The 61,849-nt window shown below is 47.5% G+C and overlaps 4 protein-coding genes across 5 annotated transcripts in view; 3 read left to right on the top strand and 1 right to left on the bottom strand.

Moving 5' to 3' along the window:
- The first annotated feature begins 1,751 nt into the window (after positions 1–1,751).
- Positions 1,752–23,509, top strand: LOC144727999 (uncharacterized). Its single transcript, XM_078607184.1, has 10 exons — positions 1,752–1,887; positions 11,877–12,001; positions 12,763–12,863; positions 13,765–13,892; positions 14,843–14,942; positions 15,876–15,989; positions 17,198–17,283; positions 17,744–18,733; positions 20,960–21,061; positions 21,691–23,509. Exons 2-10 carry the CDS (start codon positions 11,895–11,897, stop codon positions 21,838–21,840), a joined length of 1,878 nt encoding a protein of 625 aa, XP_078463310.1. The 5' UTR covers positions 1,752–1,887; positions 11,877–11,894; the 3' UTR covers positions 21,841–23,509.
- An 8,177-nt stretch (positions 23,510–31,686) lies between these two features.
- Positions 31,687–39,706, top strand: CWC15 (CWC15 spliceosome associated protein). Of its 2 annotated transcripts, none has more exons than XM_078607182.1 (7): positions 31,687–31,818; positions 33,313–33,455; positions 35,500–35,606; positions 36,136–36,236; positions 36,670–36,780; positions 37,668–37,774; positions 38,793–39,706. In XM_078607182.1, exons 2-7 carry the CDS (start codon positions 33,319–33,321, stop codon positions 38,920–38,922), a joined length of 693 nt encoding a protein of 230 aa, XP_078463308.1. In that variant the 5' UTR covers positions 31,687–31,818; positions 33,313–33,318; the 3' UTR covers positions 38,923–39,706. The 2 variants fall into 2 exon arrangements, with proteins under 2 accessions (XP_078463308.1, XP_078463309.1); XM_078607183.1 differs by having other exon boundaries at positions 31,811–32,013.
- Positions 39,707–48,053: 8,347 nt separating this feature from the next.
- LOC144727997 (gastrokine-2-like) lies at positions 48,054–55,462 on the top strand. The gene is made up of 6 exons (XM_078607181.1): positions 48,054–48,252; positions 49,507–49,638; positions 51,875–52,012; positions 53,632–53,742; positions 53,990–54,128; positions 54,378–55,462. The coding sequence occupies exons 1-6, from the start codon at positions 48,208–48,210 to the stop codon at positions 54,476–54,478; spliced, it is 666 nt and encodes a 221-aa protein (XP_078463307.1). The 5' UTR covers positions 48,054–48,207; the 3' UTR covers positions 54,479–55,462.
- Positions 55,463–58,106: 2,644 nt separating this feature from the next.
- The window catches only part of LOC144727996 (uncharacterized), a 7,753-nt gene continuing 4,010 nt past the window's right edge, over positions 58,107–61,849 (bottom strand). Inside the window, exons 5-6 of the mRNA XM_078607180.1 lie at positions 61,143–61,281; positions 58,107–58,439 (exon numbers count right to left, since the gene is read on the bottom strand). Of these exons, the coding sequence (XP_078463306.1) occupies positions 58,339–58,439; positions 61,143–61,281 (240 nt within the window). The 3' untranslated portion in view covers positions 58,107–58,338. The remainder of the gene's footprint in view (positions 58,440–61,142; positions 61,282–61,849) is intronic.

Raw genomic sequence — 61,849 nt, 5'->3', positions numbered from 1 at the left:
ATCGTGACTGCCAAGGGTCTAGGCAGTGACACATATTCTGATCCTAAATGGTCAGCGTGGTAAATGTTTTTTTTAAACTCACCTACGATTGTTACGGCCTTTGGGATCCGCCGGCATGCGTCAGATCCCAGAAGCTCAGCAGGTTTTGGGCCTGGATCGTGCACGAGGACGTAGCACGTTGGCCACCCTGTTTAATATTGCGGGCGTATTGATCATACATCGCCAATACATTAGATATGGACAAGCATCCCCCCCCCCGTATGGCCTTAAGACTGTTGGGGCAAGTTGCTGTTCAATTTCGATTTAAAGCTTTCGTGACTGCATGGATTCATATTCTTGGTTCTTTCGGTAAAGTCACGTAGAAGGGAAATAATAAAATAAAAAAAAATAAAACAAGATAATTAAATGGTCAGCGTGGTAAATGTTTTTTTTTAGCTCACGTATGATTGTTACGGCCTATGGGATAATTATGTTTTATTTTTATAATTTTTATAAAATAATAAAAATAAAACAAGATAATGTTTCGATTTAAAGCTTTCGTGACTGTAGGGATTAATCTTCTTGGTTCTTGTTTTATTTCCTTTCTACGTGACTTTACCGAAAGAACCAAGAATAAGTTTCTGTTCGTGAGCACGTGGGGGTGGGGTGGAAAAACACCACGCCCGGCCGCCTTTATCTCCCGAGCGGCGATGTGAGCACACCGCACCAGGTACTCATTTGAGGCTGAGTCGACCTAGGGGGAGACCCAGGACCGGTTCACAGGTATTCGTCAATGGATTGTTGGCCGTGACCGGGAATTGAACTCGTAGGGCAACGCGCTAACCACTGCACCACCGCTCCCCGTACATTCCAAACCCAATGCGTACAAATTGAGTGAACGAGTGCAGGTGAGATTGAGTGCTTAATAAAGTGCATATTTATCCCATCCTGTACGTACGTTGACTTACGGAACTAAAGCATGAACACGGACGACAACAAAAATGAAACAGAACCTGAAAGGGCTCAAAGGTGCGTGTCGAACTGCATACTTTGAATTGCGGGCGGGAGAGAAAGAGGAACGCATTAAATTTCGATTTAAAGCTTTCGTGACTGCAGGGATTCATCTTGTTGATTCTTTCGGTAAAGTCACGTAGAAGGGAAAAAATACAAATACAAAATAAAATTATTTTATTATTTCCCTTCTACGTGACTTTACCGAAAGAACCAAGAAGAGGAACGCATTATTTTGTGCGTATTGTGGGGATCAATAAATTTATTAAGTTATTAGCACCGTCGGCTACGTACGGTGCGAAGGAAGTTCAACATTAAAAGATCCCCCGTGTAGCCTTAACAGACTATAGGGGCAAGTGCTGTCAGCGAGTGGCACCTATTAAGGCCGGAACGGTAACACGGGGGGTGGGTGGCCAGCACCACGCCCGACCGCCTTTGTCTCCCCAGTGGCGATGTTTACACACCGCACCAGGTACTCATTTCAGGCTGAGTCGACCTAGGGGAGGCCCAGGAACATGTTCAGATAATCGTCACTGGGTGTTGGCCGTGAGCGGGAATCGAACCCGGGTCGCCAGGTTCATAGCGCAGCGTAGCGCTAATCGCTGCACCACCGCTCCCCACCCAATACACAACGCGCACCCACCCCGACCGGATTTTTTTAACGCAATAAAAACGCGCCTCCTATCTGGAGAATACGGTAAGCGTGTTGTGTTGGCGTCGGTAAAAAAACCGCGTTTGGTAATCGTTGCCCAACCTCTGCGCGGCGCGTCTCGGCCGCCGTCGCGTGTTGTGTAAACACACGCGTGTTTGTTTTCGCCTCTATTGTTCGCGGCGTCGCGATTCCGCGGTGCGCCGCACCCGCCCGTCCGTCTTTGCCTCTCCTCGTCCCCCGCCAGGGTAAGAGCGGTCGCGCCGCTATCTCGGCCGTGAGGGGGGAAGCCGCGAAACGTCGCCGCGGTTCGCGACTTCTACGCGAACGTGGGTCGGGGCCTAGTCCCCGGAGTCACCGCCGCGGTCCCTGGGTTCTGGCCTGGAAAGGCCGCCGACTCCGGGGCCAGCGAGACCCGCGCGGGGTGTTAGGCGACACGCGTGGCTTAGATTGCGATGTAGGCCACGACGACTTAAATTTAGTGTTATTTGGCTTAAATTTAACACTGTCGGTTTGTGCTGTGCTTGTTTGGAGTTAAATTGGGAGGTCAACATGCTTCGCTGTGTTGTTCGTGTTACATCGCTATTGGGCAGGGCAGTGTGGGCTGCGTCACCCACGTTCCGGCCGTCTTTGTATCTCCTTTGTCGATGTTTATAAACTCCACTAGGTACAGTTCTCGTAATAAGGCAAAAGTCAACCTCGGGGAAAATCGGGACCGGTTCCGATGTAACTCGCAACTTTATATTGGCCGGTAATCGCGGCGTTACCAGCAACAGCGCATTACCCTACCGGCTGATATGTAAATGTGGCTTTGTAAATATTACCCGGCGTTGTTTGTGTGACCGTGGGAGTCGAAAACTGAATTGTAACACGAATGGAATGAGAACATGTCTTATGTTTGAACGATATGCTTTAATGTGAGAGCCCGGCTTATCGTTTTCATTTGGTAGATAAAACGCTTACTTATGTGGGAAGTCCGATTGAGTTGTGGTCTCTCACATGGAGATAGCTTGCTTTGAATTCAGTATTCAAATGCCAAAGCGTATGAATCCTTGCAGTCACGAAAACTTCTAATCTAGAATCAAATCTAGAATTAAATACTATTTTATTCATTATTTTGAGAGAGAAAAGCGCATACTGTAGTACTTAAAAACGTTTTCACTAAACGTTTTTTGAAGTTTATTTATATGCCGAGTGGCTGCTGATGTGTCCTGTACAGCGCTTTGAGTTCCTTGATGAAAAGCCGCTATACAAATGGAATTATTGGACAGGAATTGATCGCCCTTTGCTCAAGCCGCCGACGCGATCCCACTGCTCATTTGAGTTATGGAGACACGCACTGATTGTTGGAAAACACAATTTTGTTCATCCTTATTCATGTGTCATTACTGCGACCCTTACAAAGTAAACAACAAGGGCAAATGTTTGCAGCCATGAGACATTGGTGGAAGTATATTAATGCGTTTGACGGGAGACGAGTCTATCCATAGGCTTTCTCACAAAGGAGTACTGATTTTATCGACCCCGAAGAAATGATAGCCTGCATCGACCCCCAATAAGGATTTGAGTTAGCAACATGATGGCAAGTCGCTCACCTCGACTGCTGAGCGACCTGGCCTGATACACCCCTTAAAAGGTGTTTTGATAATGTATTTAATAAGAATTACACACACTTGATGCAGTAATTTTAGCTGTGACGGTCCCACCTGATGACGGAGACTTGTGTTGCCTCCGAAACGTCGTGATTTATTATTTTATTCCCATTAACTTTTAATTTAATTTTTTACCTACGTGACTTTACCGAAAAAACCTGTGTGTATATATTACACACAGGCCGTAATGCCAGATGACGATGGTACGATGCGTGTTGTGAAACTCAATATAACAACGACGTGATGTATTTGCCTGGCAAAGTCTCGCTGGGTCTCTGAGACATGTTTTCATTGCGATGCCTGGCCGCATTAAATTTGTTTACAGTCGTGGTTTGCAAATACAATAGCATAGTCTTTTTGGTTCTTTCGGTAAAGTCACGTAGGTAGAAATAAAATAAAAGATGTCTACCCACGTGACTTTACCGAAAGAACCAAAGAGTATGGATTCCTGCAGTCACGAAAGCTTCAAATCAAGATTAATACCATTTTAATGTATATATCGTCTAATTGTGTCCGCATCTCAAAAGCTGTAAAATGGTCGGCATATATATTTTGTATAAATTGAGCTTGTATTTGAACAGGGGCGGAGTTTACCGTCCGAATGGGGCTGGTGGTGGAAGGCAGCAATAGACATTGGGTCCAGCAGAGGAGAATCAGCAACCTCCAACACACTCGATGAGTTGATGTGTGTGGAAGTTGGCGATTTTTATTTTATTTTTGTCTCTGAGAAATGTCCCGAGCGTTAACTTTGGCGTTCTAAGTTCTACGGTCAATTCTTATTGTGACGTAAACGCCCTTCCATGGAACTCGAGACGTCGATTTGAAAGCTTTGGTGTGAGCTCGGCGTGGTCATGGCAACGACGGGAGATGATGGCGGCGATGGTTTAGAAGCCACGTGGCGGCCCTCGCTCCCACTACATTATAGAGAACTGGGTTTAGAAGGGGGGTTTGCCGAGGGAAAGGTGCTGAGTGCTTAGCATATGGTGTTTGTATTGGGTTTGTGTCTGGGTGGGTGGGTGAGTGGTGTGTGTGTCGTTTGGATTGCGTTTTGTAGAGTGAGTGGAATGTGTTGTTTCGTCGGATTTCAGTTGTGTGGGTGAGTTTTATATTTGCTACGTCTTGAGTATATGTGTGTGTGTCATGTATTGGCTATACATGTGTGGTATGCGTTTGTGTAAGATTGTGTGTTATAAGTATGTATTATCTGTGACTATGAGTTTGAGTTTTTCGTTTGGTTTGGTTTGAGTGCACATAACTTGTTGTGTGTAAGTATTGTACGTGTTATTTATTGTGAATTAGTGTGTTTATGGTATGTGTGTTATGTGTTGGGTTTGAGTTTGTTTATTTTTGGTTGCCTGTGACCAAATCAACTGGAATTATCTGCAAATATCTGAAGCTACGAAAACTTGAGAGTCTGGATAAGTGCTTCGTTGGGCAGTCACCACCACTACGCACAAGACGACATCATCGTTATAGGCTCCTGCAAGTAGCATTGTCCCGCGTTCTGGGCAGCAAAAGGCTGACGACCCACGTGGTGAAGCATGGTCAAATAACCCCCTCTACCCACATAGTCGTGGGGAGATACCTCATCCACCATGGGATTGACAAAGGCCGCACATGTACATGGGTGTATTGTTGTGTATTAGTTGGAGTCAATAGATGGGTGTGTATGTAACTGCAGAATGCATTGTGCATTGGATACAAGCGGTGTGATTGCTGTGCGTGTATTTGTTGTGTGCTATGTATGGGTGGAACAATGTTTCAATGCATGGATTCACGACGATTCTTAGACTTATTGTGCGTCAAATTCTTTGTGTGTAACAAGCAAATTAAAAAATGTATATGTTGTATATAAAGTGTTTATGCTCACTGCAGCAACTGAAAGTTCCGCCATCCACCATAATGTAATAAAAACATAATTGAATCGAAAGCTCTGAATCGTGGCAATGCATTGAATTGCAGGGGTTACCATAATTATATTGTGTTGTGTTTGAGTTAGCGTGTGTATTCAGTGGTGTATGTGGTTGGTGAATTCTACCATGAGCCTGGCGATCAATTCCTTACAAGGACCAACATCAGTGGCGAGTGATATATGATATGGGTTCTGGGCTCCAGGTAAGTTCACTCAGCCGTGTATGGCTAAGTTGACCATGTGTATGTATGTGCGTTTGTCATCTCTGTGCATACGTATCTGTATGAATGCGTGTGTGAACTGCATACGTTTGAGGAACCGGCGACACAGATTCGATTTGCCATTCACGGACAACATCGGTGGCGAATATCTGAACTAGTTTCAAGGCTCTCCCCTGGTTGACTTGGTCTTTAAAAACAAAAGAGAGTACTTCGTGCGATGTAACATCAGCACTGGGAAGGCAAAGGTGGCCGGGCGTGGTGCTGGACACACATCCCATCCCCTTGTGTGCACTTGATTGGCCTCTATAGGTGCTCGCGAAACAATACTTGCCCCAACAGAGTCACCCTTTGCTTTTGTGAATGTTTCTATGTGTGTGTGTTGTTGAGAGTGGTGTTGATTTATATCTGAACCAACTGGTTGCGCCCCTAGGTCGGCTCGGCCTTAAACGAGTACTGCGGTGTGTAAGCATCATCAGCACTGGGGAGGTATCCGTGCGTAGCCACAGAAAACTGGCCTTAATAGGTGCTCACCAACAGCACTTGCCCCAACAGTCCGTTAACGTTTACAGGGGGAGGGAAGCTTTGTCTTTATGTGTGTGTGTGGAGTCTGTTGGATATGAATGTGGTGTTTGTTGGGTGTGAGTTGATGTGTGTGGGTGTTGGGTGTGTGTTTTTTACTCGGAGCTGGGTGGGTATGTTTGTGTAGTGTGTGTGCTGGGTTGGGGGCGGGGAGGCGTTGTGTGTGTTCTGTGTGGCTTGTGTATGCTTAAGTGAGCGTTGGGTGTGGTATGGTTGGTATGTGTTTTTGTATGGCGGCCGTGTTGTGTGCTGGGTTGGCCGTCGTGTGGTGCGTTTTGTGTTGGATATTTCGTCGATTAGGCTTATGACCCAAGCATTCGGAATGTGCCCCATCTTGTCAGATCGTTAAAGCTAAGCGGGTTTTAGCCTGGCTCAGTTGGTTGACTGCCATGCATACAACAGGTGTGATGTAGGTTGCTGTTGTCAACAGAGGGGAGTGTGGCTCATTGCATGATTGTTCTTTACGTCTGTGCTCCACACCTTCATAACCTGCACTGACCAGCGTGGTGAAATATGGCTAATAACCCCCTTTCATGCATAGGGAGGCCCTTATCCAGCAGTGGATTGACAGAAATGACTGTACATGTACAGAGTAAATATGGTCTGGCTAAATGCGATTTGTGTGGGTTTTTTTGGTTGGCTTAGTGAGTGTTTTTGTGTTGGGTATATGGTTTCTAACCAAAGTATTGAAATTGACCTTAACAGACAACTTTAAAGACTCAAGGTTGCAGCTTTATAAACACAGAACAATAAACACTGCTCAGTTTAACATGCCCCAGATGGTTCTAACTCGGTATCGCATGCTACCTCCTGCTCTCGCTCTGTTCTGCTGTTTTCTGAGTTGACACTGGGAATACTTGCTACTAAACCATTCACTTTTTCATGGGATAGTAATATAAAAAAAACACACGTGCAGCCCCTTTGTGAATCCACTGCTGTGGATGAAGGCTCACCACACCATATCGGTCCTGGGGCTACCACTGAGTGGGTTTTTCGCGGTTGCGCTCGATAGGTCCCCAGTGTTGGAACCTCATTTGCCAGTAAAAAAAACTTCAATGACAGTGCATACATTATCAGTTATGTTTTTTGGTCTATGCAAACATGACTCCTTGTAAAAAAGGTGTCAATTATCAGGTCCCCAGTGTGATTTCATGATGTAAAGTGTGTTGTTTGCTATAATGTATTGATACACATCGGTGATATTCTTAAATATCTGAACCTCCCTGCACAAGGAGCGAAAACGTTGGACATCATGCCGAGCAACAGATCCTGGCCCCCATCGTAGGAATGCAGAATTTGCATCACGGACTCTGGGTTGACAGTGGAGATGGGCCCTGATGTGTGCTTTTTTTAATTGGGACGATGAGCATACAAAGGCACTGTTTTAATCCAGAGCTATGGAAACGAGGGTTGGTGGACCACAGAGAGATTTACAAACTCCCAAACTGGCTGGGCTGCAAGGGGACCAGCAGGTTGCAGTACAGCAAATGGACTCCTCAAACCCATCTGGATTAACTAAAACGAAACTAGTTTTATTTTACCAGGTATAGGACCCACTGGGCTTTAGCGGTCTTTTTCAGAAGTGACCTGGCCACAAATGATAGCTCATCGAAGTGGCTTATTGTGTGGAGATTTCTAGTAGTCAAATACGCACGTTTATAAATATGAAGGGAAAAAACCGGAGGACCTGGAGAAAAATCCATGTCACCACGGGGAAAGCATTAAAACTCAAAATATACAGCAGGCGTCAGGGTTGGGATCGAACCCACGACCTCCTGTCTACCAGGCAAGGAGGTTAACATTTCGCCACCGTGAGATGTTAACGCTAAGTGTTAACCTTTCGTATGTGTACACAGATTTTGTCCGGGTACTGAGGTTTTCTCCCACATGCAGAGGACTTTGAAGAGGAATTGGCCAAACATCCCAATGCAGGACCCTCCTGAGAGAGTCTTGATACTCGGTGATGTTTTTTTTTCGCGCTCCAACTACGGTTCAAAGCACGAATGCTTGGCCTCTATCCGTCTGTCCATTTGTAACAGACGAGGAAGGGAACGACAACTTGTAATGATGATCCAATGTGACCAAAGCTGTAGTATTGAGTTGCTATTAGGGAAATACACTGGAGAAAACCAGCCATTTTCACCATCGTGGCAGGCTTGCCATGAGCACCAAGATTGTTTTCACTCGGAAAATACTTCCAAAGACAATCGGGAGTTGGAAAGTGGTACAAAATCCATACGCACGTATGACTTTCCTTCCTTTGTGGACAAATAGAATAATTTTAAAAAAATGTACGTGGCTTAGTGCAATGTCATGGGTGTGAGTGTGTAATTGGTTTTGATTTGGTGAGTGTGTCGGCTATTTAATGTGCTCTGTGCCTGCTGATAATTGAGTGGTGCGTTGTGCGTGCATGTCGACACACATGGGAACCAAATCGTGTCGTGGGGCACCCATGGGGCAACTCGTAATTATCAGGTGTGGTCAAATCACCAGGAATGATGAACACGATGATCGTATCCCATCTCGAAGGCTAAGCGGGTTGGAGCCTGGTTGGTGCTTGAATGGGTGAAAACCACGTGCAAAACAGGTGTTTTGCATGTGGCTGCGGAGTCTATATTGTCCATAGGGCAGTGCAGTACACTCGTGTTCTTCATTGCAAGGCCTGTGGGTCACTGGCGGTCCCTGTGGTGGCCTTTGGTGCGGCCCCTGGTGGCCTTTTTTGCTGCCTCTGACGTGCGGCCTCCAACAATACACAAAAGTGAAAACACCACCACCACCACCACATCATCATCATCGTGCTGTCACAAACCCCCAATGGTTTCAAATGTGTGGCGGCCTTCACACTGATGATGTCTCATCGGCGAAAGTGGCCCCCGCCTCTGAAAATGAGTGAAGAACACTGTCACACTGTCTATGCAAACAACATCCACGGGCCTGCTTGGCTTTGGGAGGCCCTCATCCAGCAGTGAATTGACCAAGGGTGTTGTGCATGCTCACGTAGTCATGAACATCAAGAGGGAGCCAAAGGCGACCAGGCATTGTGCTGGCTGGCCTTAACAGGTGCTCGCTAACAACGCCAGCCCCGGATCCCCTGCAATCTCTAAGGCTCTTTTGTTCTTGAGTGTGTCAACACGCAGGGAAAGGCCACCATGCTCTTGTGTGCGCTGTTGGGAATTTGAATGGGAAGGGTTGCAGTGTGATTAACAACTGCAGTGTTTGCACGTGTGTGTTTACTGTGTGCACTGTACACTACTGTGCGTGGTCGTGTGTGTGTGTGTGTTTGCATGCATGTGTGTGTGTGCATGGGGAGTGTGATGTTGACTACACTCCCCCCCCCCCCTTGTTCAACATGCCCGCCTTCATATAGAATATATATACGAAAGGTAAGCAAATGATTGAGAAATATAACGAAACGATTTTTATTTTACCAGGTAAAGCCGACTGAGCTGTTCGTTTTTTTTTCCAGACGCGACCTGTGGCCATAAATGAAAGCTGAATGAAGTGGCTTATCATGTGGAAATTTGTAGCGGCCAAATAATCAAAGTTATCCTAATAGGTGCGCGCCAACGTCACTTGCCACAACAGTTTTGTGAAGTATTTTTTTCCTTGTAATGGGGAGTAGTGGAGAGTGATGTCTGAAACTGTCTCCTCCCCTAGGTCAACTCGGCCTTAAATGTCGGCGCTAGTTAAAAAGGCGGTCTGGGTGTGGTGTTGAGCACACATCCACTCTTGCACCGTGCTGGCTTTTATAGGCGCTCGCAAACAGAGCTTACCCCAGCAGTCCGTTGAAGTCCTGTAACCTCCAATTAGCAAGCAGGGGTGGCTACGTACGGTGCGAAAGAAGTTCTACATACGTAAACACAAGGCCGTACGGGTATATTTATCTTTGTGACCATGTTGAGACTCTTGACTGTGAATTTGCTATTTTGTTTGTATTGTGTGAGTGCGTTTTACTAAGTGGCTTTGTTCTTAATGGATGCTCTGCGAACAGCACTTGCTACATGAGTCTGTATTTTGTGTGTTAATATGCGGCGTGTGTTTGGTATAATGAGGTGTGCGTGGCGGCCTGGCTTTCATATATTTTTTTGTATGAATTATAAATTGACAGACTTCTTACAGTCCGCTGCTAGGTGAAGATCTGCCCATGCTATGTTGGTCGTGTTGGTTGTTTGACCATACTTCACCGTGCTGGTCAGTGTGGGTTGTTGGTCCAGGGTAGAGGGGAGGGATGCCCAGAACGAGTTTAGATCTCATTCGCCGCTGATGTTGGCCATGGGTGGTGGGCAGCACGATAGTCAGTGACCAACCAGGGTTGCAGTGCGGGGCACTTTAGCCACGATATAGTGGTGTGTGTGTGCTATAAATGTGCGGTGTGTCTTTAGTGTGTGGCATGTCCGGTATGGGTTTGCTCATAGCGTGGTGTGACGTTCATGGTGTAGTATGTTTGTAGGGGGCTGCCATGGTCTCATGGTTAGCGCTCTGGACTTGCAAAACCAGAAGTCGCCGGTTCGATTCCATTTTCCTGCGCGGCAGTTGAAACAAATTGGGGGCGAAGTTACTCAAATTCCCCAAGCCTCTGTCCATCCAGCAGTATAAATGGGCACACACCACAGTGAGTCGATCGGCAGGTTGCATGTGGTGGGGTAAAGTGTGGGTACGCACTCATCTTCCCGCACGTCTAGTCGGCGTGGAAGAGTAGGCCAAATACCCTATAGAGCGTCCTTTAGGAGAGGCCCTTCGACCAGCGGTGGCGTCGGCAATCAAATCACTCGGAAATGCGCCTGATCTCATCACATCTCCAGAGTTTTTAAGCAGGGTTGAGCCTGAATAGTGCTTAGATGGGTGACCGCCATACACGGCACGTTGTTGTGTTTTTATGGGCGGCTGCTGGGCTATGTGGTGGTCAGTAGAGGGCACTTGCAGGAAAATAAATTTTTGTACTGTACGTCTGTGCTCCCCGCCTTCACCAACCCGCAATGACCTGTGTGGCAAAGTATGGTAAAAAAAAACCACTAATCCTCACCACATAGGGAGGCCCTTATCCAGCAGTGTTTTTCCACACCGCTTGTGTGTTTACATGGTTGTGGTAATGGTGCGCTCATATGGTGTATATCTCCTTGCGTGTGATGTATTGTGTGTGCACGTATAGTGGAGTGTATACGTGTTGGCGTGTATCGTGTTCATCATTGTATACATGCGGTGTGTACGTGTGGTGAATGTTATGTATACAGGTGCTGTGGTTTGTGTGTGTGTGTATAGTATATACATCTGTCTGATAAACTTTAACAGATGTTCCAGCTGTGGAAGCACCTCCGTAGCACAACTGAAAATGAGACTTTTCGAGAAAATGTGCACATTGTACGTTTCTTTATTGTTGTTACTATTATTCATACTAGATGATTGTACATTCTTCAGCGATTTGCTCACCTTGTATATTCGTCTATATTTTAAACGTGGTCTATAAATTATCTGTGGCTATTGTCTCATCGCACCCTGCGTATATATATTTGGCATATAATGTACCGTACATGCAGTGTATTGTGTCCACACGTGGAGAGGTGTGTTTTGTGCGGTTGATTTATTCTGTTTATGGTCTATGCATCGTGTGCATGCAGTGTGTGTGTTTTTTTGTGGCATGTACTGTTTACACTGTATACATGTTATGTGATTACTTGTGGTGTATATGGTATTGACGAGGCGCTGTCCATTCCCATTGTGTGTCTGGCGTATGCGCGTAATGATGTGTATACATGCGACGTAGATTGTAGACGCGTATGTGTGTAGTGTATACACGGGATGCGCTGTGCTGTGTATATTGTACACACATGGTTTTATCAGTGTGTGTGTTGTGGCGTGTGCGTGTGGTGCTACAGGACACGCGTGCCACCACCATGGACACGGCATTGAGGCCGCACCGAGACCCCCCCGGCCTCATGAGGCTGCCGAGGCCCAAGCGGCCATGCGCTCAGGGGGCGCCCGAACCCAGCATCACGCTCAGGTGGGTCCCTCCCTGCGGTGCGCGTGCCAAGTCAGGTACCACTCTCCGGGAGGCTTTGCTGCTACCTGTAGGTTCACGGCAGAGGCTCGAGTATTGTGGGTTAACGGAGCAGATGCACCACCTGCGCTCCCCGCTGCCCGCTTGGCCTGTTTTAGCCGGCCAGCGCTCTTGCTCATTGTGGCGGACGTCGCTCCTCCGGCCTTCGTTATTTCTGGTGGGCGACTGCCTCCCAACTGCCCAGTAGCATCCTACACGAGCCTCCTCCTCGGAGACCAAATCTTAACATTGCTGGTACGAGTCATCGGCAAGTGCAATCCAGCCCAGGTCCTCCAGCTCACACTTGCTGCGCATATTTTGCCCCCCTTCAACAACTCTTAGGTTTTTTCGGTAAAGTCACGTAGGTAAAATAAAGGAAATAATAATAGAAATAAAATAATAAATCACGACGTTTCGGAGGCAACACAAGTCTCCGTCATCAGGTGGGACCGTCACAGATAAATTTACTGTATCAAGTGAGTGAATCTTTGCAGTCACGAAAGCTTCAAATCTAGAACCCCTTCAACAAATCTAAACAGAAGCAGCTTGAGCATGCAGAGTGGACCCAGCTCGGCACGGCGAACATCACGGGATATTGTGCCGAGAGGATGTGCTGCCATATGTTGTTGACCGTTGACCTCCGAACCTGGAGTCGACACCAATGCACCGATGTATGTATGTACGGTATCATTGCTTATGCTGTTTTTCCTTGCCGCCTCGTGCAGTTTCCCGACTCTACCGAGTTTGCTGCTGGACAAGCTGCGCGACTTCCGCAGGGAAGGGAGATTCTGCGACGTCACAGTGTGCGTGCGCAGCGCCGAGAGAGGTAGGCTCAAGCACACACGTGCGTGTGCAAACATATGTTGGGGGCGGTAGCGCAGTGGTTAGTGCGCTGCGCTACAAACCTGGCGACCCGAGTTCAATTCCCGCTCACGTCCAACACCAGTGACGATTATTTGAACCGGTCCTGGGCCTCCGCTAGGTCGACACGCCCTCAAATGAGTCCCTAGTGTGGTATGTAAACATCGCCATTGGGGAGGCAAAGGCGGTCGGGTCGGAGGTGGTGCTGGCCACCCCACCCCTTTGTGTCCCGTGCCAGCCTTCATAAGTGCTCGCTAACAGCACTTGCCCCAACAGTCCGTAAACATATGTGGGGCGCAGTGTTTAGTGCGCTGCATAAAAAAACTTGGCGACTGAGTTTGGTGTCCATTCACGACCAACACCAGTGACGATTATCTGAACCGGTCATGGGCCTCCCTTAGATCGACTCAGCCCCAAATGAATACCTTGTGCGATGGCTAAACAACACTAGTAGAGGGCAAAGGCAGCCCGGTGTGGTGCTGGCCACCCATCCCCTTGTGTGCCTTGCCGGCCTTCATAGGTGCTAATCGCTAACAGCACTTGCCCCAACGGTATGTTAAGGATATCCGGGGGGTGGGGGGGTCTTTGCCTTTGTTAACCTATGTATAAGTACGTGTTTGTGCTGCGCATAGAGAGGTGGTAGCACGTGTGCGAGTACATGCCTGCATGGTGTGCGAGTGGTATTGTAGCAGTCGGCGCTCTGCGTAGTGACAAAAGATCTGTACGTGTATACTCCCACAATCCCCACAAATAAATGAAATGACCCTATGTGTCCTGACTTGCGCACACGTACACAGTTATCATGCGTGCATGTTACGCACGTGCGTGTATCGCGCATGACCTCTGGCTGACCTGTTGACCTTCAGGCCTCGACCGTGACCGGGGAGTGGTGCGTGCGACCTCTGGCCCGACTGCAATGATGTTCCGTGCCCACCGCGTCGTGTTGGCCGCGGCGAGCCCCTATTTTTTGTCACACGCCGGCCTGCAGACGACGGTGAGCCAACATCATCATCATCATCGCCTTCCTCATTACCACCATTATCTCCACCATCATCGTGACATTCACCATGTCCGCCTGCAGACCACGGTGAGCCGCACCACCGCCCTCATCATCCTCTTCATCATCATCTCCATCATCATCTCCATCATCATTGCCACCATCATCATGACCATCTTCATGATATTCAACACGTCGGCCCCAAGATTACAGTAAGCAACACCACCGCTGGCATCTTCTCTCATCACCACCGTCATTACCCTTGTCATCGCCACCATTATCATTCTAATGATAGTTTGTGTAACGATATGCACATCTGTGCTTTTGCGAACGTCTACGTATGCATGTTCAAGCGTGTATCTGCCTTTATGCATGGGCGCCGCGTTGGCAAAATGTCAACTTCCTCGCCTGGTATACAGGAGGGCGTGGGTTCGATCCCGACCCTGACGCCTGCTGTATATTTGGAGTTTGCGTGTCTCTCTCCCCATAGTCGCGTGGATTTTTCTCTGGTTCCTCCGGTTTTTCCCTCCACGTTTAGAAACATGCATTTAGAGTATTTGGCTGCTATAAATTTCCACGTGCTAAGCAACTTCGTTAAGCTATCATTTGTGGCCACGTTGCTTCTGAAAAATAGCTGTCTAGCTCAGTGGGCCTTACCTGGTAAAATAAAAATAGTAAAATAAATCTTCTAAGCATCTCTGTGCACACGTGCATGTTTAATTGGGTGTGCACAGATGCATGTGAACTTGTTTGTGCATCTACAAGCTTGTCTTCTGTGCACACAACTGTGTGTTTGCTTGCATTTGCGCTCGTGTGCAATTGCATATGCGAGTGTGGATGTCAATGTGTGTGCGTGCGTCTCCAGGCATATCTGCTCTGCACGCGGGTTCGTGGTTTACTTCCGTATCAATGCGTGCGTGTGTGCGTACGCTTGTCTGTGTTTATAGGGCAGCGAGCCTTCACCAAACCCACTCACCCTCACCCTGACCCCGTGCCCGGCCATTCCACCGAGAGTTTTCCATGACATCCTCCTCTCCTGCTACACGGGTGAGAAGATTGGGGGCTTCCTGCGTCACGGTCTCCCACATTCACAAACTCCATGTCTGCTTATGTGGGTTCACAGTGCAAGTGCGGGGACAACGATTGTGCCGCTGCTACACTCCCCACGAGGCAGATCACGTTTGTCAAAATTTTAGAAAGCTGATCCACGTTCCCAAAATCCAGGTCCGCTTTGCCTACATTTTGGCAATCTTCGTTATTCAAATTGAAAATTCAATAATTACACGTTGCAACTTGGCTGATGTTTGGCCCAAAAGTCGCATGTGATGTATGAGGCATGTATTGAAATCTGAAGCGCCCTCTGCGTCATTTGGTTCCGATCAGCTGAATGTATTGCAGGAGTGGTGGCACAGTGGTCGCTGCTTAACACATTCGACATGCAGTGTAACATTTTGCGTTATTTAATGTACACTATTTATATCCACTGCTATTCTCTTATTACATTTAATAAGCATTTAATACATATTATCTTCTGCATTATGGTATCCTAGTGTGTGACACACACGTTATATATTGTAGCGTTGATGTAATCGTAGTGATGATGATTGTGAAAGTGCTAACGATAGTGATTCCTCTGATATTGATATATTTTCATCACGATAATGATGATAATCACATGATTGACATAACATTGACAAGCATATTTTTTAATTTTCTTGCATATCTGGTGCTCTAACTGTATGACAGTCACATGTAAAAGCATTCTCTAAACGGGATTGACGATTTTGATGATGGTGGTGATTTAATGATTGATCCCACTGTATAAATGATGATAATGATGACGGCGATAATGACGGGGATAATAACAACAATGCTTCTCATGATAATGACGACGTTCGCAGTAGGAGTGACGGATCGTGATGATGATGAGGACGGTGTTGATGATATTGCTGCCCCCACTCTGCTCTCTCCCACCCCAAGGCCAGCTGGTGTTCCCCGAGAGCCAAGTGCTGTCGTACCTGACGGCCGCGAGCTACCTCCACATGGAGCACGTGGTGACGCGCTGCACGCACATCCTGCACAGCGAGCCGAGAGGTGGGGGCACCATCGCCATTCTGCTAGTGTTGCTAACATCATCATTCCCGCCATCTACATCATTGGTAGCAGCAGCATCGTCAACATAAGCAGCAGCATCATCAGTAGTAGCTATGTCATCAATAGCAGCAATATCACCAGAAGCAGCAGCATTGTCTGTAGTAGTAACAGCATCACTGGCAACATCATCACCATCAGCAGCAGCAGGGAGCAACAGTGGCAATCATCGGTAGCGGCAACCTTATCCTTAGCAGTAGCATCATCATTAGAAGCAGCAGCAGGAACATCCTCATCAGTAGCGGCATCATTATCTGTAGCATTGCCATCGTCAATAGAGCCATGAGGAGCAGTTCGTTCGTTTCTCAGTCCGCTTGTCATGGTGAAGGTCGCAGCGAAAGTATGTTTGAGTAGGGCGGTCCAGACCTCCCTGGCGACAGACTCTAGCTCTTCCTGGGGAATTCCCAGGCCAGCTGAGCGACATAGTTCCTCCAGAGTGTCCTTGGCCGTCCCCGGGGTCTTCGCTGAGTGGGACGTGCCCGGTAGAGTTCTAAGAGGAGCAGAGGCTCGACTCTGAGGCTCCTCCCAGATTACATTAGTAGCAGCTGCGTTGTCAAAATTATCATCGGCATCAGCACAATCGTTAGCAGCAACATCGCAAGCAGAAGCAGCATAATTGTCTTCATAATCATCGTTATTTGTATGAGCAGCAGTAGGATAAACATCCGTTTTTTTTTTGGAGCAGTACCATCGTCATCGGCAGCCGCAGCTACAGCATCCATTATTATCATCATCATCATACTTCATCACCATTAGTATTATCATTGGCACAATCATTGCCGCCATCAGTGGATGCTTTGTCATCACCTATCACGTTCATCATCATCATCACCTCTGGTCAGTAAAATGAGTGCCACCTGGTGACACTCCCGTGAAGTCAGCAGTGGTTGCTGTCATTTTTCTGAATGACGGTGTGACTGCTTCTTGACACAGGAATGTGCAGTTTATTGCAATTCGGTGCTGGGAATTTAACAGTGGTTTCGGTTTTTAATTACTTAACACCCATCTGAGTCCTACCATAGGAATGTGGAATTTCCTTCATTGGCTCAGGACCTCCAGTGGCAAAGAGCACTGTGCACCACTTGACATGGGGGGGGTGTGTGTCGGTTTGATTACATTGTCGTCATGGCTGCCTTGCCTGTTGTTCACAGGGGGCGGAGCAAACAGAGCTGTGGGCGGAGCTAATGGCACAGCAGGGGGCAGGGCCAACGGCATAGTGGGCGGGGCCGGTGACACGGTGAGTTTATTCAAAGAGAATGCGTGTCCTGACACAGACATAATGAGGCCTGGGTGGTTCACAATGGGTGCCATCTCCCGTTTCACCCACCTGCACAGACCAACCCCATGGCTGGCATGGCGTGTCGAGACCCACATCCAGCAGTGGATTGGCAAATGGCTGTAATTTATCATTTATTTCGGCAATCAAACATGTGCTTTGTCTGTTACTTAGTCCTTTTGGATGGATCTTGAGTTCGTCTCGGCTGCCTTTCTCTTCGGCAACCTACTTCCTATACACCCTTTAAAACACCCTTTTGCAAGTCCTGTTCATTTGCCCCTTGGGTACAGCTGATGTAAGCAGCAGCAACACCCATTAAATATATAGTGTCTACAAGAGACCGCATCTTAAGACAACATGAACTGTAATTCTGTATTTTACGTGTTGTGTCTCTGTTTGTGGCCACCCTCTTTCCCCGCAGCCTTCCCACAATCCCGCTGGGCCGGAGGCCGAGTACTTCTCCGGCGTTCCCGATCTTCCCGATGGAGCCAGCCACCACCATCATCACCACCAGCACCAACATCACAACCACGCCCACCAGCAGCACCACAGCACTCCAACATTGCTGCACCAACCGCAACCGCACCTACAAGCACATCTGGCACCACCACCAACCTCACCGCCTTTACTGGCGTCGGGCCTCCGTAGGAAACGCTTGACCGATGAATCGACGGAGGAGGCCTGGCAGCAGAACCGCCTCCACCAGCACAGAAACAACGACGAAAATGATGATGATGACCACGGTGGCGGCGGCGGCGGCAGCAGCGACATGACCGGCACCACCACCACCTCCGGCTCCAAGGAAACAAAGGGGGACGTTTCCATGGACGCTGACTGTGGCGGTGATGATGGCGGCGGTGGCGGCAGTGGCGGCAATGGCGGTGGAACTGGTGATGCCGATGATTCGACTGGCGCACAAGCAAGCGACGACAGCTTCGGCCTCCCGGTGGTGGTGGCGGAGATCAAGTGTGAGTTTGAGGAGCCACCCTTCCTCATCGACCAAAGCGGCCGCATGCCCGAACTCTCGTCCGCCACCGTCGGCGACGGCGATGAGCTCGACGCAAACGGTGGCGACGACGATGACGACGACGACAGCGGCAACGATGGCGGCGCCGAAATCGCAGACGGCCGGCTGTGCCATGATGAGGGTCAGTTTGGCGACGGTGCCGAAGGATTTGACAAGCGCAAACCGGGCGACGATGGGGCAGACGCGGTCCATAATGGGCAGCACGGGGCCGGCGGAGCGTGCGACGACTCGATGGGGGGGTACGGTGCCGAGGAGGTGGATGGGACGATGGCGATAGGAGGCGCTGGGGCCGCCATGGCGATGGATGGCGGCGTGGAGGACGGGGGCGGCGGACGCATGGCCCCCGGGTTTGGAGGAGACTTCACTTGTTACCTGTGCGGAAAGGTGAGACGTGTGCTATTGGGCGGGATCGGGGGGTGGCAGGGGGTTGTTGTAGCTCAGTGTTGAACATGAGTGGTGTTAGAAATATTGTGGTGTTAGGGCGGATTGTACATAGCCAACTGTGCAAATTGGAGGTGCGGGGGAAGGGGTTTTGAATTTTGTTGAGGGCTAGAGCTATGAATAGGGTTGGGTTATGCTTTATCTTTATTTGAAGCTTTCGTGACTGCAGGAATCCATACTCTTTGGTTCTTCTGGTAAAGTCACGTGGGGTATAAAAAAAAACAGATCACTACGTTTCGATGGCAATGCAAGCAATCGTCATCAGGTGACGATTGTGATCAAAACGTCGTGATCTATTGTTTTTTCAACTACGTGCCTTTACCGAAAGAACCAAAGGTATGTTTAATGGTTAGTACACGGAATACAGCGAGGGATAGTAACGTTATTGGGTTAGAGTTAGGATGTGTACAAGGGTTTTTTCTCACTTGCCTATCCTTAATTCTAAGGATAGGAGAGTTGGTGTATGCTAGCAGTGGTGGTACTGGCCCATTTGGGTGAAAGAAGAGCTCAAGGCATTTGAATGAGATGTAGTGAGATGATAGGAGAGATCACGATGATACACAGATGCTATGATATGAGGGCGATGTTAGATCAGACACAAAGATGATGTTAGTTGGCAGAAGAGATGCAGACCAGATGGCACAGAGAGATTAATATGCTTTTTTAATGTTAATTAGCTATTTTCTGTTGATCACGAGTTGAAACCGAGCTGATATTTGACGCGCCCTGATTGTTTACATCGTTCTGGGACTCTGAAGCTGCTTGGGGCCGTTAACATTTGTTTAGTTTTCTTGTGCCGAACACCACCCCCAGAACGCTAGGGCAAGTGGATAGTGACGGTTCGTGCTACGGTTAAAGTTATTTCTAGGTGTAAAGTGAGTCCGAGGGTAGTCCTAGGAGGGATTAGAGTTTATGATAGGTTTAGTCAGCTCGGGTTAGTGCTAGAGTTTTGATAGTATTAGGGGTAGGTGTGGTTATCAACGTTGGGTTAATGCTCGGGTTAGGGTTATATCGGCGTGGCTGCCAGTGTTATGGTTGGAGCTACAGTTTGGAAAAGATCTTAGGGTTGCGATCATGGCCTAGGTGGGGATTAGTGCTCGGGTTATGGTCGGGGCTTCTACGTTAAGGTCCGGTATTAGCCGAGGGTTATGGCGACGGCAGGTTTAGGGCTATGGCTGAAGTTGCCATTTTTATGCCAGCTTTAATCGTGTTCAGCTCGTTGTGTCAGTATCACCTCGCGTCACCTCCACCCATGTCTAACCGCGCCGTGTTTCCTGAAGCTGCCAGTTTCGGGAAGGCTCAATCAAGACACATGGTTATCTAGCAGCTGCCTGTCTCTCGTGTCATCATCCCACTCACCACAAGCCCAGCCCACACACTCATCTTGTGCTTTTTGATGTTGGCCCCATCTACTGGCCAAAGGCTCCCCTACTCTCCTGCTAATCACGCCCACTATTTGGGCGGCCTTGCGCTTTGCATCATGAATTGAGCATGAGGCCATAAAATTATATTTTTCAGTTTAGGACGTAGGCTTTCGCGACGAATATCCATAATACAGGTTTTTTTGGGTTTGATCGCGTAAAAATGAATGTCGTTAAACCCGCCACCACCTGACACAGCCAATTAGTAAGGTTTGTAATACTTACAGAACATGCCAATTCGTTACTAGTACAGCACACCGGTGTGTTGGAGAGCAAAGCCAAAACATTTTCAATCCGAGTACGACGTTTTGCCAGTAATTACAACTAGTTTCATCAGGCGACAGCCATATTTGGCTGTGACAAACCTTACTAATTGGCTGTGACTGGTAGTGGCGGGTTTAGCGACATATTTATGCGATCTAATTATATTACAGTATGGGGGTGGTACAGAAAACTCTGCGGACACAAGTCTGAAACTCTGTGCTCCAACATTTGCAATAAAAGGGAGGAGATTCGGCTCTGCTCCACCGAGTGGGGACCACGAGCAGGGTATATGTACTTATGTGGGGAGGGGAAGGTAGGGGAATAAGAACTTAAGTAAGGGAGTAGAGGGTGTGGGGGGAAGAAGGAGGAGGGGGGGCAGAACATTTTAAATCGGGGACAAAATTGCAACTTTTTGCAAATGCAGATTTTTCTGAAACGGTCGAAGTGTCTCACCGCGTCTCCCGTGTCTCTCCGCGCGGTACAGGTGTTCCGTTCCAAGCAGGGCATGCGGCTGCACCTGGAGGTGCACGCCGGCCTCAAGCGCCACACCTGCCACGTGTGCGGGAGGAGTTTCGGCCGCAAGCAGGTGACTGTCGCCCCCTCTGCTCTGGAGGCCCTTTCCCTCCTCCCTCACATCCCCCTGCTGCAAGCTTCTCCACCGGTCTCCCTCCTGTATTCCTTCTCCCGTCTCTTCCCAGCTCCCCTTTGCACCAATTGTCCGTCGCTCTTTTCTGGAATGTGAAATTCCCATCTCCCTACCTCCCCACCTCCCACCCCCCATCCTGCCTCTAGTTTCCCATCTCCCACCAGCCAACTTTCCCCGTCTCCTCGCCATGCTTCTTGCGCGCGCGAGTGCATGGGGGTTAACGTGAGCACAGGTGACTGTGTGTGTGTGTGTGATAATCGATCAATCGAATTCTCAGATGTGGAATTTAGCCAAATGAAGTGCACAGCTAAATATAATGTCACGCAATGTTTTTGACAGGCATTTATGACTAGGCAGAGACCATTAACGTCTCCACTTGGTTTAACTCTGGGTGGCTGAACTTGGGATTTGAAGCCAGGATATTGCTGGTGCTGGCTTGACAGCACTTGCCCCAAACAGTCTGTGCATCCTATACTGGTAAAAATTTGTCTTTGTGTGTACGTACCCATACATTGTACTTATGTACATAACTGTGTGTGTGCGCGCACGTATGTGTGCCCCCCACCCAGGTGCTGGCCTACCACCTGACGACTCACACGGGGCTCAAACCGTTTGAGTGTGGAATATGTGGCCGGCGCTTCCCTGTGCGTGCCACCCTCAGACAGCACCTGCTGAGACACCATCAGCAGCCGGCACATGGACATGCACACACAGGCTAACGTGCTCACACAGGCGAACACATGCAGACGCGTACGCACACGCACGTGTACACACGTGTGCCGAAAAATCGGGAGCGGTCGATGCACACGTACACCGGATAACGCCACCGCACACACACACACAAAGGCAAGGAAAAGCAGACACAGGGTAACATAGACTGCAATCATATGTACAAACGCACGGGCGAATATGTACAGTAATAATAGGTACAAGCTGTCGGGCACACGATACTATAATAAGACACACTTGCTCACACAAAATGAACAACAACCGCCATTCGCCACTAAGTGGCGGTGATGTCATCACGGCGCTCGTGCCAGGCTATGCACATTGAGGTCACGTGAAGTATCGAATGCCCGCTGCCAAGTGGTCACGGGGCAGACCCGGTGACCTCTTTCCAAGAGGTCACGGGGCAGACCCAGATGCCACGGGTCGACTGACTGAGGTGACTGGCCGATGCACCACCTGTGCCCCCCTACTCTGCCAACTTGCTGTTCTTTAGGTATGGGAAACTCTCCACTCCCTCCACAGCTGCCCCATCACCAATTGGGAGTTGTGGGGGTGGAGTGTCTGATGGTACAAAATACCCAGGCAGGTGCTTAGTGTTGGTGGGGCTGGATGGTAAAGCCCCGCCTCTTAGTGGCACGCTCCAGGTTCAGCAGCAGCGCCTCTAACTCCTCCTTTGAGTGAGCAACAATTACCAGATCATCGGCATACGTAACATGGTTGACCAATATGGAGCCATCCCTTGACCACACCCGGGCATCGATCAGCCTCCCATTGTATCTGTACCAGATGGAAATTCCCCCGGTATAGCCGTCAAAATAGATATTAAATAATGTGGGAGCCAGAGACATCCCTGTCGCCACCCCAAGATGAACAGCGAATGACTCCGACTCCCAGCCACGTAGTTTTACCTGGGCCTGCTCATCATCATTAAGATCCTTAATGATTGTGAGCAAAGAGTCAGGGACTCCGAAAGTACGAAGAACAACCCAGCGCCCAGGCATACTGATGGTATCATAGGCCTTGACCAGGTTAATTAATCAGACATGTAGGTCTTGCTGGAATTCCTAAAACCTCTGCTGTAGCAGACGGACAGAAAATATGGCATATGTGCAGGACCGCCCTTTCCTGAAACCACATTGGGGCTCCGCAAGCATCTCCTCAGCGTGCCTGGCAAGGCGTTGTTGAATAATCCTTGCTAGGACCTTTCTAAGCACACAGGAGTGAGATGCCCCTATAGTTACAGTCTGTGCGTGGTACTTGGATTGAAGTTGGAGGGGTTACCAGCCTCTCGCACTCTTCCAGAGCCCCCCTTTGGCCGCTGTGGTTGCTCCAAACGCCATGAGGGGAATGGCCAAACGAAATTTGCCTTTCCCCCATGGCACTCCTTACCACGGCGTTATTGTCCGGCACCAACGACGAGGTAGGGGGTTGTTTTGCCGGACACTTGCTCACACCCACACTCTGTCAAACACTTTATCATCACACACAAACAGGCGGACCCACACTAGCTATCACCCATAAATACACACACACTTGCATACACAAATAATGATGTCGGGAATGACATTACTGCCTACCTCCTCCACTTCTTTAAATGGTTCAGATCATGGGATTTAGCATGATTTTATTCTAATATACGTATAATTTGTGAAAAACTCTTTACTTTATGTGTGTGCGTTTTTTTCGATGTCGAACCGAGGGATGAGACATGAAACGTTGAAGCAACACTTTCACCACCAGTGCAGTGATTAACTTTGTCTTACCGGTGGTGATAGCTGAAGGGAAAAGCCCAGAAGGGGGTGATTAATGTTATTTTATTTAGGCTTAATTTTATTTTACTTTGACCTGTTCTTGGGTGGGTCTTACATTCCCATGGTGGCTCTGATGAATTTGAAGTGACTTTGGAAAAGTTGCCTCCAATAATGTTGTGATCCCTTATGTATGCCCCCTGTCTTTATCAAACCGCACTGACCAGTATTGTGAAAACTAACTCTATGAACCCCCCCCCCTCACCCCACGGCATCGGAAGGCCCTAATCGTGCAGTGGATTGACAAAGGGCTGAACTTGTATAACTAGCCTGCCCCCCCTTGTACTGTTGGCCTAAGCTAGATAATACAAACGATAGGGCCACATTCTCATCTTGACAAAAGTTCATTGCCGATGTCTCCATTGGCAACGAAATGGCACAGAGTGATGATAATAATCGGCAAATGGGGATTTTTATTGACTGTATAAACAATTATGAGAATTGGATTTGTCCCCCCGTTAGCCTCGCATATCACGTGACATCACCAAGCCACATGTGTCCTACTCGACGTTACTGCAGCCTTCGATACATTTTACCATCCTACTCGCTTTTCTCTCTCGCGCACACCTCAGCATTCTCATCAAACCACGTCACTTCTTCCCCCGTCCGCCGTCACGATCGGTGTCGTCCCCCCAAGGTGCTGTCCTTGTTCCCCTCTTTTCTCTCTCTCCAACTCTCCTCTCGAATCCCTCATTTCATCATTCAACCTTCCTCATCATTTCTTTGCTGATGACACTCGCATCATCCTCTCCTCCTGGAACAACATTCGCAAAGTCTCGCCCCCTCATCTCAAATACGGCCGCAAAACTTCTAATACACTCCATCTTCACTCGACTCCATTACTACAACCTCCCTCATGCTTGGTCTTCCCTCTTGGGCATTGAAACTGCTCCCAACGTATCCACAATGCCGGATCATCTTCAATCTCACCTACCACTCGCACACATCACCTCTCCCCGACCAGCTGTTATCGTTCATTTCTCAATCCGCTTGTCCTGGTGAGGGTCGCGGCAGCAGCATGTTGAGTAGGGCAATTCAGACCTCCCTTTCCCTGGCGACAGACTAGCACTACTACACTATACACTACTACACTATACACTACTACACTATACACTACTACACTATACACTACTATACACGACTACACTATACACTACTATACACTACTATACACTACACTACTATACACTACACGATACACTACACGATACACTACTATACACTATACACTACTCTACTATACACTACACTATACACTACTTCTAGATTCGAAGCTTTCATGACTGCAAGGATTCATATTTTTAGGTTTTTTCGGTAAAGTCACGTAGGTAAAAAATAAAAATTAATAAAAGTAAAAAAACAATTCACGACGTTTCGGAGGCAACACAAGCTTCCGTCTTCAGGTGGAACCGTCACAGCCACGACAGCTGTATCAAGTAAATGAGAGATTACAAGAGCTACCACTCCGTATATATAATGGTTGTAGAGGGGAAGGGCCAAGTACGGCACACTTTTTATTAATATACTATACACGACTACACTATACACTATATACTACACTACTATACACGACTACACTATACACTACTATACACGACTACACTATACACTACTATACACGACTACACTATATACTACACTACTATACACAGGCTCTAGCTCTTCCTGGGGATTTCCCAGGCTTTCCCAGGCCAGCTGAGCGACATGGTCCCGCCACCGTGACCTGTGCCGACCCCGGGGTCTATTTCCGTTGCTTTTTCAAATTCCTCACCCCAGTTGACAAATCTCTCCATGGTCTGGCCCCCACCGTATCTCGTTTCCCTCATTTCAGTCTCTGCTCCTCCTTGCCCTCTGCGTTCACGATCCCAGCTGTCTCTGTTCCCTCTCCTCCCTGTGCCCAATCACGATTTCCACCTTACTCTTTGTTTTTTTTCGGTAAAGTCACGTAGGTAATTTATTTTATATTTTTCACCTACGTGACTTTACCGAAAAAACTAAAGAGTATGGATCCTTGCAGTCACGAAAACTTCAAATCTAGAATTCCCACCTTTCTCACTTCTGACCCCCTTACACTGGAACAAACTGCCCCTACACGTCAAACAGTCGGCCTCACTTCTCATGTTTCGTTCTTCCATGAAAGCTCACTTGTTTTCCCCTCACTTAACCAAACTCCTCTTCCCCCTCCCTTCCCCATCGTGAACACCATCCCATGTCCCAACTTCCCTACCCATTCATCACACTCGCTCATCAGTAACCACTCGTGGTCACTTTCGTCGTCGTTTGTATCACGCATCATCATACGCGCGTACTACCATCCTCATCTCATCACACTTCTGCTGTACAAAGTTAATTATTTTATTCAGTGCCTTTTTAAGAAGGCGCTACATAATTAAAATAAGATAATTAACGCTGCCTTGTTTAAAACATCAACTCAAGAGTCCAGCAACAAAAGGTCAATGAGACCGACTTGGTTTCAGCCCTGTTAAGAATCGTGAAAACAGTTTTCGCCATCATTGCCTACTGCTGCTGTTGCCTTGTGACTCGAGGCCTTTATGCGCATAAGACCCCCCCCCCACATCACTGTTGACGTTGTTAGGCACTGCCTAAAGGCGACTAAACATTATTACTCATTTGTTTCCATTCTTGACCATCGGTCATAACTAGCATTATGTCTTGCCCAAAGCCAACTTATGTCTGAATAATGCCTTTAAACTGCGTATATTCTCTCACACATGTGTTCCTCTATCTCGGTATAATTCCAAGCGTGGAATCCCACTGCTGATTTTCACACCTTTTCGGTTTTTGGTAAATTTTTGTTGCTGTAATGAATTACCTTGTTTCTGAACCATATGTTTATGTAGCAGATCGTACGGCACTGGTTTAGCAGTTGCTTCGTGCTAGGTGGATTCACACATTGCAGTATCGTGTGAGACTGACTGCTTGGTGGGAGGCCTTCATCACAAGCAGTGGGTTGACCATGGTTGATGATTTGTTTTAAGCCTGCGGACACTTTGTGCCCGAGTGTGTCATTTACAGCAAATGTTGAAATTATCTTAAGGCAAATGACCAAAGATCATCGTCAAGACACCAGAGTCTTGCTAAAATTGTCTCCCTGGACAAACAAATGTTGGCCAGTGACGCTAATCCTTTTGAGGGAGACTGAACGAGTGGAGGAAAGTTCTCATGGTGGGGAATATTTTTTTTCTCCCAAATAAATCTGTAGATGTGCAGCCCTCTTTTTGTCAGTTCATTGCTGGATGAGAGCCTTTCCACACCGTGCGAGTCGTGAGAGTTTTGGTACCATATTTCACGCCGATTGGTGCGCAGTGAACGCCTAGAAGCAGTCAAATGTTGCAATTTTCTGCATTGGCCCCTGAAACCCACACGGTAGCTCTGCTTCGGCCTTAAGGCACCTTTTGTGGTTGATGGTTGCCCATCCAATCACTAGCTAGGCTCATACCTGCTTGGCTTTTGAAATCTGACTGTTGGCGTATTATGGGTGATTTTGTCATTTTAAAAACAACTGAATTTCCCACAATTTAATATTATAAACAGCAAATGGATGGCGATAATGGTTGGAATGAGTAGGGTTTGACAAACTGCAACCAGGATTCTATCTTGGGTTCTTTGGGTTGCGAGCTGAGTACAATAAAGTTGATCAGTGAGCACACGCTGAGCCATAAGTTACCCAATTCGGTTGCTTAAAACTGAATCGCTTGTGTGGAAGTGTTTGCAACCAGTTGTGAGCAGTTGCACAACTGGTTGCATGCAGTCGAGAAGACTGTACTGTCAAGTGATTCGCTCAACAATTTGTAGTGATCTCTTCCATCACGTGCACGCTTGTGAATAATGTTGGTTCCGATCTTGGTGTGTGTGAATCTGATCATAAAATAGGTGAGGAGGGGGGGGGGCTTTTGCTGTAAAGGGACCTAGCTTGACACTCGATGTAGCGGATAAAGCTGTGGAGGCAATTCGAGTTGCACGATTTCAAGTGAGATTTTGTTGCACCACTGACCGCTCGTGTGTGGATCCAGCTTAACGAGTGCACCACCAGACTACGTTTTGGATATCGCAAAGAAAGTATTTGCTATGAAAGCCACTTTTTCATGAGGCCACCTGGGAATGGTAATGTGACTTATATTGAAGGTTTTTGTTTGTTATTATTGCTATTATATTTGTAACGGACCCATATGGATTCGTGATTTATAACTTAAGAATTTTTTGTTTAAGCAATTTCAAATGTTTAACTTAACATGCACACACCGCAGTAGCAAAAAGTGTTACGGGAAATTTTTATATGGCGAGTTGCATATTTAGATTCTAACTCGATGGAAAGAAGTGTAATTATTACAACTTGAAAATAAAAAAAAAATACCGATCTGTAATTAAATGGGAGATTTAGGAATGAACTGTATTTGATTAACTATTAAAAGAGCGAGTTCACTGTTGTCGTGTCCATCACCTCTTTTTATTTGACACTGGGTATTTTAAAACTTTATTATTGTATGTGCTGTCGGTTTCATTGTCATGAGACAAATAATACTGGTAGGAACCTGGTTACACCCAGCCCACGGGATTATTGTGTCCGTCCGTCGTGCAGGAAGGGGCTGGGTGGGGAGGGAGGGGTTGGGGCTGGGTGGGGGGTGGGGCTGGGTGGGGAGGGGCTGGTCACCCCGTGGTGCCCTTATAAAAGTCAATATTTAACCTACTCACGCCAGCTTGTGCCCGCCCTCACAGTCGGGCATATTTGCGGAATACACCACGCCGCCGTTGACCCTGGCCATTGACCGAGCAACCCAACGTTCCTTCCAGCTCCCTCCGCAGCAGGACAATGTGTTAGCTCGGGGCGAGCAGCTCCATGTTTGCATGTTCACCACAAGCACGTGTGATTAATGCAGACTTGATTCCTTGCAAAAGGAATCTCTTAGGTGTTTGAACATTTTAACACCTTTTTATTGCCAGAAAGGGTAAAATCTCTTTTTATTTTTCATATTTTGATAGTGGCAAAAAACAGTCCCATGATATAAATACAAATGTTTACATCCAACGGCCTATTGGCTTTCCTGACAAACATTAGCCAGTATCATTTGTTACATCAAGCTTGGGACAAGGTTTCGACCTTCTGGGTCGCATCAACAGCCAGCTTTGTTAAATTCTCTGCTCGATTACCAGATTGTGATTGACAGAATTCGGTCTTGTCCATACAGTAGATGGCAGCACTTCCCCGTCCGCCGTGGGAGTCGCGTGAAAGGTCAAGGTGAGGGTTTGATTGGGGTCCACCAAGCAGAGGTCGCAACCGGGTACCCAATACCCGTACCCTACCCGGAGGCCGGGTACTGTTACCCGTTTGCGACCCTGGTGCGGCCGGGTACGGGTAGACCGTGAGTCACTGGTGAGTAACCGTTTGTCACTCATTTCCCAACGTCTTGTCTCTTCTCACAATTCAAGTTCCTAGAATCAACTCACCCGCGCCTGCAACATGGCTTCATCCCAGAGGTCGCAATCGGGTACCCGTTTGCGACCCTGGTGTGGCCGGGTACGGGTAAGGAATCAAAACCCATTTGCGACCTCTGCCACCAAGACCTCCCAAAAAAACCCCACTCGTAAAGCCGCCTAGCCACAGGAGCTCTTAAGAGCACGGCCACTCCTCAGTTCGGTTAACCGAAAAACCACCACCTCTTGTAACACACCCTTACATATTTTCCACAACACACAAATAAACAACACAACAACAATTAACGAAAAAAAAATACCTACGTGACTTTACCGAAAAAACCTAAGAATATGAATCCTTGCAGTCACGAAAGCTTCAAATCTAGAACAAACCAACTGCTCCGCATCAACCCCAAACGTCACCAAAACTACGCGAATCCCGGTTCTGGTTCTGATGCAGAGAAGATCCGGTCGCCTCTGACCCACGAGAGAAACTCGGGGAGCCGCGTGCAGCCTCCAACTCGTGCAGTGCTTCGGTGCGGAATCCCCTCTGGGCAAGGTTCCGTGCTTCTCCTTGCATAGCCATGAAGGTGAGGACGAGGGGCATCGATAAAAGGGCTTCAACCTCAACCGTCCACCACCTGCCACTGACTTTCTGTGCAGCAATGTGGCAGCGCTGCCGAAAGAAGCCAGTGCAGCCCCGGTGGAACCGTGTTCAGATCTCCGCAATATCTGACAAGCCCATGAGCTGCTAACCCCTGGCCAAAATGAGTAAAAAACAAACGTCGCTGGAGAGCTTCTTTGAAAAGGGGGAAAGACCCAATTATGAACCCCCCCCCCGGTCCGTCGGTCCGTGAAAAATGTGTCTTCAACGAAACCGGTCCCTGGTGCCAAAAAGGTTGGGGACCGCTGGTTTCTCGGCTCAACAAATTGGACCCTGGGTGTGGCCAGTAGCTGCCACTCACTGAAATCGTTCAATGAGTTATCTCTTCCAAATCGAACAACGGGTTTGTTGGGTAAGTAGCACGCAGTACAACAACAATCTTCCGCTGTCAAATCACTCCCCGCCCTCCGCCTCCCCTACCCTCCAACAAGCAGCAGGCTGGGAGAGGCAGGAGAGTGGGGAGGTTTAAGCGGCACATGTACGGGACCGCTACACGTCAAACCGATGTGTTTTAAGCACGTTTCAGAACTGGAAATTGTCCAAATTTAGACCGAACTTTGCTGACTGCAGCGGACTGCCGTTATCATCATCAGCCATGGTCTACCCACTGCTCGATGAAGGCTTCGACCGAGCACAAAAGACGAATATCCCCCGTATAGCCTGAACAGACTGTTGGAGCAAGTGCTGTTAGCGAGCACCTATGAAGGCCGAAACGGCACACACGCCCGGCTCGCCTTTGTCTCCCCGCTGGCGATGTTTACACACCACACCAGGTACTCATTTGAGGCTGAGTCGACCTAGGGTAAGGCCCATGACCGGTTCACATAATCGACTTTCTGGCCATAGTACAGATTTTTGGGTTAGATCGCGCAAGTATAAAATGTGTCGTAACCCTCCAACCACCCGGTAAGGTTTGTCGTTTTGGTGTTTCGGTCGCGAGCGGGAATCGAACTCGGGTCACCGCGTTCGTTGCGCATTGCGCTAACAGCTACGCCACCGCTCCCCCACCTCTCCGCATTAGACCCACAGCGAGTTTAACACGTAGACTTTCGCCACCAATATCATCCATAATACAGGCTTTTGGGGGTTATATCGCGTTGTAATTTATATGCATTCATTACCCCCCCCCGCCCACTTCGCACAAGGGCTGACAACGCCATCATATCTTTCCCTCTATTTTTGGAACGACACAGGAGGATTTCCCCACAAATCTGGCTGTTCGCCTGATGATGCCGGTTGCAATTACTGGCGAAACGTCGTACTCAGATTGTAAACGCTGTGGATTTGCTCTCCAACACAGAACCGGTGAGTGATGAACTAGTAACGAATTGTCATGTTCCGTGGCAAACTTTGGCAGACAAAGTTTGTTAAAGTTTGTCACGTAAATAGAGCATCCCAAAGTTTGTCACGTGGCGGGTTTAACGACCCACACCCGGACACGACCAATTGGTAAGGGGTTTAAATTGGCATGTTCTGTTTGCGTGCCAAACGTTGGGATGTTCTGTTTATGTGAAAAAGTTTATCACGTAAACAGAACATCCCAAAGTTTGTTACATGAACAGACCATGCCAATTAAAACTCCTTACCAATGGCCGTGTCCGGGTGGTGGCGGGTTGTACGACACACAGCGATTCTGGATTTGAAGTTTTCGTGACTGCAAGGATCCATACTCTTTGTTTTTTTTGGTAAAGTCACGTAGGTAAAAATATATAAAATTAAAATGAAAACAAATACATTTATTTATGAAAACAAATAAATGTATTTGTTTTCATTTTATTTTCATAAATAAATGTATTTGTTTTCATTTTGTTTTCATAAATAAATGTATTTGTTTTCATTTTGTTTTCATTTTGTTTTCATAATTAAATGTAGTTGTCTTCATTTGAATTTATTTTATATTTTTTACCTACGTGACGTTACCGAAAAAAACCACAGCGAGTTTGCGAACGCACGTGGCGGGTGCGCGCCGAGGGCGGAAGTGACGTCAGGGGGCCGGTCACGTGGTCCGGGCTCTCCGTCAGGACCCCGCAGTTTCGCGAAAGCGCCTTTGGGCATAAAAAAAGGTGAGGAAACGTTTCCTCGCGTAACTTCTTTCGGTACTCGCCGGAGGCTCTGTCGATGTTGCGACTCGTGTGCCTTCGTTCTGTTTCACCCCGAACGGTGGTTTTTGTTTGGAGGACGCTGCCAGCGGTTACATCGGCAGTGTTTGAAATTGAGGCCTAGTCAATCCAGGCTTCGCCCTGTACATCATTTTAAAGGTATTTCACATTTGTATGCTTAAATGGCACTTACAATTGACGTTACTCTAGTTGTGCTTAATCGTACGCAACGTTACTTCGCAATCGGTGCAGGGTTACGGTTTTTTTGCTCGGGGGTTTCGCGTGATAATTGCTTTATCCCCAGTGTTCGGCGAGGCCTTAGCGTTCTCGACTATAACTCCGCGGCATTCAAGGCGCCCGTCGTGCGTGCGAAACCAGGCGATGCCGAGGCTCCCCACACCCCGCCACTGTTAGGCCCGGACGCAAAGCCCGTTACTGTGGTGGTTATTGCGACCAACACAAGTAGAACAGTAACATTCGGCAAATATCAGTGTGATGTGATATCCTGACGAGCAGTGCGGCTCCATTGACGCCACGTTTGTCCCAAGGTAGCGTTCTTATTTTGTGTACGAGTAGGGCTTGCCCACTCGTACACTCAAACGCGTACGAGTACGCACATGTATATCTCGACAATGCATACATAGGCAAATGTACGGACACAGACGCATGTATTGGCACAGACAAACTTAAGTAAGAGTACACGCACACATCTATTGACGCGGACAAATGAATACGCAAGCACAGCTACACACAGACATGTACATAAGCACATGTGCACACAGAGACGAGCACATTCAGAGACCCATACATAAATATAGCTCGCACACAAGATATATTTTATAGCCAAATAGACTATGTTGGTAAGTATTGCACGTGGAGGTGGTGTGGTCAGTACCACACCCGGCTGTCTGTCTCCCGAGTGATCATTGTTAGCATACCACACCATGTACGAATGTCAATCTGAGCAGACGTGGAGAAGGCCAGGTTAATGGTGTACTGGTTCATCTTCTTGGTTCTTTCGGTAACGAAAGCTTTAAATCGATAGGTGTACTGGTTGTCGTTTAACAACCGAAGTACTTTTCACACACAGAAAGCCTCTCAGAGTCATGCTGGTAATATGAATTATACTGATGGCCCGTTTTTTTTATGAAAGTGTTGGTGATAATACAGATATGGAATGTAATGTTCATTCTAGATTTGAAGCTTTCGTGACTGCAATGATTAATATTCTTAGGTTTTTTCGGCAAAGTCACGTAGGTAAAAAAAAATTAAATTAATAAAAGTAAAATAAAAAATCACGACGTTTCAGAGGCAACACAAGCTTCCGTCTTCAGGTGGAACCGTCACATAATTTTTTTACCTACGTGACTTTGCCGAAACAACCTAAGAGTATGTAATGTTCATGTCTATGATGATGTTTATGGTAGGTGATGATAACAATGTTGCCATGCTCACCAGGTCGCCATGACAACTGCTGCTCGCCCCACGTTCGAGCCGGCGAGGGGCGGGAGGGGCAAAGGTGAGGGCAGCGGGGACCTGAGTGCCCTGTCCAAGCAGTACTCGAGTCGCGACCTCCCCGGACACACCAAGATCAAGTACAGGTAGGAGACGCGGAGGTGGCCGGAGGGGCTCGGAGCTGCCGGAGTGCTAAGCTGCCGCTGCTAAGATCCTGGGTTCAAATCTGGGCATCAATCACCCGTGATTAAACCAAGTTTAGGGTTCATACTCTTAGGTTTTTTTGGTAAAGTCACGTAGGTAAAAAATAGAATTAAAAGTTAATAAAAGTAATAATGGAAATAAAATAAAATAATAAATCACGACGTTTCGGAGGCAACACAAGTCTCCGTCATCAGGTGGGACCGTCACAGCTAAAATTACTGCATCAAGACGGTCCCACCTGATGACGGAGACTTGTGTTGCCTCCGAAACGTCGTGATTTATTATTTTATTTTATTTCCATTATTACTTTTATTAACTTTTAATTTTATTCTTTACCTACGTGACTTTACCGAAAAAAACCTAAGAGTATGAATCCTTGCAGTCACGAAAGCTTCAAATCTAGAATCAAGTTTAGGGTGCCGCGGTGGCGAGATGTTAACTGCCTCGCTTGGTATACAGGAGGTTGTGGCACGAAAACATATTATGTCCAATACAGCGACTGTGTTAATTCACATAACAGGAGGTGGTTGCGTGGCTTATTGGTCAAGATTGCTGAGATCCTGGAACCCAAGTCCCAATTATTTAATATGCTAAAGCTTGTATATGGCGTAACTCTGTTTCCATATGGAATTGGACACTTGCAATTACTCTTTAAGTTAGGAAATACGTTTCTGGTGCTCCATATTTTCTTGTTTTTGAGCAGTTGTGTTTATTGTAGTACGTTTGTGGTTGTGTGTGGTTGTTGTTTTTGGGAGTTGTAGTGTTAACGGTTAGTGCACTGCGCTACGAACCCGGCGACCCAAGTTCGATTCCCGATCACGGCCAGCACCAGTGACGATTATCTGAACCGGTCCTGAGCCTCCCCTAGGTTGACTCAGCCTCAAATGAGTACCTGGTGCAGTGCGTAAAAACATTGCCACTGGGGAGACACAGGCGGTCGGGTGTAGTGCTGGCCACCCACCCCCTCGTGTACTGTTTCGGGCTTCAAAGATGCTCACTAACAGGACCTATCCTAACAGTCTGTTTAGGCTATATGGGGGATCTTTGTGCCTGTTTTATTAGGGCAGGAGGGGTGAGCAGGGTGAGTGAATCTTTGTTGTTTTTGAACAGTTTTGTATAGTTGTGTTTAAGCATTTTCTTTGTGGTGGTTGTGTTTGAGCAGTTGGCGTACGTTGTTGTTGTTTGCATGGTTATGTATCGGTGTTGTGTTAGGACACCAGCAACAAACAGCAAAACTGAAGTTGTAATAGATAGGGGTTAACACGTCTGGTGAACTTGGGAAATAAGATCATGGGAGGGAATTTCAAAGTCATGTAGGACAAGTGAAGAAACCTATATATAAGCATTGTGACTTCCAGTGTGGTGAGTAAGTGGGTGAGTTGCTGAGTGAGTGTGTTGTTGAGACCTGCAGCATGGTGCTTGAACACAGTATTGATCAGAAGAATCATTCAGTTTAGTGAACCGTGTCTTCAATACGGGTGAACGAATCAATAAGAGAAATTCACGGGAACGGTAACCATTGTAGGAGTGATAGAAGAGTGATAACGGAGGCTGCTAACCTCTGGTGAGTGAGCGAGTGATCAGAATAAATCAGTGAGTGCTTGATCATCCACCTGATTGCTGTACAATGAGAGTTGGCTACAAACATCCTTGCAGCTAATTGGCTCGGTGCAGTTGAAGTTCTGACATCACCCCTAGCAACTACACTCGCGTAACTGAGCGTTGCAATCTGGCAACATAATAATGAATGTCTTAGGCATTCATTAATATGTTTATGTTTCTAATGCCATTTAGGATCTTGTTACTACAATGATGAACTCGCTACTGCTTTTTGACCTTTCCCCGCTCCTCCGATTAGCACGGTTGGCTACGTACGGTGTGAAAGTAATTCAACATACCTACTACTGCTCACAAATGATGCAAAAAATGGAGAATCATGATTACTGCTGATGATGATGCTGCTGCTGATAATGTTGACACCCCCAGGCAGTCGACCCAGGACAATGTGGATGAGGTCCGTGGCCGCGACTTCCGCCGGGAGCTGGAGGAGCGCGAGAGAGTAACCGGACGAGATCGGTCGCGCGCCCCTCGTGGTACGAGCCAGCGGTGGGGGGGCAGCTGGGTGATCGGAGTGGTGGAGATTCCACTGTAGGGGTGGGGAACTTACAGCCCGTGCTCCAGATACAGTACAGAACTTTACCTCGTTGTGGCCTGTGGCCACATGAGACCCACCGCTTTGAAACGGCCTGTAAACGATATTTACCCATCACTGTAAGCATCTCAGCCACACAAATCGGGTACAAGGGGGGGGTAAATATTTTTGACCTAGCAACACTGCGTTTCTAATGTTAGTCTGCTCAGTCATATCTATCACTGCAAGGGCATCTTGATGCCTGGTCCACTGCACATTTTTTATTTGCATTATCAAGGCAATGAACACAACACAGCGAATACAATGTACACATAAAGCAACACACAAAACGCACAAAAACACCACAATGAACACAACAGGGAACATACAAACACAGTAGACAGACAACGAAGACAATGGACATAATCAACACAAGACAACACAAGGAACACAGCTCACCTTATTGAACTTGTGTGTGTGTGTGTGTGCAGAGCACATCACCTCTTCCTCTTCATCATCGTCCAAGCGCCCGCGCATCGACCAAATCCCTGCCGCCAATATCGACGCTGACGACCCCATCGAGAGTGACGAGGTGAAGCGGCGGATGGCAACATCGTTACTAGCACCGTCACCATAGACATGATCGTTATTCATTATTGTCAACGTTATGATCAACATCAAAACCACTTCCACCACCGTCATCGGTCACCATCATTGCTGTCAACACTTATTCCACCATCACTACCATCAGCATCGCAGCCATCAACTTCACAATTTATAGCACCACTTCCGTCATTATATCGTCATCAACATCACTGCCATTACAGTCATCAACATCACCGCCACTTCAGCCATCACTCCCACCATAATAATCATCATCACCACTACTATAATTCAAATGCTGGTCCAAATGATGCTTGTGTTTGCCTGGTCAGACACGAATGAGCGGATGTGCGCAAGTGTTTTTTTGTTTTTGTGAATACCTCTGTGCCTTAGCGTGTTCATGTATGTGTTGCGCATTTTAGGACGAAGATGCCTCGGATAAGGACAGCGATGATGATGAAGATGACACAGCGGCTCTGCTCGCCGAGCTCAGCAAAATCAAGAAGGAGCGGGCGGAGGAGCAATCCAAGCGAGTGCGTCCCTCTGTTCTTGTCTCACATCTGTCTGCCTTCGTCTCCAACTCACTGCTGGTCTCCCCTGTATTGCTTTCTCTACTGGACATCTGTGAAAAAGGGCTTTATATACTCATCGGATTCTCTCAGTATAAATAAATATTCTAATTCTCACTTCTGGTCTCTCCTGGGTCCGAGCCGATATTCTCACTCGCTGTTTCTTGCGGCTGCTTGTCTCAGCCTGAATCCGTGCACCCTTTGCTTTGGCACCCTCCTGGCTCCTGATATCACTTCACGTGCTCTTATCTCTTTTGTTTCCTCTATTCTATCCTTTTCCCCTCCCATCTCACTCATACCCAATTGTTTCCCAGCCAGTTTGCCTATTCCCCTGTCCCCCTCTTTGTCCACTTGCATCTCCCAACATTGTCCCTATTACTGGTAGGGGAGGGGAGGGTGGGGAGGGGCTGGGTGGGGGGTGGGAGGGGTGGGGCTGGGTGGGGAGGGGCTGGTCACCCCGTGGTGCCCTTATAAAACTCAACGTTTAACCTACTCACGCCGGCTTGTGCCCGCCCTCACAGTCGGGCATATTTGCGGAATACACCACGCCGCCGTTGACCCTGGCCATTGACCGAGCAACCCAACGTTCCTACCAGCTCCCTCCACAGGAGGAATGTGTTCTCCTTGCCTCTGTGTCCATTTGTATGCCACCTACTGGTCCTGTTTCCCTGTCTTAGCCTGCGCACTCATCTCCTGTCTCCACCGTGTCTGCTTGTATATCCCAAGCAGTTTACCCACTCGTTCTCACCAACCCGCTGCATGTCTATAACAAAAATACCAACCACCGAATATCTCCATCCTCCCTGTGTCTCCACTGTATCCTCAATGGGTCCTCGCCGTGTCTCCCACAGGAGCGGGAACAGAAATCCGAGGAGGAGAAAATTCGCACGGAGAATATCCTGAGTGGAAACCCCCTCATGAACCTGACGGGTGCCGAGGGGTTCAAGGTGAAGCGCAGGTGCGTTGTACACCTGGAGAGGAGACGGGTCCTGCAGGTTCATTATGGCCGTGTTGTGTGTCTGGGGGAAGGGGAGCATGGTGGCTCGTTACTGTCAAAGGCTGTTTCTCCCAGAACTTGCCTGTGTCTCTATCTTTGTATGTCTCTGTGTATTTGGGGAGCTGTATTTTTAGTGGTTAGCGCACTACTCTTATGAAGCCTGTGACATGAGTTTGATTTTTGACTATGGTTAATATCATCGGCGAGTGATATCAGAACCGGTTCTGGGCATCCTCTGCACTGACTCGGCCTTAAATGAGCAAATGGTGCAGTTTGTAAAAGCATCAGCGCTGCAGAGAAAACGGTGACCGGGCGTGCATGGTACTGACCACAGCACCATGGTCATCTTCACAGTGGCCTTTGGCTGGCCATCAAACAAATATGGTCACTGCATCGCTCGCTTTTAGAGGTGATGCTGAAATCGCCTGGAACACCCTTCTGATATTAGGAAGCCACTGGAGCTAACCACTTTGAAATCTAGATTGAATACTCATTTCTTTAGAACTGTTTTTTTGTGTTTAGTTTGTTGTTCACCCCCCCCCCCCCCCCGTTCCTCCTATTTGCACAGTTGGCTACATACTGTGCGAAAAAACTAATGGCGCTTGCCATGACGGTCAGTTAACGGCTTTAACACGTAGGCTTTTGCAACCAATATTAATTAATAATCCATGAAGGTTTTTTTGGGTTAAAGTGATGACATCACCTTTACTCTCCCAATTGAAGACCGAAACAGGAGTACTTCCTCACAATTCTGGCTAATAGCCCGGTGAAGCTGATTGTTGTAATAACCAGCAAAACGTCACGGTACTGCAATTGTAAATGTGCGTAAACTCTCCAACACAACCGGTGTGCTGAAGTAATTGGCACGTTTTGTTTTACGTGACAAAATTTAATTGTGGTCTGATGGTGGTGGCGTGTTAACGACATATATTTGGATAATGTTAAACGCTGCACTGCTGGGGGCGTTGTTTGCGTGCAGGTGGGATGACGACGTCGTCTTCAAGAACTGCGCCAAGGGGGTGGACGAAACCAAGAACGAGAAGCAGTTTGTGAATGACACGCTGCGCTCGGAGTTCCACAAAAAGTTCATGGACAAATACATCCACTAAGGAGCGGAGACGCGGAGATACGTACGGGTGCATGGCGCATGTGGGTGTGGGCATTGGAGGAGGTTGGTGGCGGTGAGCAGAAGACGGTGAAAGGAAAAGAACAGGCCTGTGAGGTGGAGAGAGGGCAGCAGTTGACACAGGGTTGACGTGGCAACCTGAGTTTTATTCCTGGCCATGGTTCGCAGTGAAGAGGAAAATGGGCGAGTGTGTGCGTGCGTGCGTGCATGTGCGTGAGGTACAGTGGGTATGTATGTTGAACTTCTTTTGCACCGTACGTAGCTCACCGCGCTAATCGGAGGTGCGGGGGAAGGACAACAAGCTGAAGAAACTAAACGTCTGTGTAGTGGAAGCGTTGGCGCAGTGGTTAACGCACTGCACACGAAGCCGGCTATCCGAGTTCAATTCCTGACCATGGCAAACATCACCGGCAAGTGATATCGGATGCGGTCCAGAGCCTTCTCTAGATCGACTTCGTCTTAATTGCAGTGTAGCAAACATAAGTGCTTGGGAGACCATGGGGTGGTGTTGGCCAATATCACCGTACCGGTATTAGGTGCTTGCTAACGGCACATTCCCCCAGCAGTCTGTTCAAGGCTACACGGGGAGGGGGCGGGGGGTGGTCTTTGTGTGACGTGTAAGTTGTGTATATTGGGTGACTGCATTTGTTGAGTTTTCGCAAGTGTTAGTGCGTCAAGGGGTGCATCGATGCATCCATTAACATTGATTCTTGAACTCACATTACATGTGGCAAATCACGCGTGTTTTAATAAATGTTTTTCAATTATTTTTTTGCGTTGTACAGAATGGGTTTCACGGGGCCCCCTGCAGATAATTGAAGCTGCTACATTTATCACATCGTGAAAAACAAAAGGATCAATTCCTGAATCGAATCTCGACCCTGAATCGTTACTTTTTACCGAATCCGTACTCTTCCCGTGTGTGTGTGTGTGTTAAGAGTGCCGAGTGCGTGCAAGTGTGCAACTTGTTTGAGTCCTGGCCAGGGGCTCCAGTGTATGGTTGTGTGTATGTATGTTGAACTTCTTTCGCACCATACGTTGCCAGCCGTACTGACCGGAGGTGCTGGGGAAGGACAACAAACTAAACACAAAAAGCAGTTCTAAAATATACGTAGTGAGTGAGTTAAGTCTGCAAGAGTGTGTATGTTTCATGTTGGGTTTTTTTTTGTGGTGAATGTAGTGATGACAGGTTTGTGTGTGTGTTGTGTACGTACGTTTGTAAGTTTTGTCTTGAGACCAACAAGGGTGCACGTGTGCTAATGCTGAGCAAGTTTACAACAAGTGCAACCGGAGTGTATCGTGTACGAGGAGTGTATGTCGTGTGCAGCTGTGGTGAGTACTTTGTGTTTGTGCGCACCAGTGATGCACGCCGGCTCCACTTCAGGCAGGCATTGAATTCCACCTCGAGTTTTGTCGTTACAGGTGACATTGATTTGGGTGCAGTAGAGAAGTGTCGTAAATGGTGAGGGCTTTGGATTTGAAAATGTTCAGGGGTCGCCGGTTTGTTTCAAGCTCCCAGTACAGTTTGCGGTCTTGGTTGCCTTGGCTAATTTGTTGAGTCGTGTCAGCTGATCTTTAATTGTTCTTTAGGCTTTTGGTAGTGTCAAAGGGGTTCAAGCAATGGGCAAGTTACTTCAATCGGGCCGCCTCTGCCCACCCAGCAGTAGAAATTGACACGCCACGGTTGGGTCGATCGGTGGGGTCGTGTGTGATGAGGTAAAGCGTGGGTACTCTCGCCCCCCTTCAGAGACGTCTGGCTGGTGTGGAAGTGTCGACCCAAATACCTTGGTTCTCTAGAGCTCCCTTTAGTGGAGGCCTTTGCAACAGCAGTGGTGTGAGCGAGCCGTCGGGAAGTGTACGCAATGTTTCGTGCATCTGTGGTTGTTGTTGGGCTTGTCACTGGGCCCAGTTCTCCCCAGAGGCTGCATGGATTTCTTGGATAGAAACACCGGAGCGGATTTCACTGATGATTACCCTGACTTCGAGCCAATGCACTTCGCCTGGTGTGCAGTGTAATATGTCAGTCCACTGCGGGATGAGGACCTTTGACATACCACCGCTGGTCAATGTGCGGTTCGGTGATGCGGGGAGCATAGAAGTTGGGAGAGAAGATGGACAGTACAACATTGTTGCTGCGTTGTGTAACACATCCCTGCCGCAGCCAAAACAGCTGTTGTATGCATGGTGGTCACCAGTGGCGGCTTGTGACTTGCCTACTAGGTGGGGCAGTTGAGTGACCTCTCAAAATATGGTGTTATAATTAGTGATAAAACTGTCTTATCTACCGACGGTCGGCATTTATAAACAATACGAAACAAAAAAAAGCACTCTGATGCTCTCCCCATGACCCTCAAGTCCACACTACACAACCCGTTTGACACTGCCAAAAGCCTAAAGAACAATTACAGATCAGCTGATACGACTCGACAAATTAGTCGAGGCAACCAAGACCTGCATACTGTACAATAGCCGCCACATGCTGTCATACAACCCACCGACACAAACATTTGTATTGACAACCCTTACTCGTTGGCTCTGTCGGGTGGTGGCGGGTTTTAACGACACGTTTATATATTTACGCGATCTAACCCAAAAACCTCTATTAAGGACGTTAATAAAATGTACACAGGCTCTACTATTTTCTTTACTTTTCACTCCAGCTTGTTTCGTTGTGTGGTCACTGTCTCACTGTTTGTGGTAACTGTAACACCACTTTACACTGACTACATTGTCAAATGGAAAGATACGTTTATACTGATATCCTCCACATTTTAATTTGGGTTTAAGCCACGATTAAGTTCAATGTAACAAATATTTCTGGTTTTAAGGCCACATGAGTGATATTAGAGTACATGCCTAACCATATTTTAATCGACCTATTAAATTCCCATTAAATAATTAACATAGCTTACCGCACATAATATCCCCAAGATGGGCGACTCTAAAATAGGCTGCCTTTCCTCTGAATTGACCTATTTCCAGGGTGTTTCAAAAAGATGGACCCGTTTTGAAATCGCTATATCTCTGCAACCACGAACCGCCCATGAATGAAAATCTTACCACTTGAAAGGGCGGGGTATAGACAGGGTGGGGCATAGAGAGGGCGGGGCATAGAGTGGGTGGGGCATAGGGCGGGGCATATAGTTTCAAATAATTACCGTGAGATGCCTCTCCCAGCTCACAAACATCCCCTAGCGTCAGTCATTCACAAGACGCTTACCCCGCAACACAAGGCGTTTTGCAGTTCAGCAAGACTGAATCCGTAATTGCGGTGCAGCGTGCGTTTCAACGGCGTTTTGGCATTGATCCGCCAATGTCAAAGAGCATTCGTCGTTGGTACTGACAATTTGAGGAAGCAGGTTGCTGTTGATGTAAGGGGAAGAGCACAGGGCGACCACACACCTCCGAGGAAAACGTGAGAAGAGAGGCGTTTGGGACGAATTAAACTATCGTCTCGATGTTGTCCGTACAGCAGGTGGAGGGCACATAGAGCATTTATAAAATGGTTAGTAAAACTTGATAACTCATTAAACCGTTTGTAACTTTTCGTGTATTTGTACCATGTTGCCATCGTGAAATATACTGCTTTGAAATTGGGTCCATATTTTTTAAACACCCTGTATTTCTTAATTTGGCACGCCGATCCTTCTGAGGAGCAAACTTTTCAATCGCTCGTCTGTTGAAGTCTAGAATTTCATTGATCAGCTTCTTTTACATTGAAAGCAAGTGCATTGAGGCGGTCCTGGGACATGGCGTTTCTCAGAAATGTTTTCAATCTTTTCAAAGTTGAAAAACACCTTTCAGCTTCATCAATGGTCATCGGGGTCGCAATGTGATAATCCGAAGGAGTTTCAAAGTCTCAGAGAAGGTGGTATTCAGGTTGATTTCCCCGGTCGCCTGAGGGCTGGTTGATGTCGATTGAGCGGGCTCTGTAATAAACCTCAACTCTCACCGGTGGTTACAGGCCCAGGTGATTGCTGCGATGCACCCAACGATGACCTCGCAGTCTTAAGAGGCAAGAGTTCAAGTCTTGACTGGGGTCAACTCGTCCTGCTCTAACTCGCACGTATCTCCACCCTCCCCCCATTTTCCGAATTATGCTTTTGCTAGTTATGCCACGAATCACAGTATCATTCGGATTTCTCGGAGCAGTACAAACCTTCGTGTAAAAGATAACAGCCCAGGAAAGCGGATATATTTTCAGAGCTACACTGGCACGAGTTAATGAATACCACTGGAAAGCGCACGGTGATTGTCCCATGGGTCGCCTTGCCCCTGCCATGGGGCATTTTACAATTAATGGCTGAGGGCTGCTGACCGTTGATTTATGAGTGACGCTCCCATTGCTTGTTTGAGCTGGCGGTGATTTTTCCAAGCGTTTGACTCGCAATGTTTCAAGTTTTATTGGCGAAAGACTTGTTCAATTGTTTGAGTTGGCAGTGAGTTGCTCGGGTATTTGAGAAGTTGACCGGGCTTAAGCGGCGCTTACAAAAGGTGAGTGGGGGGGGGTGTTAGAAAATATTTCCCGACCGTGGTCGAAAAGGATATTAAAATACCTGTGGTGGCCCACGCGTTAACACAGGCACACACGCACACCCCAGTCAATTATGACTGCAAGAGACGCGTGCAGAGCGGCAAAGGGTGGCTTGAGGACAGAAACGCAGTGTTGCCGCGTCGTAATATGCCCTCTAGCATCTGATGCGTGCGGCTAAGTTTCTTACAGAGATGGATGAATATTTTTGTGAAGCTGTTGGCCTGTTTGAACTTCGTTCGCGCCGTACGTAGCCAACCATGCTAGTCAGAGGTGCGGGGGAAGGACAACAGAACTAAACACAAAGGAAGGCACGGGCCATCCCTGGCTTCAACTTCGCATCACCTCCTTACACGATGATGCAAGTGAGCACGACGCAAATCTCAAAGTGACGAGTGGTCGAATCTGAGCTCCAGCAGGCGCGAGCGAGTTTGATCAGTTCTGTTCGTTTCTCTATCAATAAACATACAGTCGCGTTTTTTTTTTGTATCGACTACGACATCAGAAATTACTCAAAACAATCGCTGCGCGTGTGTGAACATGTCTTTACGACACAACCACCAAAGCCACAATGAACGGCATCAGAATTTGACGTTTGGTTGCCACGTTAACTCATACCGTCTGGTTATTATCGATAAAGTTATCGGTGAACATCGCTGCAGAGCCAGATATCCAAATGTTGTTGAGTTTGGTGATCTCGATCAATTCAACGAGAGGGCAGTTCTGCGGCTGAATGGAAATCGATTACATCTGCGTGAGACTGCATTTGGGGGAAAAAAAGTCGCTTGACAGCGGGTGAAGGAGATATCCCGTCTTTAATGAGAGGCCGATTGAAAGGTGCCAAAGGCGTCATTTTCCAACTTGCTTCAGTGAGGCGATTACCGACGAGAGTACATTGGTCTTTGTGCGGCAGAGGTCGCAACCGGGTACCCGATACCCGATACCCGTACCCTACCCGATACCCGGCTACCCGTACCCAGCCGGGTACGGGTACCCGTTTGCGACCCTGGTGCGGCCGGGTACGGGTACGGGTAGTCCGTGAGTCACTGGTGAGTAACTGTTTGTCACTCATTTCGGGTAGGGTACGGGTTAGCGACCCTGGTTCGGCCGGGTACGGGTATACGGGTAAGGAATCAAAACCCGTTTGCGACCTCTGTTGCGCGGTGGCTCCAGATGGAATTGATGTGATGCTTTCAAGCGGTGGTTCTTAACCTGGGGTGCGAGATGCCCTCTCTGGGTGTGCGAGACATGGCCAGATTTAATTTAGAAGGTAAATCATCGATACACTTTCTTTCATCAAACCTATGCATGTATTAACATAATGAAAGTTTAAACGATTGCGAACGGAAGGGGTGCAAGGCTGCAGTCAAGGTTAAGAACCACTCACTTAAAGGTTTTGTACAGTGTGTACATGGCGTTGAAGAAAGTGGGTAGCAGTTTATAATCGCTTGAAGAAGTAGATTGCCGTCGAAAGGGTGGTTTAATAAAGTGTACATTGTAAAAGTACAACTGCTCTGTGGTTTATATTTTAATGCTTCTCCCCTGCGAAAACGGCGTGATGTCAAAAGGTAATTGCCACTGATGCTACCGCCCAGCGCCATCGCTTCCTTCCTGCTGCTCGACCTCTGGGCAGACATCTGTGGACCAGGTAACCATCTGTGATCCAGGCAGTTACCTGTGATCCAGGCAGTTACCTGTGATCCAGGCAACCACCTGTGATCCAGGCAGTTACCTGTGATCCAGGCAGTTACCTGTGATCCAGGCAACCACCTGTGGACCAGGCAGCCACCTGGTTCTCAAATGTAGTGAGGTGATGGTCTCAGTCCGGTCATATTTTATTTTAGCAGGTAAGGCCCACTGTGCCACATAGCTCTTTTTCAAATAATAGCTCAACAAAATGGCTTAACATATGGAAATGTATAGCCGCCAAATACTCTAAACGTGTGATGTTGATTCTAACTGTGGAGGGAAAAACCGGAGGACCCGGAGAAATATCCATGCGACCACGGGGAGAGAGACACGCAAACTCCAAATATACAGCAGCAGGTGTCAATTTCGGGATCGAACCCACGACCTCCTGCATACCAGGTGATGGAGTTAACATCCCGTCACTGACGTGCAGGGGGTAGGGGGGGACAAAAAATCAAACGCAAAAAGCAGTCCTCAAGAAATAAATTTTGAATCTAGATTTACAAGTGCATAGCTACTGGTGGCTTTCTAATATCGGAAGGAAGAGCGTTCCAGACGGCCGCAAAAGCGCATCTGAAAGCGCGCGACACGGTGACCGTCTTCGTTCGGCGGTTTGCCAAAATCTGCTGCTGCGAGGATGACGGAGTCCGCGTGATGATGGTTTGCTCTGCTCCTCTTGTGACGACGACGACAACCCGTGGTGCTTTTCCCTCGCCCGGCTGCCCGAGCCTCCTCTTCCTGTGTGGGCTCCGCTCCGACTCTGATTCCTTCCCCAAGCGCGGAACAGATGGAGATAAACCATCATCACCATCATCACCACCAACCAGCAGCAGCATCAGCAGCAGCCATGGTCAATCCGCTGCTGCATGAATACCTCGTTGATGGTCATTATTCACACATTTATTTCTCACAACCATGTTGGGTCAGGCAAGGGGAGGGGGGGGTACACACTTGGTTGAAACAAAATTCAACACGGAGGGATGGGGGGCACTGTTGCCAAAATAATAATAATAAAAAGTTTGGGAACCGCTGTTGTAGAGATGGAGCGTAACAATCCGCTGGCGTGCAGGCGTTTGGTGGATCTCATGAACGCCGCGAGAGACGGCGATGGCTTTGGGGAAGGCCAAACAATCCAACAGTGGCCGATGACCGTCGGTGGTGATTCGAATAGCTGCCCGTGCAGGTAGGGGAGGCAGGTGGGGGGGGTAACACAAGGAAGGGGAAGATTTTTCGATTTAAAGCTTTCGTGACTGCAGGGATTCATCTTCTTGGTTCTTTCGGTAAAGTCACGTAGAAGGGAAGTAATAAAATAATAAAAATAAAACATAATAATATAATTCTCACGACGTTTCGGCCACAACGCAAGCCGAAACGTCGTGAGAATTATTTTATTATTTTTATTTTTATTATTTTAATACTTCCCACGCGGTGTGTTTTGAAAACACAGTTTTCATCCCGTCTTAAATACACGCGCACTTACTGTTAAGGGCGTCTTTCTTTCCTCCTCTGTTTACAGAGCGAAATTTGAGTAAAGGCTGACCAGTAACAACAATTCCAGGGCCACGGCCCCCCCCCCCCACGACACCGCCGTTTATCAAAGGTAATTTGACTAAAGGATGTAAAGATGTTGGGTTTTTTTGAGTCCCTAGAAAATCCCAAAGCCGTAGCTTTAAGAAAGAGAAAATTTGACTAGAAATTCTATAGCGTTCTTGTGTTTTGTGAACGGTAACAACCATCAGCTATTCAAGAATGAGATGTTTTTTCTATGCCAAAGGGGTGAAAGCAATGCGAAAGAAAACGTGTTTAAATTAAAACATTATCATCAGCCACTGTTGGATGAAAGTTTTTTCCCTCCCACTGAACCATTGCCACCTCTCACAGGTTTCGCGATGCCAAAGTTCCAATTGGCTCCTGCGCGTGGCCACAATTTCATCTCTCCGCTTCAAATCTAGAATTAGCCTGATAACTTTCATCAAAATTGTCTTATGGTTGTTATTGTTTGACTTGCAACCCACTGGGATTTTTTTGCACACAGCGTTGAAATGCGGTGCTTTTGTTTCTGGACGACTTTGATGTTTTTTCCAGGATTTTGCTGTTGCGTGTAGTCACTTTAAGATGTTTCTTGTTCATGTTTTTGTTTGTTGCGGTTGCACCCGAGTCAAGAGCCGCATGGCTCACAGGGAAATTACCTAATAAATGAAACTGAATGAAACTGAAAAACCACCAACTCGTGAAGTCAAAATTGCGGCCATATAATTTTAGACAGCTACAGACTTCATAATTTTTAGGAATCATCAGTGCAGCGTAAGCCACCATTGCCTCCTGCTGCCGTGTGTCTCGTCAGGGCTCCACGCCTGATCACCGTGGAGGAAAGTTGCCACTTTTATTCATAGTTATTTAAACGATTGTTCTCTTATTCATATTCTTGGTTCTTTCGGTAAAGTCACGTAGAAGGGAAACAATAAAATAATAAAAATATTAAACAATATTAAACAATATTTTTTATTGGCTAATATCATCAAGATCGGTGATTCCGTTGCAGTATGATGTCTTTGTAACCACAGCAGCGCCACTTATTTCAACTCAAAGCCACACTTTCTGGAATTCCCCAGCGATCAGCATGTTTTCATTACGAGTTCGGCTATTTGCATATTGCGTGTCTCTTCTGGGAGGAATGGGGGGGGGGACACAAACCGAGCCCCATTATTTCACACGGGTAACGCGACACGACTGGGGGGGGGGGCACTGAGAGAGAGGCGATGCGTGGGGTGGTTGGTGGTGGTTGGCGTTATTGTTGTAAGAAGAAGTCCACAATTCAAACATTCCCAGCCACCCCGCCCTCCACCGCGGCTTAATCCTGGCTGAAAGAAATCCCAATCCACCTCCATCACAACCACCACCGTCACCAACCTCCACCTCCTCCCTGCCTTCTTTCTCCCCCGAGCGCATCGTGCTTATAAGAGGCCGTTCGCCGTCGCGAGACGATGTCACAGAGGGAGCGGTGGAGCTGCTACTGTCGAAGTCAGCCAAGAGCCGACGAGAGCCACCATGGAGAAAGGGTTTGATTCGATGGCTGCATTGGACGCCCCTCCGGTGAGACACCCCGGAGTTAGAGGGTGACCGTCAAACACCTCGTCTGTTACTGCATTCAATGTCCCTGAAGGTGTTCTCTTCCTCGCCTGGTGTACAGGAGGTCGTCGGTTCGAATCCCGACCCTGACGCTTGCTGTATATTTGGAGTTTGCGTGTCTCTCTCTCTGTTCATGTGGATTTTTCTCCGGGTCCTTCGGGTTTTCCCATCTACTTTTAGAATCAACATCACGCGTTTAGGGTATTTGGCTGCTGTACATGATCACGTGATAAGCGTAAGTCCCACTGAGCTATTCAGCTCTTTTACAGAAGCGACCTGGCTACAGAGAATGGCTCAACGAAGTGGCTTATCACGTGGACATTAATAGCAGCCAAATACTTACAAGGCATTAATTGGCAGAAAAAAACATCTTAAAATAAAATAAAAACTAATGCAGGACCCTCCCGACAAAGAAACCGCAATTCAGTGTGACTTTCCTGGATAAAGAAGTGATTGATATAATAATTATGCGATATAAAGGCAGAGCAAAATTAAATATGGGTGGAGCAGTGGTGCACTGGTTAGCACTTCGCCATGTGAGCCCTGGGGCCGTGATTTCGATTCCCGGACACGACCAACATCAGTGGCGCTTGATACCTACATGTAAATACTCGTTCATTGGCTGATAACACCTCGATATATAGAGGACCGCAGAACTTGGGGGAGGAGTGGGGGGTTGGTGGATGTGCAGGTGCCCTGGATATCAGGGTTTTGATGCAGTTGATGGTTCCCAGCAGCAGGATGGGACACGGTAGCCTTCTCGAGGTGTCGCACCTCTTACGTGCTGTCGCGTTTCCTTAAACACCGCTCGTACCAAATTTCGATTTAAAGCTTTCGTGACTGCATGGATTCACATTCTTGGTTCTTTCGGTAAAGTCACGTAGAAGGGAAATAATAAAATAATAATAAAACATTTTATTTTTTTATTTTTCCCTTCTACGTGATTTTACTGAAAGAACCAAGAAGACCGCTCGTATCGTCATTTGGGCGAGATGAACATCGTTAATTTGAAAGCAGCACGATTTGGTGATCGTGTCACGCGCCGTGTCTGTGGCTGTCTCGGTCGTACCCGGCCCAGTTCAGGGTTCAGTCGCAAGTTCATCATCATCTACTCGTCGTCGCTGCTGATGCTGGTGCTGATCGAGGTGGTGGTGATCCTGTCTGTTGTGTCAGTACGATCCGTGGTTGTGTCACGCGCCGTGTCTGTGTTTGTCTCAGGCGTACCCGGCCCAGTCCAGGTTCAGCCGCAAGTTCGTCATCGTCTGCGCGTCGCTGCTGGTGCTGCTGGTCGCGGTGGTGGTGGCGGGCGTCCTGCTGGGAGTCTTCATCGGTGGCCAGAACGCGACCGAGGTACGTGTGTTCGTTTGTGTGTTCGTTTGTGTTTGTGTTCGTTTGTGTTTGTGTGTTTGTGTTTGTTTCTGTGTTCGTGTGTTTGTGTGTGTGTTTGTGTGTTCGTGTGTTTGTGTGTGTTTGTGTGATTCTGTGTTTGTTTGTGTTTGTTTGTGTGTGTTTGTGTGATTTTGTGTGTTTGTTTGTGTTTGTTTGTGTGTGTTTGTGTGTTTGTTTGTGTTTGTGTGTTCGTATGTTCGTGTGTCGCGCATTACCCAAGACTGGGATCATGTAGCCACCGCATGCCCAAGCAGCTTCTGTTTGATCCGATCGAGGGGGCGAAATGGGTGCTGCACGACCTCGAGAGTTTATGGACCTAAACTATAAAGCTATATTCTAATTAAACTATATAAACTGTAAAGACATATACTAAACTATAAAAAAAATTTTACTTTACCAGGTAAAGCCCACTGAGTTATATCGCTTTTTTAGATGCGACGTGGCCACAAATGATAGCTTGTGATGTTGATATTTATAGCAGCCAAACACCCAAAATGCATGTTTCTAAATGTGGAGGGAAAAACCGAAGGACCCGTAGAAAATCCATACGATCACGGGGAGAACATGCAAACTCCAAATATACAGGTGTCAGTGAAGTCACGTAGATAGAAAAATAGTAAAAATAATAATAAAAATAATAATGAGTGTACTGGCAGTCTAAAATATAGACTGTAGCAATGGTTATTAAACTGAGTGAGCGTACTGGCAGTCTATAATGTCGACTGGTTAACCTTATCGGCAGAGGACCGACGGGTAATGTTGGAAGCAGCAGCAGCCAGATAATCGCGCGCCGAACAATCATCGATGACCAACTCCATCATATGGCTGCAAGTTTGGTCATACGTGTTATGTATATCGTTTATTGTTCAATTTAAATCACAGTTCCTATGATTACTGTTGTTACATTGTTTTTATTGCTTTATTCTAGTGATTTGAAAACATATGATTAATCTAAATTGTCTCATGGTTGTTGTTGTTGGCTTGCACCACATTGTGATTTTTTCACACAGCGTTTTAATACTTTTTTTTGGGGGGGTGGGGGGGGGGATATTTGCTGGTTTATTCCAGGATGTTTCTGTTGCGCGTCGTCGCTTTAAGATGTTCTGTGTTCATATTTTGTTTGTTGCGGTTGCACCCGACTCAAGAGCCGCATGGCTCACAGGGCTATGCCTAGTAAATGAAACTTGAAACTTGATTCACGACGGGGAGCCCCTCCGCTGGGAACTTCGCGGATTCTGCGGCCGTGAGAGTGAACATTATTAAACATTGATAACCAGTGGGAAATAAAAGATATGCTCAAGGGTAATGGACTTGAACGAGATTAATACTTATTTTTAGAAGCTCACGGGAGAAGATGGCACACTCGGAATGGGATAGAATTAGAATTGAGCCCATGGGAATGGCAGGGCATTATTATGATGATGACGATGACGATTAACGCTTCCTTATACGCGTAACAGAAAATTATACGATAGGCCTGGCTCTCAGATGCGTGTTTGGGCTGTAACGCGTTTTGTGCGGCATTACGTCCGACGTTTCGCTTCGTCGGCTTCTTCAGGAAGCGGATTCAGCCTCTCACTTTCTCCCGTAAGCAACGTCTCTGCATGTGCAGCCACGTTGTGTGACTCCACTGCTGGATGGATGACCTGGTAAACTACGAGTTGGTGAAGGTGGGGAAGGGGGGCACGGGGAGTATAGACAAGGGGGGGGGGGGCTTCGCTGCTCTTCCCTCCACTGCCTTCCACTGCCCACCACGTGGCCCTATGACGACCTGTTTGGGCATGCGGGTCACGTGTTTGAGCACTATCCAGGTTCAGCCCCGCTTAGCTTTCGAGATAGAAAGAGATCGGGCCTGATCTATTATGGGTGATTTGATCAGAGATATTTCTGAATGTAGCCTGATTCGTGTTGCGTTTGTGTGTGTGTGTGTGGGCACGCATGTGTATAATTCGGTGACGATAATCTGGAAACGTGCTGGGCGTCTCCTAAGTTGACTAAGCCTCAAATGAGTACCTGGTGCGGTGTGTAAACATCGCCACTTGGGAAACAAAAGCGACCGGGCGTGGTGCTGGCCACCCACCCCCTCGTGCACCGTGCCGGCCTTCATAGGTGCTCGCTAACAGCACTTGCCCCAAAAGTCTGTCAAGGCTCATAGGGGGGGAACCTTGTTTTTGTAATTTGGTGCCAATGAGAGCAGCTCTATAAGGTGATCGTGAAGGACAAAGATGGGAAGCCCGAGGAGCAGACGGTGCAGGTGAACCCCCAAGAGAACATCGCCACCTTCTACATCCAGAACGGCAACGTCTCCTCCACCACGCTCCTCGACTATGCCAAGGCGAGTCCATCACGCAGCAGCAGCAACATCAACGAATCAGAATCAGTATTTATACTGGAGAAATCCGATGAGCTATAAAGCTCTTTTTCACAGATGTCTAGGTGGGGTGGGTAAGAACGTTACAACAACAAAAAATACAAAAAACACGAAAGTACAAGAAAGGTAAACAACTTCTTGGTTCTTTCGGTAAAGTCACGTAGAAGGGAGATAATAAAATAATAAAACTAAAACATAATAATACAATTCTCACGACGTTTCGGCCACAACACAAGCAGCCGTCCTCAGGTGAAGAACAGGTCTGTCGGAAAGACAACATCTGAATAAACACCACCAAGCTTGACAGCCTATATTTAAGCAGGGGTTAGGGGAGGAAGAGCGCCTTGACAAAGGAATTTACATATCAACAGAGGAATTTAGCATATTTATGAAAAATGCAGATATGGGATTAGTCACTACTTGTGGAATGCGTAGTCATATTATGCCCGTGCATTATGTGGGATTAAAGGTAAACAAATTACCCAAACACAAACAAATACAACTAAACCGTCCCCATACTACCAGGCAAAGCCCACTGAGGTATGAAATCATTTTTCAAAAGCGACCTGGCCACAAATGGTAGCTCAACAAAGTGGCCTATCATTTGGACATTTATATCACCAAAATAATCTAAATCATCTAAATCATCTTAATGCATGTTTCTAAATGTGGAGGTAGGACCCCAAGAAAGAAATCGATGCCAACCACGGAGAGAGTGACAGGCAAACCACATCTGCAGCCAAGAACCCAGCTCCCACAGCAGAAACATCCACATGGCCCGCATCGATGAGCATCCCCAACACCTCCTAGACCTCTAACTGCGGCACCGTGCCCATGATCTACATGTCCGCCGTATACTCCACCACCTCCTAGACCTGCAACGTCACCTCCACCATTCTGCACCTCCGGCACTACCTCCAGGGTCTACAATTCTGATATCACTTCCATTGCCATCTCTGAGGTTTTGAGTAACACCTAAACATTGAAACACTTACACCATCAGCCCCTAAATCTCCAACACCTGCACAAACTCTACCACCTCCACCGCCCATGACCTGACATCCCTTGCCACATTCAACACCATCTGCTAGACCTTGGAGACACAACCACACCACTAGCCACCAAACATGCATCTTCATACACCACCATCTACAAAAACTCCACAGCCATCTTCACCACATCGCAGTCCGTACATGCCACGACCATTATCACCTATAGCTCCACCGCCACCACCAACCCTCTTGGACCTTAGCATCCTCGTAATCTTTCATTTTAAAGACATGAAGTATATTAACAATACCAACATAGTCATGAGTCATAACCACTTCTGTAGTGACAGCCGAACATTACTATTGTGCTCCTAACACAATGCACTCTCGCATCAATGTGCACTGATGCCTACTTTATTGAGGGAAATTTTGGCACGTTAAAAAAAGATTGATCGATTTATAGAAAAAATATGATGATAATGATTCGATGGTCATGGTGATGTTGACGATGTTGACGATGGGGACCATACTGATGATGACTGTGATGTTGGTGATGATGATGATGATGTCGATGGTGATGTTGACGTTTTGTAGAACCTCGTGGTGATGAGAACGAACGACCCGGGCGAGTGCTACGTGCGGAAACTTGGCGCCGAGGATGTCCCGTCGCTCTCCAAGCTGAGAGACAGCCTCAAGAACCTCAACGTGAGCCCAACAACACGAACAACACGAACCAACACCATCACTGGCACCATTAGCAGCACTGGTATTCATGATTGATGCTGTGATTAATAATGGTGGTGATGCTCCTAGAATTGATGATGACGATAATGATAACGATGTTGTTACTACTGCTGCTAATGATGATGATAATGATATATCAAAAAGTGCAGGAGAGAGATGACAGCGATGAATGATGATGACGACGATGTTGATGATGGTCGTGTCACAGGGTAAGACGGTTCAGGAGAAGGACAACCCGGATGCCTCCTCCTTCGTTCCGGGTCCAGAAATCTTCGACCGATCCCTGTTCGGCCGCAGCTCCGGCCTCCTCTGCAAGGACGTCAGAACATTCTGGCTCGTCAAGGGCAGTGAGTACGGCTCTGAGTCCACAACTCAACACTGAGTACAGTTCTTTAGCACAGAACCCAAATACTGAGGAGAAGACGACAGAGTGTAGAACTCACGGCACAAAGTAGAACGCGGGTGGGGAACTTATTCCCCTACCGAGGGCCAAAGACCACCGTCCGTCACTGCGAGAGGTCCTTGCCTACTCGTTGAAGGTACCCAGCGTCGACCACGGCTCCTCTCAACTCACTCCTCTCCCGTTCTCTTCGCAGACCCGACCACACGTGGGTGGTGGAACAAAATCAAGAACGCTGTTGTCAAGGTGTGCAGCATCATCCCCTGCTACATTGGTGTCACCATCCCATTCGGTTAATGATGGACTCAGAGAGATGGTTCTCTGACCAGGCCTGGCAATGCCCCAACCACTCAGATGCCAATGTTCTAATAATCCTACCAACCATAGGGCAATATCCTGTGACCCTACCATCCAGAGACCAATTTCTAATGACCTGACCACTAAGAAACAAGTTTCCAATCACCCGACCACCCCAGAGACAAATGACCAATGACTCATCCATCCAATGTTAATGGAAGGTTGAGTCCAGATTGAGGAGGCTAAAAACTGCATGTTGGGATGGAAAGTTCAAGTCTCAGGTGACGAGGCGTGCAGGTGGATTCACTTAATGGCTGGAAAGGAATGGGTGGAAGTGGCTTCATCATCAGCACTAAAGATCCATAGACTTACACAGAGATCCATAGACCCGCAGAGAGAACCATAGACTCACAGTGAGACCCATGGACTTGCAAAGACCTATAGACTTGCACAGAGGTCCATAGACTTACAGAGAGACCCACATACTTACAAAGACCCATATACTTACACAGAGACATCCATCTACGTACAAAGACCCAAATACTTACAGACATCAATAGACTAACAGAGAAACCCATATACTTACAAAAACCCATAAACTTACACAGAGATCCATAGACCCACACAGAGACCCAATGAGAACCCTGAATGCACTCCGAGTGGCTTCATCGTTAGCGCTGTCTCTACCACATGGGCGCACGCATTAATATCGTTTTTTTCTCCTCACAGACTTTCTATATTGTTTTCCAAATATTATAGGGTGGTTTGTTTTTCCATTTCAGGAATGCATTATCTGAAAACGAGTGCACGTTATATATGTACTCAATTTAATGACCCCGTATTTTAATAAAGATATTCCATAGAGTGATTGCAACTTTCAATTATTTTGTTTCTTAATGGTCTGTCCTGATGTTTTAATCACTGAACCGATGTTTTTATGAGTAATCAGCAACGTGTGCATTAAACTGCGAATGTGAAAGCTCACTTTTGGACCGCGTCATCATTACTTTTTCCATTGTTGATGCACGCCAAACACACTTCTATTTTTTCTTCAGGGTATTTAAGGAATACGGTCTGTTCTCCTATAACGCGTGTGTTCATTGGATATAACGCGATGAATGTATTAGGGAACACATTTTTTTGTTAGAACGCGGATGCGAATTGGATATAACGCGATTGAGTGATCAGAAACTGCGTAGCGCGAGTAGGAATAAGCGCTCGTACGGCTGCCTCTGCGTAGCATCACACGGGGCATTGGGATGCTGCTGGATGCTTCGAGACGCGACCCACGCGCCTCAGTCTTTGTTGGGCCTGCATACACGTGTCACGTGATATCGCGCACTGTGCTTTACCCCCATCTATATATATAAAAGGGAAATTTGTGAATGTGTGTCTTTTCGAAATGTTTAGCATACTTCCCAACATGCAACAAACTTTAAATTTGGCATGTGGGTAGCTTCCAGACTGTACACAATGCAAAAAGTGTAAAAATAGACTTTTGCATTGGGGGGGGAGGGGGCGCAATAATGTATATATTTTGCACGGCTAGTGAGCGGTGACGTCACTTCTGTGATGTCACCCGCATGCGGCAGCGTCACGCAGTGTGCCTGCTGACGTCACGCACCCCCCACCCCCCGCGTAGGCCGTGTATTAATCAAAGACAAGAATCGGGCGAAGCCGGGTAGTAAAGCTAGTGTACTAGTGTAGTATATATTATTTATCATAACGAGATTTTTCCATAACGCGATGTTCTTCATGGACGCAACTACAACCGCGTTATAGAACAGACTTCAACTCAAATATGCAGGCAGGTTCTTAAAAATGAAAGGCTCGTCTGAGTGGCTACTGCCCGACTTTTCAGGCAGTCCGCACGAAATCTTCAGGTCGTCTCCAAGAACGCCCAGAGAGGGGTGGGGTGGCGAGCACCAGGCCCGGCCGCCTTTGTCTCCCCAGCGGCGATGTTTACACGCCACTCGCCAGGTACTCCTTTGAGGCTGATTCGGCCTAGGGGATGCCCTGGACCGGTTCAGATTATAATCGTCACTGGGTGTTGGCCGTGAACGGGGTTCGTAGCGCAGCACCGCGCTAACCGCTGCACCACCGCTCCCCATCCGGCGAGCAGTAACGAGTCACTTCCACGCGCACGTGCGGTTTGGTGAAGTAACATTTTATTTTTTGTTCCAACAACTCGGGCATGCGACGAACAAAGAGAATAGCGAATCGTATTTAAAAAATAAATCAAAAGTGTATTCGTACAATGTGAAGGACGTCCGCCTGTTGTTTCTCTGTAGCGGCCATTGCTGGCGCCCCTTGCTGTGGTTTACACGTTTGTGGCAAATCGCCTGGTGAGGCTGATTGTTGTTGTTGTTGTTATAATCACGAGCGAAACGTCGCAATACTCAAATTGTAAATGGTGCGGGGTTTACTCTCCGACACACAACCGGTGTGCTGATGCCCTCAACTAATTGGCGCGTTTTTGTTTACGTGACAAACCTCACTAATTGGCTGTGTCGGGTGGTGGTGAGTGAACGACACACGTTTACATTTACGCGATTTAACCCCAAACGAAAATCCTTGATTATCGTTGTTGTTGTTGTTTACTGGAGTGTTGTGATCGCCGACCTAAAGGTAATTCGCTCCGTGCTGAATGCGTTTGGTTTGTCAAGAAGCGGAGGATGCCGTTTGCGCTGTGTTGTTGTTTATTTACCCGTACAATAGATTTAACAAACACCCCTTCATGCTCAATCACCGCGTGCGTCTTCTGCGATCTGATGAAATTGGGGAGCATTCCCCGTGATTCGGCCGGTGTAGGCTTACCTGTAATGAATTACGTGTAAAATTGTGCACTTTGTAGCATATGGGAACCTAACAAACCGTTTTTCACAGCTACTGGTAGCCAGCTGCATTTCTTTACGATGATGATGATGATAAGAGAAGGCAGTGGTGATCAGTGGTGATCAGGGATTAGACCCCGGGCCCAATTTATATTTGTGCTAACTTCTGGACCGGTAAGTTGCATGTAACTGAAATTGATATTACTTGAATGTCAATCGACGGACAGGGAGTCGCTAATGTTAACTGGCTGTCGGTTGAGTTGTTGGTGGTTAATGAATATATGCACAATTAAGACTTTGATATTAAAGTTGATTTGAATATGTAAAATACTCATAATATTTGGGTGTAAAATATTAACACTGGCGCTCAAACCCATTAACAGAGGAATTCGGCTGCGGTGTTGTTGTGACGTGGGAGGGTGTCCCTCTGATCGCTATTGCAGATATTGCAGATACGCCATTGCCCTTCTGAAGATGACTTTTGAAATAAACTTTTGCCGTTTCACAACCCCCCCCGCCCACTTAGCGCTCAGATGTTGTGGAGTCGCAACCACTTCTCCGGAGGGCAGAACAGAGCGCAGAGTGACGACTACTCATCGTCTTCGAACTTTATTATTTTTAGTGCTGTTGTCGCTGTCTGTTTAGCCAACCTGTGCGCACCCCACCCCCCCTCGAAAGGATTCAAGAGGGGACACAGCAGACCGGCTACATGTACTGTAGTTGTAACGAGAACCATCCAAAAGGGAACATTTTCTGTTTTGGGCAGACAAAAATTGGTGGTGGTGGTGGGGAGATAAAATATTTAACGTTTTATTTTTTTAAACTTGAGGCCTCATGACAATTTCCAACCGGTGGGTTTCTGAAGTGTGATTTTTGGACGAGTTGCGACGTGAAAGCCAACAGAGAGCAGAAGCGCGCAAACCCCGCGTGTAGTTTAAGATTATAAATCACCGTGACCCGACTACTCGTTCCACCCATATTGATTAACCTAACGCAGGGCCTTACCAACAAGTGCCTCTCAACAATCTAACGCGACCATGAAATACAAAAGCTGATCGTAAGACATTGATTGAAGATACATAATCTTTTGCTCCTCCACGACCAGCATTTTGCCCGGGTATTGGGGTCTGTAACAGGAGAGAGAAATAAGCAACACAGATGTGAGTTTGCAGTTCATACTCTTTGGTTCTTTCGGTAAAGTCACGTAGGTATAAAATAAAATAAATCACGACGTTTCGATCGCAACACAAGCGACCGTCATCAGGTGGAACAGATACAGCAGGAGAACTGCTGACACAGGAGAAAGAGCTGCTGCAACAAGAGTTTATATCGGATTTTGGTGGGCTCAACCCAAGGGTAAGTGGGCGGAGCTAGAGATGGAATTTGTACGTAAATGTGAGAGATTAGCGTGTCAATGTGAGACGGTCCCAGCCACCGGAGGTGGCGGGGATCCTGTGCCTGGGCTGCCTCACAGATATTTAGCCTGGTGATGTACTCAGAGAGTCGGAAATAACAGGTGAAATAGGCAGGTCAGATGGAAACATCACAGTCAGTTAAGACTTTACTTGGTTAATAACGTCCTTCCAATGATTGCTCAGTTTGTATCCATCTTCTCGGTTGAAGTTGTGTCTGTGTTTATATATCTAGATGGCTTCATGAACAAATCTCTAATAGCTGGTGGGTTTGCAGAGTACCTTCGTCTTGGAAAAATCAATTTCGTGTGAGCCCACAGCGTTAAAACAATGATCAGCAACGGCAGAGGTATTGGTCCTGCCTTGTGTTCACGAATGCGGTCCGAGACATGTTGTGTCGTTTCCCCAATGTAACTGCTGCCGCAACCACAACTCAGTTTGTAGACACCAGGGATTTGCATGTCAGAAATCACATCCTTTACAGATGGGATTACATCACGGATTTTGTGTACTGTGTTGAAACGAACCTGGATCTTGTGCTTGTTTAAGATTTTGAAAATCTTTTTGGTAACCCCTGCTATGTACGGTAAAGTGATGGTTTTGGTTGGATCCTCAGAAGGTTGTCTCCCCATGGCTGGTGAAGCAGCTTCGCGGATTGTACGGTCCGAGTTACCGTTCATCCTGAGGGCTTGGTGTATGTGCTCCAACTCACTAGTTAGGTGGTGCTGGTCAGAGATGCAACGGGCCCTATGTTGTAGTGTTTTGATGAGGGAATTCTTCTGGGCTGGATGGTGGTGGGAGTCCGGCTTTAGATAGGCATCCGTGTGGGTGGCTTTCCTGTAGACCGAATGTCCCAACAAGCCATCAGGTCGCTTCTCGATCAAAACATCAAGGAATGGTAGCTTGCCATTCTTTTCCACTTCCATGGTGAATTTGATAGATGGGTGTATGGAATTGATGTGGTTGAGAAATTGGTTCAGTGCTGGCAGGCCATATGGCCAGATGACGAATGTGTCATCTACGTATCTCTTCTACAAGGAAGGATATGGGGTGGATGTCTGGATGGCATCTGTTTCAAATTTATCCATGAAAACATTTGCTACCACTGGCGATAAGGGAGAACCCATTGGGGTACCCTCATTCTGTTTGTAGAATGTACCATTCCAGGTGAAGTATGTGTTGGTAAGACAGTTGCTTACCAAAGATGGTACATCTGGATTCAGTCCTTGTTGGACTAAGTCTTCAATGATTGCAATGGTGTCAGGTACAGGTACATTGGTGAACAGAGAGACTACATCGAAACTGACAAGCAAATCATCCGGAGACAGCGAGATGTCCTTGATTAGAGAAACCAAGTGAGCTGAGTTAAGTACAGCTGAGATGGACTTGCCCGTGAAAGGAAGCAGGGTCTCAGACAGAAATCGAGCCAGTTTGTAGGTGGGTGAGTTCATGGTGCAGTTCTTAATTTGCTCATTCAGGATTCCATTTCCAGCCAGGGTCGCTAAACACAGCTGCGTCATCCTCGGAATCATCACCACGCCATCTCTCAGTGTAATCCACCTCGCACATGCGCACGAGCTGATTTAATCAACTAAACTTTACACTTCTTTTTTTACCAGGTAACACCAACTGAGCTGTGCAGATCTTTTTCATAAGCGACCTGGCCACAAATGATAGCTCAACGAAGTGGCTTAACACGTGGAAATGTACAGCAGCCAAATACTCTAAACGCGTGATGTTTATTCTAAATGTGGAGGGGAAAATCCGGAGGACCCGGAGAAAAATCCATTCGACCACGGGGAGAGAGACACACAAGCCCCAAATATACAGCAGCAGGCGTCAGGGTCGGGGTCGAACCCACGACCTCCTGTACACCAGGCGAGGTAGTTAACATCGCGGCAGTGGATGCCATTTTGGGCGCGTTCCCTTCTTTGGCTGACGTTAGTCTCGACCATGATTCATCATCATCCCGTCATCGTCATCATCTTCGTTGTTGCAATCAGCATGCAATGGCGTGACAGAATTAACAATCCATTGTTGTACTGCCATCTCCTGGCTACCTCAGGCGGCTGCTACAGAGAGAAATCGCATGACAATAAAACCATGGAGATTGGGTGGCCAAGTCGAGACCATCAACACACTGAGAAGAACCCGGTCTAATCACAGGCCTGGATTCGAACCCAGGATCTCAGCGATCGATGCCAGCTCAGAGCTTTGACCTCTGAGCTACCCGGACACCTCACCTGAGCATGAATGTAAAGTAAATTGTCTAATAACTAAGTATCCGCCTCGTGTTAGAAAGCCCGAACGCGCAGCCTAGACATGCATTGTTCTCTAGTCAGCGCCGAGTTCTCATTGCCAAGGTCCGTACTCAGCTCTGTCCCCTGTGTTGGCTTGTGCACTCAGAGATGTACTCACCGCCCTGGACGAGCCAGAACGATCTCACGTCTTGGCAGAGGAGGCTGGCGCTGCGGCTGAACAGGGATCGGTCGAAGATCTCGGGACCAGGGATGAACGATGTAGAGCTTGAGTTGTTGCTCTCCTGCGCCGGCTTACCCTGTGAAGTAATAATCAACCCCATCACCACCACCACCATGGTGCAAGTGGTGGTTGTGGTGGAGCTGGTATAAGTGGTGATTGCGGTAGCGTTTATGTGGTAGAGGTTCTGGTATTAGTTGTGGTTAGTGTAGTGGTTAGAGCACTGCGCTACGAACACAGCGACCCGAGTTCGATTCCCGCGTATGACGGCCACCATCAGTGATGATTATCTGAACCGGTCCTGGGCCTCCCCTAGGTAGAGTCAGCCTTAAATAAATACCTAGTGTGGTATGTAAACATCATCAATGGGGAGACAAAGGCGGCCGGGCGTGGTGTAGGCCACACCACTCCTCGTGTGCCGTTCTAGTCTTACTATTTACTATTTTACAATTACTATTTTTTTTACTTTACTGGATAAGGCCCACAGAGCTATGTAGCTCTTTTTAAGAAGCGACATGGGTGCAAATAATAGCAAGTTGAAATAAGTGGCTTATTTCGCGGAAATTGATAATAGCCAAATATTCTTAAGTGCGTGTTTGTAAATGTGGAGGGAAAACCCGGAGGACCCGGACAAAAATCCACGCCAC

Source organism: Lampetra planeri, chromosome 27 (genome assembly GCF_965212315.1).
Source record: "Lampetra planeri chromosome 27, kcLamPlan1.2.h2, whole genome shotgun sequence".
NCBI lineage: Eukaryota > Metazoa > Chordata > Hyperoartia > Petromyzontiformes > Petromyzontidae > Lampetra > Lampetra planeri.
Note: the sequence above shows the minus strand (reverse complement) of the source record. Positions and strands in the feature narration are given on the sequence as shown.

Coding starts and splice junctions, on each gene's coding strand:
- CWC15 (XM_078607182.1), top strand. CDS start 33,319: ATGACAACTGCTGCTCGCCCCACGTTCGAGCCGGCGAGGGGCGGGAGG. Junction 33,456..35,499: donor CACACCAAGATCAAGTACAG/GTAGGAGACGCG, acceptor TGACACCCCCAG/GCAGTCGACCCAGGACAATG. Junction 35,607..36,135: donor TCGGTCGCGCGCCCCTCGTG/GTACGAGCCAGC, acceptor GTGTGTGTGCAG/AGCACATCACCTCTTCCTCT.
- LOC144727999 (XM_078607184.1), top strand. CDS start 11,895: ATGGACACGGCATTGAGGCCGCACCGAGACCCCCCCGGCCTCATGAGG. Junction 13,893..14,842: donor ACGCCGGCCTGCAGACGACG/GTGAGCCAACAT, acceptor CTGTGTTTATAG/GGCAGCGAGCCTTCACCAAA. Junction 14,943..15,875: donor CCTCCTCTCCTGCTACACGG/GTGAGAAGATTG, acceptor TCCCACCCCAAG/GCCAGCTGGTGTTCCCCGAG.
- LOC144727997 (XM_078607181.1), top strand. CDS start 48,208: ATGGAGAAAGGGTTTGATTCGATGGCTGCATTGGACGCCCCTCCG. Junction 49,639..51,874: donor GTGGCCAGAACGCGACCGAG/GTACGTGTGTTC, acceptor CAATGAGAGCAG/CTCTATAAGGTGATCGTGAA. Junction 53,743..53,989: donor ACAGCCTCAAGAACCTCAAC/GTGAGCCCAACA, acceptor GTCGTGTCACAG/GGTAAGACGGTTCAGGAGAA.